This window comes from Cavia porcellus, unplaced genomic scaffold (genome assembly GCF_034190915.1).
Source record: "Cavia porcellus strain 051 isolate PalLab524CR breed Dunkin Hartley unplaced genomic scaffold, mCavPor4.1 scaffold_32, whole genome shotgun sequence".
NCBI classification, from domain to species: Eukaryota; Metazoa; Chordata; class Mammalia; order Rodentia; family Caviidae; genus Cavia; species Cavia porcellus.
In genome coordinates, this window is record NW_026947515.1 from 38,795,633 (window position 1) to 38,867,213 (window position 71,581).

Below are 71,581 nucleotides of genomic sequence, written 5' to 3' on the forward strand. Positions count from 1 at the left end.
AACAGATCCTGTCATTCCTCTGCTTCTTTTTCTGCTTGAAATGCTCTTCCCCACTTAAACCATTTGTCTTCTTTTTTCACACCATCATTGATACTGCAAATACAATGAACCTCCACGTTCCAGGCCCTTTCTTCAAATGACAGCTAATCTCACACATCTGTTGTTTGTTTCATTATGATCTATGTTTATAGGAGCACATTACTAATTCATCTGTCATGGTTTAGGTGAGTGGCCCCCAGGCCTCATGCAATGGTGGACAGCCAAATCTGGCACTGTGATTGGTCCGTTGTCTAGACTCGGGTTGGTGTACGAGTGCTACACCCACCTAGGGGTGGAGCCAGCATAGGATGTAAGGGCAGGAAGGGGTATCTCTATTTGGCCAATTTGCACCTTGTTGTTTGTGGAGGCCATGAAATGGCTGCCCCGCCATGCCATCTTGCCTTGGAGCCAACTGTGTATAGACTAAAACTTCCAACCTGTAAGAAATAAACCTTCCTTCCTAACTTTGGGTGTCATGTATTTGTTGCAAGGAGTAAAAAGTAACTAAGACATCATCTCTGCCCAGTTGATTGTGGGCCGCGTACATACACAGGTTCTAATCCCTCAAAGCAGTATCACCTTATGTTACAAAATGGACCTTGCAGATGTGGTTAGGGATTTTGAGGTGCAGACATTACCAGACATTAACTTTTTAAGTCATCAACTACTTAAAAGTTTTTATTCACAAAATGGGAATGGAAGCCTATAAAGTCCAAGCTCAGGTATTCTGAGCAAAACCTGTCCAAAGCTCATTTACACACAAATGAACAGAAAAATCTTAACAGAACTTCATTTTTTATTATATTTTAAGTTATTCAGCTAACATGAATACATTCTCTTTATAAACCAACATTTTTTTAGGTAAACACAACTAAGATCCCTCATTAGCACTATAGACTCCCACTGCAGACTCCTCCTTTGTTTTTTCTAACTCTCAGGAATGAATGTATCATTCGAAAGTGCAATTTTCAAGTATTTTATCAACAAACTCTGAAGCATGAACACATTTGGTTATCAAGGATGCACAACAATGAGGTTCAGGATATTTATTTTGTGATTTCCTTGTTGTGTGACTGGAACGAGCCCAGAGCAAAGTCTTCCTCTTTCTATACACAAGGTAAAGCAATCTCAGAGGAGTTCCTTCTTATAGTTCATAATTCTGTCTGGAACTCTGCCTCTTCCTTTCAACACCATTTTGTCAGAGTAGACATGAACTGTGCCAAAAGCCTGGCTGTCTGGAGCAGTTTCAATGACTCCTTCTAGGTCGACGTGGTGCACACCAGAAGGATCTTCAGAGTAGCCACCGTCATGTGTGTGACCGGCCAAGAAACACACCACACACTTGTGAGACCAAATGACTTCCAGGGCCTCTCTGTAATTCCAGGCCAGGCACACAGAGTCAGAGGCTTCTGGGTAAATGGGGATATGACCTGTTAAAAGAAGTCATGAGTCAGCGAAGAAATATCTTTCTTTCACGATAAATGGCTAAAAGCTAATACTAAACATAACTGCATATTATTACTTGATCATGCAAATAGACAGGAGAACAGAGAAAACCCATATATAGTCTCAGACTGCACAAACACTGAAGATCACAGGCATCCTGTGCACGGGTCTGTAAAGTCTGCTAGAATTCAGGCAGGTGCCATACTAGAGCCCAATGCCATGGATTTCCTTATATATGTTATATATACAGACCGATGTGATACAAAATAAAGGAACACTTTAGGGACTAGCCATGGATTATATGTCATTCATACAAATAACAATACAGAACTGATTAATGAGACTTTACACATCCCCATGCAGTCAACGCAGCCCTAAGCAATCGACAGATGAGAAAACTAATTCAAGCAGGAAAGGTCTGATTGGGCCCCACAGAAGACATGTGGAAGGAGATGCAGCAGAATCCTGAGCCAGCACAAGTGTGAGCCCAGGTATGTATTAGGCCAGTTTCATTCTGAGGTCCAGGCAACATAGGTCACTGACCTCTGCTTCCGACCAATTAATCACTTTTTTTGATCCTTGTTCATTTTTATTCTGAAATTTAAATATTCTCTTCATAAATATGTTATAATTCAAGTCAAAAGGACAGAAGGAGCCCACGGGCTACTAAAGCAGGGGTGGAATCCATGTACCTATGCCCGCCCACCTCTTGCACAGACACACACACATGAGAAAGTTCCTGCTGTAAGAGCTAATTGTGTAGAAGCTATACTGACCCATGTATCAAATGACACAGTTAGGAGTCCCCTTCTCCTGGAAGTACTTGATGTCTAGGACGCTGCTGGTCTTCCTCCCATTTCAGTGACCACTAATTTTCAAGCTCCTGTGCTGGTTTCTCCTGAGCTCCCCAGCATCTGGTCAGGAGTACTAGCCAAATGCCTGGTTCTCGGACTTGTCTACGTACACTGAGTGCCGTGATGGGCGCTCCGCGATGTTCACATCTCTAACTCTAACAGGCATATGGAGCCCGGCGTGTCTCAATCAAACTTTACCTTTTAACTGTACTAAAGGGAGACTGTTGTTCAGGGTTGCTTATCCAGCTTCTAAACTCTCAGCCAATGGTGAAGACATGAGAGAGAGACTGCCGTAGACTGACACGGTGCACACAGCACAGGGAGGCGTGGCCCGGCGCGCCCCTCACACCTATGACCCCAGCACTCAGCAGGCCGAGCGGGAGGACTGAGGCAGAGCCCAGCCTGGGCTACACAGCAAGACCCCATCTCAGAAAACCAAACAGAAAAGCAGATGTGAAGGGGAACAGGCAGACGCGGAAGGGGCACGGACGCCAGTGTCAGTGCTGTCAGCCGACTGTAGGACTTTAGCTGTGGGGTTCAATCTCTTGGGCTTCAGGCTCTCTGCCTTAAAAATAAAAAGATCTGTCTACATGATCTGTAGGCTGTTTCCAGCTCAAATACTCCAGCTCAAACTGGCAGTGGCAAATCAAAAAGCAGACACAAGGCAGGAAGCACCCCGTTTTCTAAGGGCACTACAGGCAGAGTCACATGGTGTCGTGACATCCCAGTGACCTGCGGGGACCTTACCTCTCCCAAGTTGTGATACCTGACATTCAACAGCACAGATACCCCTCCACCACTGTTTATCCAGTGAACGACTAATATGCAAAAACTACATTTACGAGTAAGAATATAATTTTATAGTAACTATATGAACTGCCCATCATTTATTTTCAAAGGGTTCCACAGTCATGCTTTTATTTGATGCAATACTGAGAAAACTTCCGTCTGCATGTTCAGTATTTTTCCAGGGCTACACAGCTCATCTAACAAATGAGAGCCAGAGAGACCTGCCACCCTCTGCTCTCAGTCCAGGCTTCTCGACTACTGAAGTCATGATGCTTTCGAAACAAGGGCTGTAAGGTCAGTCCCAAACCAAGCCTAGCGGCCATACTGCAAATTCAGATTCAGTTCTGCATGTGTCGGTTCACACACATGCGTGTTTTAAGTCCTTCCAGGTTCCCAGATGGCATCTGTCAAAACCGTTCTGAACGGAAAGAATGTAAATCTAATTCCCGTGGGATCACGCGGTTGACACAGACAGAAAAAGTGCTCCCTGCCACCTGCGCCTGTCACACTCATCCCGTAAGGCTTGCACCTGGGCAGCAGTGGCTTGTTTGGTGGCCACCTCACGGACAGGTTTGGAAGACTGACATTTGGAATGGAGCCTGTACTGAATTTCTCATTTAAAAATTGTTCCATAAATTGATCCCATTTAGGGAAATCATATCTTGAGATCAACAAGGGCAAACTCAGACTCAATATATGACAAGATGGCTTTTTTATTGTTTTATAATTCTCTCCTTGTTCTTTGTTTTGAGAGAGGGTCTCACTATGTAGCTCAGTTTGGAACTGGAACTCACTGTGTAGCCAGGCTGGCCCCGAACTCGCACCAATCCTTCCCCCTCAGCCTTCCAACTGCTGGGATGACAAGCGAGCACCACAACACCAGGCTCTCTCCTAACTCATTCTTAAATATTCATCTTGGATTCAGCTTCTCTTTCAATAGAAATTTTTAAAGCAAGTATTCATTTTCTAGAAAGCGGGTACCAAAACATACATATCATGAGGATGCTAACATTTCCCAATCTCTAAAAGACTACTGTAATCAGATAAACAATTTACATACTTACTCACGATCACCACCTTTTCTTGGTTTGTGTCAGAGAACTTCAGAACATCATTCAACCAGTTCAGCTGGTCTTGGCTGAATCCTCCATTGAACTGCACAAACTGGGGCTCACACAGTCCTGAATGAAGTCAGTAAATCACACGCATCAAACGTCACTCTTCCCCTCACGTGGGCGATCAAACAAGGATACTTGTTCTGTTCTTTAGGAAACTTGATTAGCAGCAATAAACTTTAGAGATTCCTAAGAATTTTGACCAATATATACATTACACCGTGTCTTATTTCTGGTCTTGGCATTCTTTTATTTTACTGGCTTTCCACTTCACTTAAAAGAAAATACAAACTCCTGGCTCTGTCCTTAGCCCATGAGAGAGTCCAGGCCCTGTTCAGTCTTCAAAATCAGCTCATAGCTCACTGGCCCTTTTCTGTCTTGTTTAATGATGTCACGGTCCTATTACACTCTGTGTCTGTGCATTTGTTTTTCCTCTTGTCTGCTAACCTCTTTCCCCTTGTTCTTCCTAAGGACAATGCCTTCAGCTTTAACGATCTTCTCCTTGGAGAGGTTCTCTGATCAAATAATCTAAAGCTGCGTCCTGAATCCTCACCTGTAACATTACAATCTGTTTTCTGGGCAGCACTTACCACTGTAGAAATAACGTTTCTGTTTTGTATTGCTACGAGTTGGGCCTTAATGCCCCAGTGGCCCGAGTGTTAAAGGGTTAGGCGCTTGCCCATGGAGGCACCAGGAGGTGGTGGACTCTTCTAGAGGGGCCGGGTGGGGACAGGTTAGGTCAGGAGGGGTGTGAACTTGAATGGGGTGTTTGGGCCCCGGCTCCCCTCCACACACTGCTTCCCGCCACCATAAGGCAGGCACCTGCTCCCCCACATGCTTCCTGCCACGATGCACCGCCTCGTCAAAGGTCCAAAGGTAACGGGGCCCAGGGAAGAAAGCTGACACCTCTGAAATCATGAGCCTAAATAACCTTTTTCTCCTCATAGCTTATCTCAGGTGCTTCATCATGATACAGTTAACACACTTATTAAATGTCCTGCTCACCTACTTCTTTGGTTCTCTCCATTCCATTCACAAGGAAAAGGAAAATGTGATATTTTAAGGTGACTGGCCCAGAATGAAACTTGAATCAATTACAACCAAACCATGTGATATCAGGCTTGTGTGAATCCTGACCCTGAACGACAGTGAAAAACATTTTTACCTGAATCATCCATTTTCCTGCTGAACAAAAGGTAGCTGAAGAATTTAAAGACAATGTATTAGATTCTCAGTTCAAAGACATAATTCACCTTGAGGACTATTCAATTCCGCGTTTGGATTGTGCTCCTTCAGAATCTTCAGACACTGCTGGTATCTTGGAGAAGACTGATCTATACCCAAGATACTCAAGTCATAAGCATCAAGTAAAATGAACCGGAATTCAGGGAAGGGGACAAAATGGTAAGCATAATAATTCTCTGAAGGGACGGTCTCGGGGTGATGTATAATCCGGTCTTCTAGAAACTTTGTGTTAAGTTTAGAGTTTGTGAGGTAGTCTCTGCTGAAGTTATAAAATTCATGGTTTCCCCACGTATGATGAACGGGGACTTGAAGCAGCTGAAACGCGTCCATAACGAGCTCTAGAGACTTCTCGGATGTCTTACACTGCGCATTGTAGCCGTCGATGACATCCCCAAGTTGGAGGACACAGCAGGGCACGATGCCTTCTTTGTTCCACTCTTCAATGGCACTCTGCAGGTGACGAAGGCTGTGTCTGTAGTACCGCCGTCTGTTTCTCTGGAAATTGTACCCATCTTCTAAGTCAGCATATTGAATATCAGCTATAACTCCGAAGGAGAAGAGCCATTCTGAACTGTCTCGTGGGGCCTCAGGATCGGGCTCTTCAGCCATAGCCTCCAAAGAGGTTGCTAAATAAAGACAGTGAAAAAGACAACCAAGTTTCAAACATCTGAATTTTCTAACTGGACTGAAGAAAACAGGAAAATTAATACTGAACTGAATAGTTAATTCCGTAGGACGCGTGATAGAAAAAGAGTTCATGAACTTTAAAACTCACTTGACAGCATAAGGTCTAAAACAGGAAGGCTCTCAAACAGTCGTTTTCTCCAACTGTAAAGCAGATGATAAACTCTCCTTCAGGAAAGTAACAACTTACAAGGGTATTAACCTATGAGTGAACCGGCATTTTAATTCTAGCAAAGCCACATTTGAATCTGACATTGAAATGTATGCATTCATTTAAAAAATACGACACATATTCTTTTCCACAAACATCACATGATTCCGTTAAACATTCTAGGTTTTCGGAAACGTGCATATTACACTTATCCACTCATTGTATTTCATACAGAAGATTCTTGTTATGAGTCTAGACCTTTTCTGCTGATGGGGAGGGACACATGAAATCAGTTTCTTACATCTGAAGTAATTGGAACAGATAGTGAAGATATGCATGGTGGGCGGACAACTGGTGGCCCACTTGTAACACCCAGCAGAACTGAACCAGTGTGGTGCTGGGTGCGGAGGGGCCACCTGAGGATTGCTGCCAACAGCTTCAAAGGAGAACTGGAGAGGAAGAGGCGGTGCTGTGGGATCTCCTGCAGAAGCTTCCCGTGCTGGCTCTCCTGATACGAACTCGACTGTCACCATCAGAGGAGCTCAGGGTCTCATTGCTGCTGAGGAAGGCTGGGGTACTTTTTGGGGAGCTCTGCTCCTTTCTTTGAGCATCACTTCCTGGCTCCAGCGCAGGCCTCAGCCTGCTGGCACAGATCCTTCACTGTGCTGGCACAGACTTTCTCGCTTCTACCACTGCACAGGCCTTCCCAGTGCAGAACCGAGGAACAGACTTGCATGAGACATTGTCGTGGGCTCTAGGCTGCTGGCTGGACTGGTGAGGGGTCACTGCCATGGGCTCGAGGTCTCCAGCTGGATTCATGGGGACGTTGCTATGGGATCCAGGCCCTCAGCTGGATTCTTTGGGTCTCTAGTGCATGGACAGACTTCCTGTATGCTTTTGTACTTGACGCTTTGGGTGACTATTATAAAAATAATCCTATAAATTATGAGTCCTGTATTAAATGGTTTCTCTTGCAAACCCTGACTGCAACAATATCAAAACAGAGGAATACTTTTAAACACCAAAAGACCCAGCACAAGAACTGCGATACCAATGTACTGTCATTTCCATTATCAGTGGTTCCTGGTCTGTCCTTCAATAGTTAAGAGTTTAATTAAACCAGTTTTGTTTTGTTTTGGAATCTTAATATTAACTTTCCCTGCTCCAAAGCCAAATCAGAAACTATGAAATCCTTTCATCTTACAGTCTAACTTGTAACTGCTAAGAGCACCAAGAACTACATATTAAGTAGTTCTGAAATCAAAGTAAAAAGACCTAAATTATCAACAGATTTTGTTGTTTTGTTTTGTTTTTGCTATAAAGACTACAGTAATAAACCATGGTGGTACCTGAATTTATTCAAATCCACTTGTTTCTAAATGTTCATTTGACTTTCTAAACTTCAAAATTCATTTGACTTTAGACCCCAGAGTCCAATCATTTGCCCGATGTATGTAAAGAGTTTCTATAGGATCCTCTACAGACCTGAAATACCAGTTGTAACAGCGTTCCGAACAGAGAGGGAGGAAGCAACTCCACAGTGAGAACAGGGATCAGACTGCAGGTGAACTTAACTTGAGAACTAAGGAGGTTCTCTTTGGTCTAAAAGTTTTGTTACTAATAATAAACTCCTTACATAGTCCACCCAATTAACAGTTTTAGCTTTCTATTCTTCCTTAATTTGGGTGTAACTAGCCCCAAAACAGGTGAAACAGCACCAGAAAAAGAAAACTCCAAAAAGTGGTTATTCCCATGTTATTTTTAAATTTTCTTCCTATAATGTCCATCTGAAAACCCCAGTAGATATCAAGTCAGTAGATACGAATGATGACATGACATCTTCATGAATGAGTCTTGCTCTAAAATTCTAAAATTTCTAAAAATGAGTCTGGTTTGAGAAGCTCAGACACGGTTAAAATACTTATCAACTATAAACCTCTACTCACAGTCTCAAACACCTATGCACTCACGTACTGATTAGTAGGAACATGGATATTATTCCCAAGGCCTAAAAGAAACCATTTCTGGGGATGCTCTGATTCACTGCCAAATGAGCATTTTTAAAAAATTGTATTGAAACTCAGAACCTTGAAGGTGACAGTATGTGCTGTGGATCTTTCAGGGAGGATTCAGTCCCCACCAATGTGATCTTCTAGTCATTACACAGCTGTTATTTTTTCCTAAGGAGCAATCATTTCCCACCTTTGGTAACAGCACCCCAACCTTCCTTTAGGCAGCTTCCTGCTGTCACTTCTTATCATTTGATTTCTGAGGAAATGAAGGGGCTGGGGCAAAACATGACCTAGGTTTGGCCTCTAAAAGCCCAGTTTCCTTCTCACCAGTTAGGGAGAAGCTTAAGCTTTTTTTTTTTTTTTTTTTTTTTTAAATTTAAAGAAAAGGAAACAAAAGAATACATGGAGATAAAAAAAGGGTAGAAATAATACAAACTTACAGAAAAACAAACGGTAAGAAATTGCTGGTTGATAAGTTACACATTGTTATCTTAGAAATAGCTGTTCATGTTATAGAATTAAAGTATTTAGAATGACATTCATAAAGTGACACTACAAACCCTTCTGCTCTATGATCGAACAAGAGTTCAGTAATATGGTTATCAGTCCTACACATTTGTTTTACATCTCAGAGAGGGTAAGATTAAACATATCAAAACAGAACAAAGCAGTTAAAAAAACAATTTAAAGAAATACAGATTTCGCAGCAAGCCCACTGGAGATCTTCATTGTCTATCTAACTGTCTCTAGTTTCTTACAAATAGTTGTCCCCATCTTCACCCACTTTATATACTTATTGCATATTATAGAACTAATCAAATCATTGGAGGCTTTTTAGGTCCTCAAGTACCAAATTAGGGAAGACAATAGTAACTACCATCGCATCTCTCATTCTCTTTGTGATAGCTGTCCCCATCTCTACATATGCTGAAATTGAACTCAAGAAACCAGTTCAATGTCATTCTAATCAGTGAACAATAGTATTGCTAGAATTTCTATCATAATGCTACCAAATTAGTCTCGGGGTTTCTTAGCGTCTCTTCCTCAGAGTATCTGTTCATTACATCTTGCATTATATAATCTGTTCCCGTAAATAATTAAAAAGAAGAAAAAAAACCGCCATGTGTGAATTTCTACATATATGTCTATTCTCTCTGTATTATAGGGAATACCAAGTCATAGCAAGACAGCAAAACAATTTCCTAGCAAAACATGCAATGGATAAGACATATAAGACCACAATATAGATGATCTTCCGTAGTTACTATGTTTTCTCTTGTTATTTTCAATAGATGTGACCACCACACTGGCTTATTATAGTTAAATATAGTATCAACTATGTTTATAAAAACTTAACTTTGACAGCATTGTAGGATTTGAGAGCTGTTACTAATTAATACCCATATGGATATCCTTTACATCTTGTCATCCTCAGAGTAGTTGCCTCTACTTTTAGGGTTGATACTAACAAGCATACCAATTTCAAATAGAATCAGCCATGGCCAACCCACAGTCTTATGATTCAGATTCAATTAAGATCAGTCACAGTAAGACAATGTAAGTATTGTAGGATTTCAGTTTAAGTTAATAGGAAAGTAAGGATAGTTACCATGGTATAACCTGCTATTTTTGGGTCAAGATGTCTGTGCCCTCAAATCTGATATGAATGGACAGACCAGTATGTATTAAATTCAAACTAAATATGTCAATAAGACTACTATGTCTTTTAAATCCTTATACACCATTAACAATGACCTCTGCCTTTTTCTTTTTTTTATAGTGTTTCAGAGCTGTCTATACTAAAGCCTATAGCTTACCGTCTCTGCCTCATGTCTGCTACTCCACTTTTCTGCTATAATTTGTCCACCTTATTCCCTCATTCCACTGTCTGCCCCGTTCACTGAGGCCTCTCTGCCACTGTTGCTGGAATCCTGGTTATCTCTTCCTCTCTTTTCTCTGTAATGTCCTTCAGCACTCTCTGTAGGGTTGGATTGGTGGCCATGAACTCCCACAGTTCCTCCTTGTTTTGAAAATATCTTATTTCTCCATTAATTTTGAGGGGTATATGAGCTTCGGTTGCATATCATTTTCTTTCAGGACTTGGAATATTTCTCCCCACTCCCTTATTGACTTAAGAGTTTGTGTTGGTAAGTCTGCTGTTATTTTGATAGTTTTCCCGTCGTAGGTAATCTGCATATTTTCTTTGGCTGCTTTTAATATTCTGTTCTTTTGGTGGATTTCTGGAATCTTTATTATTATTATATGTCTAGGCGTAGATCTGTTTTGGTTATAGGTAGCTGGTGTTCTGTATGCCTCTTTTATCTGGATATCATTTCTTTTTGCTAAATATGGGAAATTTTGCTTTAATGTATCTGTGAATATTCTTTGTATTTCATTTTTGGTTGCTCCTGCTTCCTCACTCACATTCTTTATTCTTAAGTTATGTATCTTTTTGTCATCTTCTAGTTTTTGAATTGCTTCTTTCTGGTTCCTTGTTATTTTTTAAAGGCTTTTTCTTTCATGATCATATGCCATAAATCTCTCTTCAAGTTTCAGAAGGCTGTCTTTAGTTTCTGTCAAGGCATTTTTCCAGTGTTCAATAGAGTTTTTAGTTTCCTGGTATTCTCTTTGGATCTGTTTCATGTATTCTAAGTTATGTTTAAATTCTTCTTCAGAAGTTTCTCTTTCTTTTCTGATTTCCTCAGTTCTTCCATCTGTGTTCTCTTGGGCGGGGCTTATCATTTCTTTAATTAATCTCTTTATATCTTGTCTCACTTGAACAGGAGTACAGCTTTAAATTCTTCTATGAGATCATGAAGGGAGAAGCTTAAGCTTAAAGCCAAGCAGAAAACCCAAAAGTACTGCTTTTGCTGACAACTAAAAATTGCATTTCTGGGGCAAACTGAATTGAGCAGAAATCCAACATAAAAGAAATCAAAGTCGCATGACAGAAAGCAGCAGATTCCTGGAAATTGTCACTGAAAACTGCATGCAACTGCCCTCACTAGAATCACCCTTGGTTATTTAGCGATTTCAGCAAATAAATTCCCCTTGGAGCTGAAACACAAATCAAGGTGGCTTTCAACCATTTAATGACAGAAGTTTGTCAAACACACCATCCACTGGAACAATGTGGTTTAGGGAAACTCCTATTTTAGAATTTGGCAACTTTCTAAGAAAGTTACACAATGTGGAGCAAAATACCAAGGGGCCCACGCTTCAAAATGAGAATTGTTCTAGGGCCAAAAAGAGATCAAAGCATGGAGTCCTTACAGCTTTCAAAAGTAAGGTCAAAGATAGGGAGGTGACATACTGTTTTATTAAGTAAAGAAACGATTATGAAGAGACAGACAGAGTCTGCAGTAAAGCAGGGAGAGGGAGAGGGGGGTCCACACGGCAAGGAAATGGTCCTCCTGCCACCTCAGGGTTGTATTTTATGGTTCGGGGAGACGCCAGGGAGCTCAGAAACGCTGGTCCTGGTGGGGAGGTCAAAAACCTCAACGTGACTTCCCATGGGAAACTAAGAACCAGTAGGCATTCTCTCGGCATGGACCTTTCTCAAAACAGTGCTCCCCTTTACCAAATCTGTAGAGAACAGACTCAGTGCAGAGGATCACAAGTGTTGAAGTTATGAGTCAACTAATAATGACAGAAACTGTGATGTGGATCAGTAAAGAAAGAAATCCAGAAAGTAAAGAAGTTTAGATGCACCTTTTAGAGTAGGAGGAGGAGGCACTGTAGCACAAAGCCACTGTGGGATGTGATTTAAAGTTCTGTGCCAAGGGGCTGGGGATTTAGCTCAGCGGCATAAGCGCCTGCCTTGCAAGCAGGCAGTCATGAGTTTGATCCCTGGCGCTGATAAAAATCAATCAATCAATAAATAAATAAAACTAAAATTATGTGCCAAAAAGCACTGTGTGTGTCTACAAGTGACAGAGTTCAAGGCATTTATAAATTGTTATGGCAATAACATGCTCGAAAATCAACCACTGCTCAGTGCTGACTGCTCAACACTGAAAAGCAAAGAACACCTTGAGACACGCATTCAGGGTCTGCTGAGACAGTGCTGATGGACAGATCTGGAAGACAAATGAAGAATTCACCCGCAATCACAAATGTTTCTTTCCTTAGAATGCAAAGAAGCTGAGCTTTTAATCATTTAGCTGATAATATATTAGACAGGGCTAGGATGTGGCTCAGAGGTAGGGCTCTTGCCTTTGTGCATGAGACCCTGGGTTCAATTCCCAGCAGCCCAAAAACAAGCAAAAGAAAGATACTTTAGAAAACCTTCATTTGATTCAACAAAAATTCATGGACAGAATTTTAGAACAAACTGATGAAAAAGTTGAGACTTCAATTCTTTGAACACACATTTGCAAACTTTCATGAAGCAACATTGATGAATCTGAAGAAAGACTACAGAAGCTAAAGAGATGGAGCTACTCCACGACTTAAAACAAACCTCATCTTCTTTTCAAGAAATGAGGACTTCATATCAAGTACTACTTCAGTGTCCCGTCTTCATAAGGGTCACTGCTGCCTAGGCCCGGAGTCAAGTGAAAGACCAGGCAAGCCCCAGCTTGGAGACACGGCTTACAAAACCACACAACTCAGGACTGGCTCTCTATTCCTCTCAGGGCCTAAACTATTAACAGGCAGCTAAGTTAGCGGGAAATACAGAGCTAGAGGGGGCTCTCAAGGAAGTCAGCAAAAAATAAATATAAAGGAATTAGAGTTAGCATTAGAATTATGGCTGGACACTCATCTGAAGGAGGCTAGACCTCAAGATAAAGACCCAACAGCCAGGCCTGAACTTGAATTATACTGCAGTTAGCTCCAGCTGGTCCAAGCTAGGCATCAGTTAGCGGCTCAGGTGGGTGACCAGAGCATCGAAACCCATCCCTTCCTAAAACCACCTCTGTTCCTTCCATACAGCGCTGCCCGGCGACTCGTCTCCCTATTGGATCAGTATTAGCTAAGCAGCTATACTTGTAACCCTGTAGTCTGACCCATGTTGTACACACACTGCGACTCCACTGTATAAATAGCCCACAACAAAGTGCCTCGGTGGCCGCCCCGTTCAGGACCCCTCCTGTCAATACAGGAACTGATCTTCTCTCCTTAGTTCTAATAACACTTTCCTGACTTCTTCCTTTACTTCTCAGCTTCATTCCTTGATGTGGTGGGACCACTAACCTGGCACATCCCACACCTAAGGGGGTTGCATTTCCTCTGCATCAAAACTGTAGCCCCTACCAGCTCTTGCCTACCAGTCCTGATTGACATTTCATGCACAGCTGAGTATTTCTTGCCTCTAGCATTTCACTGCTGCTTTTCTTCTTGAATAAAATGTATCTCAGGGAAAATAAAGAATAAGTTTTTAAAGCATACAGAAAATAGAATCTGAAGGAAGACTCGAGGATATATTTTACTTTGAATGGAAAGAATGGCAAGTTGTTAGTGAACTTTATTCAGAAAGTTCTTTTTTAGGCCACTGAGCTAAATCTCAGCCCCGTGTATTCAGAAGATTCTACCTGCACCATTTCACAAGTGCTCAGGTATTAGTTTTCTTTTTTATAAAGGTACAGTTCATTCAGGACACGTGGGAGAACTTCCTTCTGTGATCATAATTAAAACCAAGGCAATGACACAACATTACAGTCAAAAGCTTTGAGGAAAAAAACAAAGTGAAAATGACTTCAGCTTGAGAAGAAAAACTAACTGAACAGGTCACAGCTCTGATGGAGATCACAATGGCTCGGTAATAAAAAAGAGCAGCTTTTACAGATACTGCGAAGGTGAACCAGGATCTGGTAATGTTTCATTTGGTCCGGAGTGTGGTATTTTTCTGAAACTTCTTTGTGTTTTAAGGGATTTCCTCCCCATCTAGGATACGGATTAGTACCTATTCTCACCTTGAGGGAGACTCCTGAGGGTAACCCCTGCCGGATCAGGGTATCTGGTCCTGGCACTAACAGTAGGGGATGGGAAAATGGGTGAATCTATACATTGTTGTTAAAGAAGGACAGGGAAAAAAAAAAAGACAAATTCACCTTTAGTGGGTAACAGTCCTGAATTAGGACCTGAAATTCCTGCCCCATTTCACGGCGAGCGGCTGAAGATTTTGAAGTTGAAGAGCTAGAACCAAAGTATAGTCCCACTTTTCCCTGAAGTAAAACCACCCCACACTAGGCTGCTTGCTGTGTGGTTCGGCTGCGTTATAAAGCAAAGCAACTTCTTTGTAATTCTCTCATTTATAAAGCACTGCATGCATTTAATAAAGTGATTTTTAAATTATATATCCAAAAAGTTATGTTTAATGAGTCTCAAGATAACAAAGTCCTGAGACTTCTTACTAGAACAGTGTAATGTAGAAAACCTTACAATATTTTCTCTTGAAACAGCTACAAGAAGTCATAAGGCAGGGAGAAGCAGCCAGCATTTTGTGAAAACCACCCAAGGCGTGAGTAGTTTTAAAAATAGTAAGAGGTACCCAGGGATGCTTAACTGAGAGTCACCTGCTATAAGATGACACCAGTAAAATCTCTACAATGCCTACAACTGGCAAAGCTTAAATTCCTTCTAGAAGGGCCTCATGCATCTCAGGAAAAAGATTTCTCAGAAAAAGTTAAACAAAGCTTTCATACATAGAGATCAATGAAAGAACAAAGCAGGATAGACGTCTTGAAACTCAATTGTGCAAACACCACAGTAACAAGAAAATTGAGACAGAAAATGTTTGAAGTTAGGGACTGAGGGCTGAGATTTGAATCTAGGATGAAACAAACATGTTACAGTGCTAGGAAGTTTGGGTTTGGCAGTCCTAGCCAAATCAGTTTTAAAAATTATGTCAAGCACAAAATCTGATCAGGCTTATAACTATTAAAACAAATATCAGATAGTATTAGCTGTGCCCTGTCTCCCTCAAGAAATGTACCCAAAAAGAAAAGAAATTCAAGTGGTGTTCTTGCTGGGTCACGGGAGTAATAAAAGCAACACATTTACAGTAGATATTACACTTTTGGGTACCTTTTGCATGAGTCCATGAAATCAGGTTCAGAGATGTAATTAGCAATTTGCCCAATATTTAGCTACAGTTAGACATTAGTCGTTTTTCTAAGACTGTATGTTACTATGAAAATGCCGTAACAATGCTTTGGTAAATAAACTAAAAGTAAAGCTATTAATAGAATCACTTTGACAAAGAAAATGTAATAGTCCTGCTGAAAGCATCAGCAAACTCAATTTTAATTTATAGAATGCGTACTTGATCAGTTGACCTACAAATGAGCAATTAAGGAGGTCAACAATAACTATAGATGTTCCTTTTCTGAATGAGCAAGGTACTTTTGTGTCATTTTGTCAATTATAGGAAAAACTCCTTGGACAAAAATACATACAAATAAAAGATGGAAAACCTTACCCATAGGCAACTTCAAGATAGAAAAATTACTTTTGATTAACAATATGAAGTGGTAAATAAACATTTAAGACTTTTGCAAGGTGAAAGCTCATGGTACTCATGAGGCTGAGTTAGGAGGATTTAAAGTTAGAGGGCACCCTGGGGAATTTGAAAAGACCCTGTCTCAAAATTTAAAGTGGCCTGAAGATGTAGCTTAATGTGAATTCCTGGGACCAAACCCCAGTAGGGGGTGGGGGTTGACTGAGCTAAATTTCAGAAAACTCCAGCTTACTGCAGAACCAAGAAACAAATATTAAATTGTATCACTTACTGTGTCAGTCAGCAGCACACTTGGTTGGTTGGGCCAAATCCCAGAGAGAGGGAGGTGGGGCGAGAGAGAAGAAAAAGCTCCAGTCCAATAATCACTGAACTAATAGTTCCTTTTGCTCTGAAGCCCCTTGGGGAGGGAAAAAAGCCACATGAGAGTGAAAAGTAATTAAGGAAGACAGATGGGGAGTTTCCTCTGTGTGTACAAAGAAGACTGTAGATACCAAAAACATAAAAGTTTATGGAATGAATTCGAGTTAAAATTTCTGCGAAATGTAAAATAAATCTACAAACAAACGCTCTCAGCCTCATTATTATGTAGTTATATCCCAGTAACATGAACAGTTCCCAAAGAGGAAGCCATAACAAACGGTGATTCACTAAAGCGGTTAGGATCCAGCAGAGCATTTTAGGAACCTACCGCCGCAGGATACAAAGTTAAAGGGAAGGCCTGACGCAGTAAATACTTCGTAGGGCGCTGCGCTTTATAATCAGATTGCGATGGGTCCTGGTAGCTAGAAGTGCCGGGCACTTGACGTAACTTGCTTTCGGAGATCACTTTAACCTCTTAAATTATTATTATCATTTTTTAAAAATTAAGAATTATTTGAAGAATCACCAGTCTTCTTCTACTTTTGAGGATCCAGAGAGATCAGCGACTTGTAATGCTACTTGGCCGACCCTAAACAGGGCAGCAGGAGCTCACCAGGAAAGATGGGGGTGCAGGTGCTGCCCAGTCCAGCACCCGAGAGCCCTCAGCACTCAAGACCTCCAGGCCCCGGCCCGGTCGCGCAGCCTGGACCCCTCAGTGATTCCGCTGCCACCCTCTCCCGGTCCCCACTACTGGTCCTCCCCAGCCCACACGGGACAGACCTTGGCAAAAAGGTACTCTCTATCTACTTGGTCTTTACCCGGCACTCCTTAACAACCGGTTAGGCGACGCAGCACCATCGAGAGGAGCAGAAAGAGCGGCTCCGCGCGACTTCCGGAGGAAGTGAAAGGGTACCGGAAGTAGCGGGGCGGGGCAAAAGAGGCGCGGACCTCAGCGGCTGATGGCAGGTTTGGTGCGTACTTCAGGTGGCCAACTGTGGCATGTTCTGCCTCGCGGACTGTGGCTTTGGAGCCCGGCGGAGAGGACTGCGAAGGTCTTATTGAGGCAGTGCTGTGCGTGCCAGGACGAGTTATGGCGGGTCTCGGGGAGCCGTGGCGCCTTCCTGGGAGGCCGACCCTTCAGCACAGGGTCGCCACAACCGTCGGGGTCATCAGGGCCGGAGCCTAAGGGTCACGGAGACCCCACGCGCCCCTCGAAACCTGGGGTGAGTGTACACGTGGGGTTTTTGCAGTGCTTCTTACAGCTGTCCCTTCCCAGTGGCCTTTCCATCCCTCTTGGTCCTGACCTCAGAGGCTGCTCGGCCTTGCCTCAAAGTGACCTCAACTCGGTCGGCCTACCTGGGTCATGGAATCTCATCCTCGTATCTCTGGTTTGGCGACGGCCCCACTTCTCGGGAGACAACTTCCCATAAGAAGCCTCTGTATGTGGCTAGATATTCGGGTTTGGATTTTAAGTTAACTCTTGTGCCAATAAAGTAGGTTTCAGCTTCTCTTAACGACCTCAACCTTAAGTTTACCATAATGGAAAAATCCGAGCACTTCTAAAATTGCTATCAGTTGAATTCCTCCTCCCAGTTTCCATAAATACTTTGAAATTGAAACAAAAGGAGAACCTTGGTTGCATACGGATATGCCATTTTCCTGTGATTGTCTCAGATTCTAGTTCTGACCCCAAAACAACTAAAAACCACTTCTCTGTAGTGATGGGAAAAGAATAGGTTTTCGGAGCGAGGACAAGGTTAATGAGTGCGGCTGAGCTGACAGATAGCTTCCATATTTTGGGAATTCCAGAAGTAACTTGATGGAGCTTGTAAGAAGCCCCACGTTTAGACCTCTTTTCTGCTTTGGTTAGTACTTCCAATAGCCAGAGTTAGGTTACCCTCCCCTAGTCTATGTATTTATTCTCAGTATTAGCACAAACTGGTAACTGATTGATTGTGCAGTAGTGGGGCTTAAGGTGAGGGTTAAATCCCCAGCAAGCCCCACTTCTACCCCTTTTAAACATTTTGAGACGGGGTCCTTTTAAATTGCCCAGGCCACCTGCCTCAGCCTGCCCCGTAGTGCTGGGAGTACAGGTATAATCCACCATGGGGAACTTTAATTAAATAAATATAAATAAAAATAAAAAGTTAGAGTGAGGGCCGCATGCAGTAACAATCATGTTACTTGTGGTTTTTTGTGTTGATTTTGCTCTGAACAAGAAATTAAATTGTGTGTCCTTGTCATTGTATATATGCAGAACCCAAATATATCAACCTCATCCTCAGAAATGTGCAGCATTTTCTCATCCCAGATTAATTTGAAACATTCTGCACATTGAACAAAATCATGACCTGTGTATGTATGTTGAAAACTATAATACATTTAGCATGGTTAAATGTTTTCTTCTTACTAGTATTTTTATTTTTGAAATCTCTGCCCCAGTAGCCTGTTTCCTGGAAGTCTTTAGCAATCACATTTGCTATTGGAGGGGCTTTACTGGCTGGGATGAAGTACTTCAAGAAGGAAAAGACAGAAAGTAAGTAGACGTCCTCTACTCAGGTCTGAATAAAATCTTTCCTGGCCATGTCCTAGCACCTTTTTTTTTTTTTTTAAATTTTAATAGTTTTTCAGCTTTAGAAATAGTTTTCAATTTACAGAAAAGTTGCAAAGACAGTATAAAACTTTCCTAGTATAACTATCTCCCCGATTTCCATAATGTTGACAACTTGTATAACCATGGCACATTGATCAAAACTAAGGAAGTTGGTAGAGAACTGTACCAAACTAAACTTAGAGTTTATGAGAATTGCATGTATGGTTTCATTAGTGTATTTTGCTTCTCCAGGATTCAATCCACGGTACCATTAATGCTATTGAAAGATGCATTGTGGGTAGATTTTAATGTGGACAGCTTGAAGTCTAAGGGTGAGATGCTGTGCCACACTTGAGGTGCACGTGATAGAAAAACAGACTCAGAAGTAAAAAGTTTTACTAGATGAGGTTCTGTGAGGCCCAAAACTCTGGTGCTTGAGACGGAAGGCCCAATCTTCACGCTGACAAAGCTTCTTTGGGTCAGACATGGAGAACACCATGAATAGATCCTACACAGCAATGGATATCTGCAGAGGAGAAGGCCAGAAACTGACCATGGTTGAAGAGAGCCTGTTACTGCTGTAATATAGAATCTTGAAAGGTCCAGAGGGGAAAAAAAGAACAAATGTGGTATGTTAGTGTATATTCCAGGACTTCTAAATTTCAAGCAGTCGTGGGTTTGATTCCCGGTACCGATAAAAAAGGAAAAAGAAAAAAAAAAAAAAAAAGATAGGGAGTTTCAGATAAATTGTTCAAATATCACTTAAATTTAATTCGATTATGTAAAGTCTTATTTGATGTCATTGTGTTCAGGTGATAATATTCAGATCTGGGAGTGATAGTTCATAGGCTTTAACGTTTTAGCCAAATAGATTCTTACTGCTGTTAGTATAACAAGGTAACATTTTTATATAAGAAGCAGTATTTTATTAATATGATTGTCATATTTTAATTGGCAAGTTCCTTTAGTTTCATGCACAGACAAAAGATTTAGACACTAGAGAAAGAGCAGCAGAAACAGTTTCAAATACCCAAGCTTTTGACTTCAGTTTGGAATTTACCCACAATAATACTTATTTTATTATAAAATTTTACTGTGAAGACAGTCTTCAAAGTGTTTCTTAATTGTTTGAGAGTATTTGGTAACATGATACCTCACCAACTCAGGTACACAGTAAAGCATGGTATATTTTCTACAAACAAGGACAATTTCCAGTGTAATTACAATATAACCTAGAGAGTTAACAGATTGAGTCTTACATTTAATCTCAATCTTAGATTAATCTCATTTAATCTTTCTGTTTTGCTACTTTATGTCTTTGTCTTTGTTTTTGTTTCTTTGAGTCCAAGTCTTGCTAAATGCAGATCAGGCTGGCCTGGAACTCCCAGCACTCCTCCTGCTTCAGTGTCCTGAGTGCTGCGATTGCAGGCATGGACCGTCACACCTGGCCTTCTGTACATCTTTTATAGTAGAACGACACCTTATCCCTGGTTGTTTCTCTAGTCTCCATTAATTATAGTGTTTCCCAGACTTTACCTGACTTTTGTGATCTGACAGCTTAAAAGATTATAAACTGGTTATTTTTTTGGAATACCTTGATTTTGTCTGATGTTTCCTCCTAATTGAAGTCATGCTTCTTTGGCAGAAATGCTGATTTATTCATTTATGTCAGTAAGAACTCATGGTTTCCTATATATATATATATATAATGTCTGTGACCCACCGTTCTCTTTATTTTGATCCTCAGAGCGGCCCGGATTAGCTGGTGGGAGCCTGTCCAGGCTGTCAGGCGTTTTCCCTTTTGACACGTCTCCTGTTCTCTGAGTTCTCCCTCTTGCCGCAGGAGCGTCCGGGCTCATCTGTGCTCTGTTTGCTTCAGTCCCGCCTTCAGCCGTTTCTCCAGAAGCCTTACTTCCTTTTAGCTGGCGAGTCTATATACTGTATTGAAATTGAAATCAGAAACTCAGATTAGTCCTTTGATTCCTTTCCATTGCCACAAGGCTCCTTGTAGTTCCTCCCTGTCCACAGCGCTGACTCCTTTTCTGTTTGGAATCCTCTTTCCTCTTATCTGTGAGCTATTTTACTTTTTTTAAATCAGTCTCCTGTATGTAAATGAGGTCTCATCCCCACTGCTCACTCAGGCCCACGCTCCCCCTGCCAGCCCCCCACTTTCACCCAACTTCAGACATCTGTCCTAGGTCCCTGTGTCGCCTGCCCCACTCTCAGCACAGCCACACCCATGACTTAGCACTGAATGGTTCTGGACAAGGAAGAAGCATTTTAAGTGCTTTCTTAGACTTAGCACTGAATGGTTCTGGACAAGGAAGAAGCATTTTAAGTGCTTTCTTATGGGACTTACTACCTACCATAGAACTTAATTTGGATTGGTTTTATTATTTTATTTTTCTGGAAAGATGTCTTGAAAGCTGAAACTATGTCTCCCACAGTTTGTGCCCTTCCCACACACGGTTACTAGAATAGCACTGATGGTATGTTTATATACGTGTGGTTCCAATAACGTTTTTGGTCTCTCTTTAAGAGCTGGAGAAGGAACGGCATCGAAGCATTGGGAAGCCTTTACTTGGCGGACCGTTTTCCCTAATAACCCATGTTGGAGAGCCCAAAACTAACAAGGACTACGTCGGCCAGTGGGTGTTGATTTATTTTGGTTTCACTCATTGCCCTGATATCTGTCCAGAAGAACTGGAAAAAATGATTCAAGTTGTGGACGAAATCGGTAAGAAAGCCATTAGTGACTCTCCACTGTTTATTTTTACTTAACGTCACTACATTTTCACCAATTATTTGGTCTGTAAAAGTACAAAATCTCAGCACTCACCTGTGATCGTGTTGCTTTGATGGTGTGAGCTAACTCACCACCACAGTAGGTTTATTTGATGCTGAATGTTAGATTGCTTGAAAAATGTCAGCATGCCCAGGATCTTCCTAACGTTTCCTTTTGTGTTCCTTTCTTGTTACAATCTGCCCATTGCCCTTTCTTCCAGTGGTAATTAGAGTAGGAAATCTACATGATATATAGTCAGTGATACAGTGTTTTATTAGCGCCAATTTAAACGATCTTAAATTGTTACAGAACATTCAGACCTTTTAAATGATTTACCTTATCCTTGAGTTATGGCAGGGAATAAACTAGAGATACTGGATTAGATTGGATTGAGAATATAGCCAGGATAACATGTACATTCCAATGTAGATGTTTGCAGGGTTAGATACCCGCTTCTTTCCCTTTCTGTCCTTCACTGAAATGTTAGCTCTCCCTGTGTTTCCTTAACTCTGCAGTGTAGCAGTTAATATCCTCTCCTGCCACGGCTGATTTTCTCTTTTCCCTTACAGTATGAATACTAATTGGAACTTTCTTTCAGATAGTATTCCAAGTCTCCCAAATTTAACTCCACTTTTCATCACTATTGATCCGGAAAGGGACACAAAAGAAGCCATTGCAAATTATGTGAAAGGTATATTTTATATCTTTACGTACTTTACATCTGTTGACTTCTTGCAGCTTTTGAAGTATGAACTCATTTCATCCTTACAATGCCTCATGAAATATGCAGGACGGAGGGACTGATGTAACAGGCAGATCGGTGTGCAGAGTCTTGGCTGTGGCTGATGAGCACATAAATGAGGAAATAGTTTCTCAATTCCTTGTGCAGCACTCTTTATCACAGAGGAGAGATTTAGACTTGAACTTCATGGCAACTAATAGAGCCTTAAGTTAGGAGTAAGGACCTATTGCTTCCTAATTCCTGTTAGGTTCCACATTCTCATTTAGTAAAATTAGGAGAAACACACATTTTGAGAATTGGGAGATTGAAGATGAATTACTAGATGCATTTTGCACTCATGTCATGTTTTGTAAATCTTAACCATATAGTATGACAGAGATATCTTCATAATGTTTCGTGTATAAATTTCAGTTCAAATTATCTCTCCAGGCAGATTAAAATCCAGATGATTTTACAGACTTTGAACAGTAGTAGAGTTGAAGATGAATGCTCAGTTTCTAGTTCATCTGTGAGGATAGGCAAATTTACTTTCTGTAAACTCAAGCCTCTTCATTGTAGGTGCTTAAAAATCAGCAATTTGAATTTAAATCATTTTGAAATTGAGTTAAGTTACTGATCAGAAGGACTAATGACACATTTAAATGCATATTCTATAGATTTTGAGATCATTTTAAAATTTGTTTTGTTAAGGGCTTGCTATGTATTTTTTTTATTTTTAACAGATTTATTGAGGTATAATTACCATACAATGAAACATACACATTTCCTGGGTGTGGCAGTGCATACTTGTAATCCCCGCACTCAGGAGGCTGAGGATAGAGGATCCTTGTGAGTTTGAGGCTACAAAGTGAGATCAAGATCAGCCCGAAGTGCATAGTGAGACCCTGTCTCAAAAAGACCCCCCCCCCCAAAAAAAGAAGTAAATATGTACAGTTTGTTACCTTGCAGTGTGAGTACCCCTGAAACCATCACCAGAGTCATGAAAATCAGCATGTATGACCAGGATTGTAGCTCAGCAGTGAAGCGCTTTTCTAGCAAAGTTGAGGCCCTGCCTGGGTTCAATTCCCAACACTAGAAGGTTGCGGGGGAGGAGAGGAGAGGGAAGAGAGAAGGGAAAGTAGGAGGAGAAAGGGGGAGAGGAGAGGAGGGAGGGGACAAAAGGAGAGGAGGAAGTAGGAGACAGGGTCTCACCAGGTGATTCAGGCTAGCCGCAAAGCAAACTCCTGACCCTCAGCCTCCTGAGCTGCAATTACAGGCAGGGCCACCATGCCTCGCTCTTCCTTCCCTTTCTGATCCTGCCCCCCAGTTCCCTGTTCTGCCTCCATCTCCAGGCAAGCGTTAGGCTCCTTCTGTCACAGTGAGCCCCTTTGCATTCCACAGTGCTATGTGAATGACATGGTACAGTATGTATTTTTTAATAATTATTTTAAACATCATCCATGTACTAGTCCATGAACAGATACTGGGGTTTTTCCAGCTTTTGGCTGTTGGCAGGTGACGTTTGTGTGCACCTCTTTTTCTGGACAGTTGCTTTCGTTTTTTCTGAGTGTGCACCCACCTGTGGAGTGGCTGGGTCACGCAGTGTATGTTTACCTGTGGGAGAAGCTGACAAACACCCTTCCGGAATGGCTTTACATTCTCACATTCTTGGCCAGCAGTGTTGAGAGTTCCAGTTTCTGGACGCCCTGACTGTCCTTGACATCAGCAGGCTTTTCGATAGTAGCCGCTTTAGGAGGCCCTAGTGCTGTTTCATCCTGACTTGAATACTTTCTGTGATAGATGTTAGCACTGGCCATCGCCATTCTCGTCATCTGTGTCCCTGGTGAAGTGTCTGCGCACATCTTTTCCCCAGTTTAAGGGATTAAGTCCAAATGAATTGGCTTATTCTTTTATATATAGTGCCTTTTGTTTAATATATAAGAAAGCTTTGCCTAACACAAGGTTACCGGGGTTATGTTTTCTCTTTGAAGTTTATGGTTTTATTTATGAAGTTAAGTATAATTTATGCCACAAATTTCAAGTTTGTCAGAAATTTGAGTAAGAACAAAGTGTTTTTCGTAAAGCAATAAAAAGCAGCTTATAGAAATATACTCACTGGGTAGTACATTTAAATGTGTTGTATCAGCAGTTATTTTGTCATGTATTAATCCCCACATGAGTGTGCTTAAATTTGCCACATCTAATTGATAGCCCAAAACCTTACGGTCATTTTTTTCAACAGCGTGCACACGCATCACTGATTTCATTTTTTAGGTGAAAGTTAAAAATTTTAAGTTAGTGTTTAGGAAAATACTGCTGTTTCAGTAAATTCAGTTGAAAAGTCTTCAGATGTGAAGCTCACTCAGGCTTCATTCACCCTTCTGCTGAACTCCAGTGAGTGTGAAGGAAAGACAAGGCAGCCCGCTCTCTTTAGCCCTAAATAATTCAGCACCCAGTTTACAGCGAACTCGTCGAGGGCCAAAGGCTTGTGCACTCGGTAAGAAGGAGAGCCGTGAGAGTGGAGCTGTCATTTAGTAACCTGCAGGATCTAAGTGTTCAGTGACTCCCCCTGAGCCGCTTCTGTGCATTCTAGCAACTAAACGGCACATACACACCGCTCCGCACTGTATTATAATTACTGTTTTGGGTGATGAATGGTAGTTGTTGAGCTTCTTATCAGAAGGAAAAGTAGAACCTGGCCCTGTATCTGTGTAGAGATTGCTTGTTAGGAAATAAGATGCAGGCATTGTGCTGTGCTGTGACACAGTCTTCATTTCTTCATGATGCAGTGAAAAACTGTAGTACTGAATTCATGATACTACTTTTAGAGTGAACTGGATCTCAACTACATGTATTTTTAAAACTGAAAAGGTGATTTCAAAAGCTAAAATATATTCTGTCCAGATTTTTACTGGTATTAAAAGACTGACATATAGTGTGTTACAAAGAAGAATTTTCATTTGTTCTATGTGAATTTCTTTTCCTTTGAATCATGAAGAAATGTTTGAGAACTCACAGGTAAAAAGTACCACTAGGGACGCTTTATACCAGGTATCATGTTTTTGAGGTGGAGATGGCTGTTTTGCTGCTTCTCACTTTTCTTTGTCTCTGATTTTTTATTTAGAATTTTCTCCCAAGCTAATTGGCTTGACCGGCACAAAAGAAGAGATCGACCAAGTGGCCAGAGCTTACCGAGTGTATTACAGCCCCGGCCCCAAGGATGAGGATGAAGACTACATAGTAAGTTAGCGCCTCGCTTTTCCCTCGGGGGCTGCCTCCCGACAGTCGTTCAGTTTCAGATAGTCGCCTGCTGAGATGAAAGAACACACAGATTCCTTGAGTATTTTGGATATTGGAAAGAAAATAAGCATTGTTTTTAAAGACGATCGTTTATCTTCATTGCTCATGATGTCATTGCTGAACTTCTTTTTTAGTGGCACATAAAATTTGAGGCACTATAAAATTAGGATTCGGGTGCCCTGTAGGAAATGAAGGAGCCTCATGTGGAGAAAAGGCTTATTAAGACAATGGAATAGAAAATACAAAAACAACAATTTTACTAAAGTTGTTCAGTATGAGAGTCAGTTGACTGAAGTGACACTGGTGGCCTGAGTGGTGCTCGGGGTAGTCGGCATGTAAAGAAACCCGCTGCCTGGTGATGCTGGGATAAACCGTTAAGTGATGAAACACTGATGGTGACCCTGCGTCCTCGGGGAAGAGTTATGAGAATGCCTCCTTTTTAAGAAGCAGTTCTGGGCTCTCGGGAACTGAAGCTTTAGGGTGAATGAGAATCATGAAAATCAAGAGGAAAGCTGTGAGGTGTTCAAAAGTAAGCTTTCTGCAAGATTGACTTGGGTTAGCCACTGCGGGCCTCGTGCAGTGTGCGGCGCTGTGCACTCTGTAAGAATGAGGACCAGAGATCCTGTTCACGTTTATATCTGTAGTTCTTGCATTGAGAACTGTCTTCACCTTTGTCAGTGCTGCTCCAGAGGTCTTACACCAATCCCCGACTTAACCGTGTGCTGCTTCTTGCAGTGTTTCGTGATGTAGCAACAGAGTGTGTGAGCGCTGCTCCTGCCCACTGAGTTTTCTTTCAGTGTGGACAGTTTTTCCTGTCACATGAAGATTTGATGTTGTGCTGTGGTAGCAGTACAGATTTTTTCTTCAGTCATCCTACTCCAGTTTTCCTATAATATTAATTGGGCACAGTGATTAATAATAAGAACTTTCCAGCTGAAAACCTGGCGTTATGGAAAAGTGTCAGGATATCAAATCACCCATTGGCCAGCTTGTCCCTAGAACAGCACGCAGAGGCAACATCTCATTGTGGCACGTTGTCTCTGCTGCCCATTACTGTTCAATCTGCAGCAGACTGGGTGCCTGTGTACCTGTGGGCTAAATTAAAGCAGGCCTCCAGCTCCTCTGCTCAGAGGCACACACGTCATCACACTCCTGGATGTGGTGCCCGACAGCATTAGGGAAACTGGATCACTGGATGAAAAGACAAGAGAAAAAGGCAGATTTTTCTTTGAAGCCTTGATTTTAAGGAAAATAGGCAGACCTTGCTGTGCTTTGCTGTTTGAGAAAAAAGAGCAGAGCAGAGGAGAGCAGGGACCGAGAGAGGGAGCGATGAAGGACTTCTTGGACTTCTGTGCTTTTCCATAAATTCCACTGACTGGGTTAGAGTTTGCCCGTGATGACAGGGGGAGCAGGGAGCTTGTCAGTCTGGCTTCAGCCTTAACAGATTTCTATTAAGCTGTGTGAACACTTAACAAGACTAGTTAGCACTGCTCAGGCCTATAGACAGCTCAGGACTCTGCAGTCAGACTGAAATGTTGTAAATACAATCAGGGGGAGCACCGGATGGCACAGTGGTGGGCAGCAGACGAAGAGCCTGCGAGTCGCCATCCAGATATTACACGGTAGCCATGCGGGGAAGACGGGAAGAAGGAAAGTGGGTTCCTGGGGCTCAGGAAGGATCTGAAGCGTGAGTCGCGGCCCACCGAGAAGATATTTAGAAACCTGAGCAAGGAAGGGGTCTGGCGGCACCTCCCTGGGAGGGACTCACTGAGGGAGAAGACGGTTCACACCTACAGCACATGGGGTAGCTGGCGACCCCAGAGCCTCCACAGGGAGACACAGTGGAGGGAGCCGCAGATGTGAAGCCCTGCACTAGCAGGCGGGGAGTGCTGAGGGCTCAGTCCTCGGCGGGGACAGCCCTTGGCTGGGAGCCATCTGGGACAGGGCCCGAGTGGACTCGGTGCAGAGCTGCTGCTGGCTTCGTCTGATGGCTCCCAGCTGTAGAAGATGTGCAGACAGCTGCGGCCAGGCAAGTCTGGCTTGGCCAGAAGGCGCAGGCCCGCTGAGAGTATCCACTGCCCTGCCAAACAGCTACTGCTGGCTTGCTGGGGTGGATCAGCAAGGACAGGGCCTCTGGCCCCACATAGTGTCCTACTAGTGACAACAGGGACAAAGCTGAAGTGGACTTTTTATTTTTCTCTCTTGGTTTTTTTTTTTTTTTTGGTTGGTGTTCTTGTGCTGGGGTTTCACAAGCAAAGGGAAAATAAAGGGTCGCACACACTAAGTGTCAGCAAGGTGGCTGCCAGCCAGCCAGCCTAAGCCAGTAGCTTTTCTTGAGATAAAGAACAAAGAAACTCAAATTGCGCAAGCTCAGATTCTATAACTTTTTGCTTCTTGCCCCTATAGGACCTCGCGTTTTTACCTTGGGGTGGGGGCGATCTTTCAAGGCCTGCACTTTTCCCGTAACGTTGTCGACCGCATGTGCCTGGGACAAAATGGAGTCAGTGTGGCCTCTCTACGTCTCCCCTTTGCATAGGGATGGTGCACTGTACGAGGCATCCCATGCCAATTAAGCAGATAAGGACAGTACACCATAAAGAAACTGTGTTTTAGTCGACTGACATCTGGTAACCATCCTGTAAGGAAATTTTATATCTAGTACTGATACCTTGGGACATGTGTATCTGTTTGGTAAGTTTTTGTAAATCATGAAGTTTCTTATTGATGGATTTGTTTATCAGACAAATTAAAACAGCACATTTGGGCAATTTTATTGCATCTATGACGATGTAATAGAAGTATTCAGGTGTAGCAGAATTATCTAAAATTGCTTGTTGGTGTTTATTTTTTATTTAATAATGCAAAGCTGTAGAAGTATAACTAATTTGTGTTGACATGAGACAAGCCAGTGCATTCACATTGCATTTGGCCCTGGCTGCCAGAGCAGGTGCACCAACCAAAGAAATGTCTAAAGCAAAAATTACTGCTTTGGTTAACAGGCTAATAGAAAAGTCCCGCATAGGTCAGTGAGACCAGTTGCAGACCGTGTGGTATGAGACGGGTAAATTCTGGAGAAGGTGACAGTTCAGTAAGGCGACTGAGGCAGCATTTGTGTTCTGAGATAAGTTAGCAGGGATGTCATTGAAGGTCTGCTCTTCACACGAGAAAAACCGTCCAGCAGGGAGAGGGCCGTATCCACGTCCATACAATACTGGCTCGTAACTAGAACAATTCCAAGTCCTGCTAGGAAGGCAACGACATTGAGCAGTACAATTTTCATTACGAGCACAGGAGGCATTTGAAGTTGCTATGTAAGGAGTGGACATTTTAACAGCATTATTGGATTTTTTCAGGGTGGGAGTGCCCCAGTTTGGACAGTCAGCATATGTGACAATTTTGTTTGGAATAGTGGAGAAAATGGTGTAATTCCCTAGAGGGGCAGGGTCCTTGCATACGGGAATCAGACAGGACCCAAGAATTGTTTTATTTCTCTCTCTTGAGCAAGATAAAAATGAGAGACATTAGCTGCTTTTGCCAATTGAACCCAACTAATTGTATTCCAGTCTTTCCTGGAGCTTGTGGGACTCTGATGTCCTCATGGTGGGTTGCAAAACACATAGTAATAGAATACAAACCAGCATTACAGAGTTCATTGTCAGTTTGGTAAATACCACTGCAAGAAGCTTGTTAGCAGTGGAGTTGTTCTTAGATGTGCAGAGCAAGTCTTGTGCAGACTGGGTCAGCACCTTTACATCACCCCGGGTCACTGGCTGAGCAGTTATTGTCCTGGGTCGCTGCTGAGGCTGCTGGGCTTGGTTTAGGGAGAGGCGAAACTGTGGCATTGGGTTGTGCAGCTCATGGTGCCAACCCAGTCTGAGAAGGGTGAATGCAATGAGCAGGAATCCACACTGGGCTTGTTGGGGATAACCCAGAAGCATCCCCTCCTCTCCCATCAGCAGAGGCGCTGGCTCCTGTGTGCCCGGCTCTGGGGGCATTTTGAAAGAAATGGAACCAACATAGCCAAAGAGACTTGAAGAGAAACAGTAGAGGGCGGCAGAAAGGAGAAGTCAGCCTTGGTAAGTGGTAAAACAATATCAGTGAGATCAGTTCCAAGGAGTGCAAGTATGTCCTCGAGAGATAAGAGAAGAAATAGCATTGATAATAGGAAATACAGTACTACCAGGCGAGTGGGGTAAATGTGACCACTCAACAATAAACACCTTGCTGCTCTGGGTGGCAACAGAGCCCTGGTGAGTAGAGGGGCTGAATGAAAAATGAGTAGGAGAGGGCAGTCCTCCGGAACTCGGTCCCCCATAACTGAGGTGAGCGTGTGAGCAGCGCTCTGAGGGGTCTGCCAGAAAGGACATCAGGGATCAGGTCAGCAGCATCTGTGTAAAGCACCGAACAGAGGAGCTCACTGCTGAGTGGTCAAAGGAAAATGGGTCTGACCCAGGGAAGACAGGGACAGTAGAAGCAGCCCGGCCGGGAGGACCTGGAAGCCAGCCACGCAGTGTTCCGTCTGCTCGCCTGCAAAAGGTTGCGATAGCATCCTGACAGAGGATCCAGGTGTGCGGACAGAGGCGGGGCCCAAGGCTCCGCATGCAGCAGTTTGCCTCTCTTTGCCCAATCCTCCATAACGAGCATCCTTCCTCGAGGATGCCAAGGATGATCATCATGAATGGTTTGCAAAAGTTGTGCTAAATTGTGCTCAGGAGGCCATGGCCCGCCTTCTTAAGGAGAAACAGCAGCTCTGCCTCGTGTTTCTGCGCGCTTCGATGGGGAATTCCCTATGACTGGGGATTTTCTGAAGAAAATGAAGTTGACGCGGCGTCCTACCCTGGGAACACAGCAAAGGCAGGTCACCCTCCACAGCAGATGTCTCCACTGTGGAGTCCCTGTTTGGATGCCAGATGGGGTTCTGCAAACAAAGGGAAAGGGTTAGCAAGCTGGCTGCCGCCCAACCCGTCTAAACAAATAGCTTTTTATTGAGATAAATGGAGTCAGTATGGCCTCCCTACTTTGTGGGGTTTTTTGTTGTTGTTGCTGTTGTTGGTTTTTCTCTGTCACTATTTTTTTTTTTTTTTTTATGAGTAAATATGGTTTCTACCCTCTTTGTGGTCATGGTTCTGTTCTGCTCTTTGTCTCTTTCTGTCCATTGTTCTATACCAGTTTTCCAAAGTTAGTGTGATTCCCCCTTTGTCTTCTAATCTCTTCCTCTTCCAGTTCTCTGTTTTTTCCTTAACTCATTTTAAATTTTAACTCCTGGGGGCAAGTCTGACATGCTAGGGACTTGTAGACTGCATATAATTTTCTAGTTTATTTTATATTTTTGTTATACACCCACAAATCTATTTCATACGGTTAAAAGTGGCACATTGATGGTTAGCTCAGTTTGTCATTTTCTAGGCTATGTTTGATGGTAATGGTATTACTGTAGCCAAAAGTGACATAATTGTTCTTATCAACTGTTCTTGCATGACTGAGACTGAGTAAGGGTCACAAAAAAAAAAATATACTGCAGCACAGTGTCAAAGAACCAAGGACTGGGCCAAACAAGCAGCATCTTGTCATCTTTAGCAAACTGAAAAGGTGGGATCTTCCAACAAACCCCAGGAGCACCTGGAAGATACCTCGGAGACGTAGTCATCACCTATGGTTTCCAAATACTCAAAATAAAGCACCTTCCTTAAGCAATTTACAGGCATCACCATAGGAGTTAAACTAAGAGGAGACAATAAGACAGCGCAGCCCTTGACGTCAGTTCACCAAAGGCAAGCACAGGGGACAGTGAGGTAGACAGACGAAAGCCTCACGCCTGGCCTCTCGGACGTGGTAACAACAAAGTAATTGAAGAGGCTTTGGAAAAAATCAAATCAGAAATAATTTCCCAAATAACTGGTGATGCATTGTCTATAATGAAGTCCATATTTAGTGATGCTAGAGCAGATACAGACAAAAAATAGATGACCTTAAGAAAATTATGGGAGCCATGAATTCCCAGCATAGGGAAGAAATGAGCTCCATAAGGCTCATTTCAAGCAGGTACCTGGAAAAGTAAAAATTCCATAGAAAGTATTCGCAGCAGATTAAGCCAGTATGAAGACAGGATCTCAGATATGGGAGATAGACTTACAGTTAGTGATCATAAAAGGAAAGATTTCTTAAAAAAACAGTGACAAATCAATACAGCAGCTGCTAGATGAGGCAAAGAAGAAAAACTTATGGTTAATTGGAGTCAATTAAAAAGCAGGAGATAGCACAAATGATACAAAAAACTGCATAGACAAGGCAGAAAGCTTTCCTCGTAGAGACAAAAAAGTTGACATACAGATAAGTGACACATAACAGAAATCCAGGTAAGGGCCAGCGATGTGACCCAGTGGCACAGCGCCTGCCTGGCAAGCATGAGGCTGTGTGTCTAACTCCTGGTACCAAAAAAGAAAAAAAAAACCCCATAATTTAAAAGAATCTACAGCCAGGTGTATCATAATCAATATTCCAGAAATTCAGTGCAAGAAGAGAACCTTACAGGCTTTCAAGGAAAAGAAACAAATCACCTATAAAGGAAAGCCCATCAGAATCACAGCTGACTTCTCAGCACAAACCCTCAAGGAGAGCTTGGAGTGGAATATTTTTGAGTTCTAAAAGGAAACAGCCTTCAACCAAGATTGATGTACCTCACAAAACTATCTTTCAGAACTGATTGGCAGATATGATACTTTTGTGACAAAGAATATCTGAGGAAATTTATGACCACCAAACCAGCATTCCTAAATATTTTGAACTACAATTCCATGAACCCCAGGAGAAGGAATCCAGCAGGCAAGGCAAACAGTTAAACAAAGGGAGGAGAAAAATAAGAGGACCCAGCAACAGGAAAATAACATGGTAAGTCAATACATATCAGTTACAACCATCAGTGAAAGCAGTACTAAATGGGAAATTTATAGCAGTAAGTACTCAGCAAATGCAAATAAACAACTTAATGGTGAACCTGAAACTTGTAGAAAAAGAAAAGCATGCAAGCATGCTAAGCCAAAAGCTTATATAAGAGAGGAAATTATAGAGATCAGAGCAGAAATTAACATGTCGGAGACTAAAAAAAAAAAAATACAAAGAATTAATGAATTGAAGAGTTGGGTTTTTGAAAGATTAGAATCTACAGACCCTTATTGAACTTTATCAAAAAAGGAAAGAAAAGATTCAAATCTACGTAATTAAGAATGAAAAGAGTGAAATCACAATGGACCCTTCAGAAATCTAGAAGATCATCTATATATACTTAAAAAGCTTGTATTCTAGTAAGATGGGAAATGTAGGAAAAATGGACAGATTCCTAGATACATGTGAGTTAAAAAAGCTGAATCAAGAAGATATAAAAGTCCTAAATAAATGAATATCAATCGGTTAAATCAAAGATGTTTTTAAAACCTACCACAAAAAGCCAATGTATTCATTGCTGAATTCTACAAGAAATTTATTGGAGACCTAGCACGACTACTTCTCAAACTCTTTACTGAAATTGAAAGAGAAGTAGTACTCCCAAATTTATTCCTGGAAGTAAGCATTACCTTGATTCCAAAACCAAAAAAGGACCCAAATAAGAGAATTAGAGGCCAGTCTCCTGATAAACATTGATGCAGCAATCCTCAGTAAGATACTGGCAAACAATGCAAAAAATTGTCATAAAGATTACACACCATGACCAAGTGGGGTTCATACCAGAAATGCAGGGTTGGTTCAACATATGCAAATCACTAAATATAATACATCATATTTAACAGAACCAAGGGCAAAAATCATATGACCATCTCAATAGATGCAGAAAAAGCTTCTAATAAAGTTGAGCACTCATTCATGATAAAAACCTACAGAATATTGGAATAGGTGGTGTTTATCTCAGTTGATCAAAGCCATTTATGACAAATCAACCACTAACAACATACTAAATGGACAAAAACTCAAAGCTTTCTAAAATCAAGAACAAGACAAGGATGTCCCCCGTCTCCACTCTTATTTAGCATAATCCTGGAAACTTTAGCCAGAGCAATTTGATAGGAGAAACAAAGGAATTACAATAGGAAAGGAAAAAGTTAAAGTATTATTTAAGATATGATCCTCTACATAGGAGACCTCCCCAAAACTCCACTAAAAACCTGCTAGACTTAACCAAATTCAGTAGCATAACTGGATACAAAGTCAACACTCAAAAATCAATAGCATTCCTGTACATGAAAAACAAACTCACTGAGAGAGAAGTTAGTGAAACATCTTTCAAAATAGCATGCAAAAAAAAACAAAACAAAAAACAAAAAACCTAGGAATCAATCTAACAAAGGTTATAAAAAACTTCTACGTTGAAAATTACAGTACTCTGGGGCTAGGGATTTAGCTCAGTGGCATAAGCGCCTGCCTTGCAAGCAGACAGTCGTGTATTCGATCCCTGGTACCGACAAAAACGAAAAAGAAAAAAAAAAAAAGAAAATTACAGTACTCTGCAGAAGGAGATTGAAGAGGATATCAGAAAATAGAAACATCCCTTCCTTTTGGGTCTGAAGAACTAATAGAGTGACGAGCCATACTTCCAAAACTGTTGTACAGATTTAATGCAATTCCAGTCAAAATTCCAGTAACATGTCTCACAGAATTAGAGAAAATTGCCCTAACATCCATTTGGAAACAGAAGAGGCCTGGAATAGCAAAGGCAGTTCTGTGCTTTCTCTGACATGAAACTATACTATAAGGCTACTGTAATAAAACAGTGTGGTACTAGGATCAAAACAAAACAGACAGACCCAAAGATCAGTGGAAAAGGTTAGAAGATGCAGAAAGAACTCCAAAGACACTCAGCTGCCTCGTCTTTGACAAAGGTGCCAAACACATTTGCTGGAAGAAAGACAGACTCTTTAATAAGTGGTGCTGGGAAAACTGGCTCTGCACATGCTGTAGTTTAAAATTGGATCTGTATCTTTCACCAGGCACTAAACTAAATTCAAAATGGATCAAAGGTCTATAAATATTAAAACAAGCATTAAAACTGCTGAAAGATAAAACAGACAAAACACTGGAAGACTTTGGTGTAGGCAAAGACTATGAATAAAATTCCAGTTGCACAGGAACTATCACAAAGAATCAGCAACTGAAATCTCATCGTATTGAAAACTTTTGCACATCAAGAGAAACCACCAACAGAGTGAAGAGACAGCTCACAGTGTGGGGAAAACGTTTGCCAGCTGTTCCTCAGACAAAGGATCACTATTGAGAATGTAAAAGAACACAAAAAATCAAATCTCCCAAACTTAAAATGGGCATCTGAGATTAATACACACTTTTTTGATAACGTACATATAGCAAATAAATATATGAAAAAATGTTTTAACATCACTGGCCATTCAAGAGACTCACTGAGACTCCATCTCACCCTAGAAAGAATGGTTACTATCAAGAAATCCACCAATAGCAAGTGCTGGTAGCTGTGGATAAGAAGGAACCCTTCTCCAGTGTTGGCTGGCGTGTTGTAGACTGGTGTAGCCATTGTGGAAATCAGTGTGGAGATTCCTCAAAAAAATAGAATTGGAGGTCCCATTTGACTCAGCTATTCCCTCTGGGTATCTTCCCAGAAGAATCAGAAACATTGTATCACAGTAATACATGTGCATCTATGTTTATAGCAGCACAATTTGTAATAGCTAGATCTTGGAAACAACCCAAATGCCCATCAATTGAGGGGTAGATAAAAAAGATGTGGCCTTCTTATACAGTGGAGTACTGCTCAGCCATAAAGAAGGACAAGTGGAGATTTTTACTGTTAAGTGGATGCAACTTGAGACCATACTCATTACTCATAAGTGAAATAAACTAGGTGCAAATGTGTAAACATCATATTATCTCCTTAGTGTGCGAAGCTGAACGTAAGTAAGATCCAAAATGTACACTAGATACTGTAAAATGGGAGGAAGCTTCAAAACATAAGAGAACCTGGGATGGGAAATGAATAATAGGAAAGAGAAAGCAAAAATATATTTATAGATAGGTCGATAGACAGACTAGTAATTTCACTTAGTTCATTGAAAAGATAGATTTGTGCTAATATTGTTTGGAGAATGAAATGCAGATATCTTTACTCTTGAGTAACTAAAGATAATACATAATGTTTTAATCATTGTTACTGTCTTACTGTTTTGAAATTTTAAAATAAAACCAAATAGCTTATAAAACTTGTATTTAAAAATTCAATTAAAGTGATGGATACTTCGCTGAATGCAAAGCACTGCTCCCAGAAACAGGTTTTGTGTCACGTCCAGCTATACTATCAACTGCCCCTCCACAGTTTCGCTTTCTTTTTAAATACTTTGGAATCTTTGATTGTGTAGTCTTCTTTCACTGGTTGGTCTTGATGCAGTAAAAACACTATTTTTGTGTGATCTACCTATAAACTAGCAGTTTGCAGCAAGTAGCAGTGAGGGTATAAACAAACCAAACACAGATTAGGGCCCTGAAATTTGTACCCATAGCACAGATAATGCAGAATATGCATTATCTTTAATCTTAAAAATTAAAATGATAATATGCAAAACTTATGGAGACTTCTTTGACCTTCTAAGATACATCCTATTTTGAGATAATACTGGTCAACTGCTGTAAGAATTTGACTTAAAAGTCTGATCACTGCTGTACATTTGCTAAGTCAACCAACAGGGGGAGACTCATTTAGATTTCTTAGGCATTCCATAGTGTGAATTTGTGCTTTGGAGCCACAGATTTTCATGTATAAGGTGGTCAGAGAAATACTTAAGATTTAAGGACCTGTGAGGAGGGATGGGAGTCCTTAAAGATTAGCCTTGATTTATAATTGAGTGAGATTTTCACAATCTCAGACAACAGCCACAAAGAGGTAAACTTTTAAGAGTTTTTGGATGGAATTCTCAGACTGATACTGTGTATATAAATGGAGCATGCCAAAGATTTAAGATTCTTTAGAAATCTAAATGTGCATGTTATAACATTACACACAACTACAGTACAAAAGAATTACAGTACTAATCAGCAAATATTTTTGAAAGAATACAATTGGCCTTGAAGCATAAGATGCTGTTTCATAATAAAAGAAATGTGAGTTTAATAAGATGCCAGTTTTCACTCAGATGGTCTGAAAACCTATTGTCAGAATTGGATAAGTAAGAAATACACAGCTGGAGTGAATTTGGAACAAGGACTTTGTTGCTGTTTGTTTGTTTGTTTGTTTGTTTGTTTTTGCGTTACTGTGCATTGTTAACAAAAATTCTTTATCCTGCAACATTTATGCAGTAAAAAAAAGCAGTTTGTTTTGGTGATCTTTTGTCACATGTTCCTCTGTTGTCCCTGCAGGTGGATCATACAATAATAATGTACTTGATTGGACCAGATTGGACCAGATGCCATTCATGGCTCCATTCACACTGAACTAATGTCACCATCCATTTTTATTTTTATTGCTGACAGTCAGTCATTAAGTTGTCCCAGGCTAGGCTCAAACTTGTGACCCTCCTTCCTCTGCCTCCCAGAGTGTGTGTGTGACTCTGTGCCTGCTGCAGCTGGTCTTTAAAGCTAGTAGACCTGCACTGCTCTAGATCACTGATGGAGGCAGTTAGACGAGAAAGCGGATACGCCGTGTTTCTCGTGATCTGCCTGTAAACTAGCGTTTATAAACATAAATAGATAGTAGTGGGGGGTACATGCAGCAGGAAATGCAGAGCGGCTCTCTGAAACACAGCGGTTCCCTCTGAGAGTAACAGGTGTTGTGCTGGGGAGTGCAGCAGGGCAAGATTTTCAGGGCGTAAAGGTGCTGGGTTCTGTTTGTGCCTGTGTTAACCATTTCAAACAGTTTGGGTTTTTTTTTATTTGTCACGTCTGTGAGACCTCTCTAAGTTATCCAAGGTAGATAGATAGAAAGATAGATAGATAGATGGATAGAAAGAAAGCTGGGAGGAAGAGACTGCTTAACCATCCCAGTGTATGTATTTATACATTTGTCACATGACGCCCTTTTGCTTAACTAGCCAGCTTTTTAATGCCCCGTGTTGTCAGCTGTTCACCTCCAGCGATCCATGCCCTCCAGGCATTCCTTGGGCACTCCGTTTCCCTGGGGCATTTCTCCAGCGTGCTCTCCAGTATAAATGGTTACTAGCTCAGTGGCCCCAACCTTTTTTAAAGTTACACGTTAGAAAAACCAAGTTGCTGTTTTCCAGTAGAATTAGAGATGGTGACAACATGATGATAAGGGTTGTAATTTTTTTTTTGGTTGTTGTTTAAGCTGGTACCAGGGATTGAATCATGACCACACGCTTGCAAGGGAGGCGCTTATGCCGCTGAGCTAAATCCCCAGCCCCAAGGGTTGTAATTTTGAAGTTGACCAGAGATGGAATCTAGTCTGACATGCCTTGGTTATGTAATCGACACACTCCAGCCTGTTGCGTACCATTGCAGGTGCGAGGTGACCTATGGAAGGATATGTTAATAATTGCTTGTTTCATTCTTCTGTACCAGGAACTACTAAAACTGAATAACTATACTAGAGCAGATACCAATTTACTCTGTCCTCGTCCTAAATGAATACTAAAAAGTGATCACTAACAAGTTTAAGAAATATGGATAGAACGTTTCTATTATATATAAAATAATTTGTATTAAGAACACTCAGAAAATACTACTTAATTTGTATTAAGAGCACTCAGAAAAGCGTATTCTAGTGATTTTTTTTTTTAAGGAAGAGACTAGAGAAAAAGAAAAAGTGGCAGAAAAAAGAGGTATAACCTGCAGAGTAAGTTTAGAGAGGAGCACTGGAGACTTCATTCTGATTTCTGTGTCAGATTGCTGAGATCATCAAGCCCCATCTTGCTCCTGCAGTAAACCCTTTCTTAACACATGAATTGAGCAGCTGTTGGAGCTGTCTTGATGGCATTCTTTCCTTATGGGGTAGACAAGTGGCTCTCCATTTGCTGTCTCCTTATGAATGTGTATATATAAAGTAATAACCTCATAGACATATAATGTGTGTCGCAGTATATTTAAGGGAGAGTCTCCAGTTTGGTATGTGTGATCACATTCCTTTCTTCCTGTCTTGCCAAATAGCAGTCAAGACTGTAATAAATTCCTAGCACTTACAGTGCCAAATTGGGTCTTACAAAATTGAGTTTTGTGGAAGTAACTAACTAAAAAGATAGCACCTATGATCTAAACTTTAGAGCTGAGAATGTTTTAAGAACTTTGTCAAAAAAATAGATGTTAGATTGAAGAAGACTCCAGAGTATGCCATTCATGGCTCCTGAAGCATTTCCAGATGATTGGCTTCGGATAGAATTGTTCAGGATAGTATATAAAAATTTCTTTGGGAAAAAACATCTCTTCCTGTTGTTTTTGAATTCTAATATCAGGGCTAACTATTGTGTTAGGATGTATAGGTTATGGAATTGAAGCAGTGATTACCTTTCTGGCTTCGTGTAAAACATGATGAGCAGAGGTTAAGGAGTAGTGAATGAGAACCAGTTCTTCTGGAAACATACAAGAATTTACTCAAGAACTCATGAAAGTAACTTCTCAAAAGCAGTTTGCTTTCACGTGACATCTCTTACACTGTGACTAAGGAGAGAAAGAATATATTTTTACTCAAAGTATACTGTTCCACAAGCATGGACTATTTTATGAAGGCCTGCAGCAACCATACCCTAGAAGGTGAACTCTTCTTCCAGAATTCTTCAAGCCTGAGTAACAGTATGTTAAAGATTGAACCAAAGAATTATGCGGACTAGCTGATGTTACAAGCTGTAGCTGGTGCAAATTTCTAGAACACAAAGGATCTTAGGCACTCCATGGCCTAAGTGAATTTACTATAATAAACATAGGCCTATTGTGTAAATAACAATGGCTACAGTGATGATATAGGTGTTAACAAAAATTCTCTTATCCTGCAACAGTTATGCAGTACAAAAAGCAGTTTGTTTTGGTGATCTTGTCACATGTTCCTCTGTTGTCTCTGCAGGTGGATCATACAATAATAATGTACTTGATTGGACCAGATGGTGAGTTCTTAGATTATTTTGGCCAGAACAAGAAGAATGCAGAAATAGCTGGTTCAATTGCTGCACACATGCGGGCCCACAAGCAGGCACAGAAGAAGACTTAGCCAGAGCCGTGTTGCCAGGTACTGTGTTTTGCCAAAGAGGAAGGAAGCTTGGTCTTCATAAGCGCTGGTGTATATTATGCAACCTAAAGAATGGCCTTCGTACCATAAGAATGTATGATTTTTAGTTAAGATTAGCTTAGGGTTCAGTCAGGATTCTTGGAACTCGGAAGATGACAGCCCGTCTCCCAGTAGCCCCTGGGAATCCAGAGGACCAAGTTAAAGTGAGGCCAGGGGAGAGCACGCCTCGCCTCCCCACAGGAGGGATGGTGGCAGACGTCTCCTTGGGAACAGGCCTCTCTGAGCAGCCCGGCCACCTCGTCGGAGTCTCAGACCCTTGCTGCCACACAGTATAAAGCTGAATTCCCAGAAAAGAACGTACTCTCTGCAGTGCTTTGCCTTCCTCACCTCGAGTTCTTGGTGGCTGGTAACCATCAAGTCAGATGCTGCTATTCAAAGTTCATCTTTATACTTAAAGCAAAAACCAAGTCTTTGACAGCTAGCCTCCCTGTCCTGTTGTACTCCATTCCCCCATCAGCAGATGCTGATTTGACCAGAGTATAGAAAAGATCCGTTGTTTCAAGAAAACATTTCTTTGATTCTTCTATGGATCTTTTTGTGATTTTTTTTTTAACTGAATGATCTGCCAGGTTTTCAGTGATGTACCAAATGGAAATAACAAAATTGTTCATGAAAATGTGAAATAATATTTTTCTGCATTTATTAAGATTATACTGCATGTAAAGTAAAGGTGTGTTGAGATTTGCAACTTGCACAAGCGTGACTTCTCTCCTGGGTAGAGTGGGTATGTAGATGGCAGCCTATGGCATACAACACAGAGCCCTACAGACCAACGTGGGTAGGCAGATGGGTACTCATTAAATACTGACTCCCAGGCCCAGGGCTGCCCAGTCTTGGGTAATGCGGAGACCTGCATTCCAGACTGCCTGTAAACTCACAGGGATGCTTCTGAAGAAGTAACGTGAGCCTCCCTTTGGTGTGTCGAAAATATGATTGATGCACAATAGAACGAATCTTGGCTTTGCTTTCTGAGTTTTACTTTCCTATACTTGACTGGTTTACGTGAGCATGATCATCACCTTTTTTCCACTTGGAGAAGGTCTCTTAAAAGTTCTCAGTAAATTCTGAAATGCAACCAACTATAAGACCTATTTGGAAAATGGATTATTTTTGCACATCAGTTACATTTTTACATGCACATGATACAGTCCTCTTTGGGTTTTTTAATTCTCAATACTTAACATAGTGGTACCTTTTTTCACAAACTTAATGAGGTCCACAATTCTGGAGAAAATGGCCATATTCATTTTCGTACAAGAAAGATAACCATGTTTGTGTTTGGTACCTGATGGCAGAATTCATAAACAAAAAAATTTTTTTGCCAGGTGCTTCTATTTTTGAGCCAGAGTATGCATAGACTTGTTCATGAACCAAGGTGCCACAGTACAAATATCAAAGGGAAAGAAGAAAACAAAAAACAACTAGAAGTATTTAGCTGAATCGTGCCTCCCATAATTCTTAGGTCAGAGTCCTAACTCCAATACATGGCCAGATTTGAATATAAAGTGTTTAAAGTATAAATTAAAATGCACCCATTATGAAAGGCCCTCCAAAGGCCAATATTACTGACGTCAAGAGTTAAAAAAAACACGATGACAGGACCACATGAAAATACAAAAGAGGTCCACAGGTCATGAGAAGTCTCCAGAAAAACCACCATAGCTGGCACCTTGATCTTGGCCTTCCAACCTCCAGAAACTTGAGGAGATAAAACATCCTGTGAACTATGGTCCGTGGTGTATTGTTAAGGCAGCCCTAGCAAACCAGTACAATAGCTTATTCCTTAAACAACTCTTAATATTTAGTTCACCCCCTAAGTAGCTGGTTTGGAATAACTCAGGAACCTTATCAAGAGAGTAAAGAACTTAATACAAGACTAGTCTCATCCGACAAGAAAGATATTAAAGTTCTAAAATGTCAACCCTTTGAAAAGATGGTCTGTTTTAAGCCACACAGCACTTGTGTGGATCGCTTTGCAGCAAGCTTGCTCTCAGATAAAATGTAGTCTTCATTCTCAGCTGTTGCAGGTTGGAGCTGGTGTAATGATCCAGAAAGGGAACAGCAGCTTTTTAAGAAATGTCTCATTTGCTCTTCATTCCAGTATCAGGCTTAAAGGCTTAGAGTCGGGCTGCTGGAGGCAGGCTGGCACAGGGCCTCATAATGATCCTTTCCACGAACAGACATGCCCTTATTATTAGGAGTAAGATTGAGTCTTGCTTTCTGTTCTGGTCTCTGCTCATTTCCCTGCTATGGGATGCTGTGGTGACCTTGTGAACCCATCCAAATCTAGGGGTTCCACGGGACAGGGCAACCTTTTAACTCTGTGTGCTGGGAAATCAAAATCAGGCTCCCATTCAGTCAAGTCATACATACCTGAATAGGTTAGAGTTTTTACTTTAATGGGATTAATATTTTTAAGAATTGCTATTTGTTTGAAAACTCTAAGAATCCCGTCAGTGCAAGAGGCATGAAAATAACGCAAGTGGCTGTTGATGAGGCAGCTGATACTGTGAGTCCAAGAACTGAGATTTACAGGGAACCAGTAAAGCACCCAGCCAATAGGCTGCAAACAGGAACTCAGTGAGGTGATTTGGAAGTGTAAATGCATCTGCGTAGGTTTGAAAATCTCCTGTTATGTTTTAAATCTAAACTTAAAAATTAATACTTGAACCATAATCTCCCAAATAACTGTGGTTTTTTTTTTTTTTTTTTAATTTTATTTAAGAGGAAAAAGAGAAAAACACAAAACAAAACAAAGTGGTGTAAGGGTACACGTAATACAGAACTACAAAAAAAAAAACATAATAGTAAGAAATCACCTGCTAATAGATTACATATTATCATCTTGGAAATAGTTGCTCAAATCACAGTATCAAAGAATACAAAGTGAACATTCAAACAGAGAGACTGCAAACAGCTGTGTTCAATGATCCAAAAACATTAATATAGTCAGCTATTTAACACCCCTAAACACAATTGTTGTTATATCCATAGAGCTCTTTTTGTTTTTTCCTTCTCTTTTTTACAACAAAATTTACACATTTTGGATTTTATTACTCCTAGTCCTTATTACTTTTTTGGGGGGAAGAGAATATAGTCAAATATGGAAAACAAAGCTGCCACTCAAAACCAAGGATAGACATAGCACATGATGTAGAACAGAGTACAAGGTTATCAACAATGGTTATCAAAATTGTCTCTTGTTTCCTTAAAAAGAATAGTCTATCTCATTAGATATTATAAAGTTGGACAAAACAGTAGAGAACAAGACCAATAAAACTTAGGCATTGTAAACATTACAGGACTTCCAAAGGAGACAACAGTCAAACCAGAATGGGCATCTTAGTGAATCTTATTCCCTTCAAAGTAGGTGCTTATACCCTCAAACTTGATACTATCATATAGAATGGAACAGAGTCTAATCAGTCAAAACAAGATCGTGGGGGTATTACAGGACTTCAAAACAAGTTAACAGTAAATCAAAAAGAGTTACTATAATATATGCTAATTAAAAAAATTTTTCCCCTTAATTAAAAAACATAAGAAATAACTAAATAATTTTTTTAAAGAATAAGGGAGAGATTGAGATAAGCTCCAACATGGCGTGGATCTCAGGAGACACTGCTAGATCTCCCCCTGGAAGGGCTGCAGGCTGCCACCCTGCCTCCACTCACAGGGAGGGGAGATGCTGGCTTGGCTTCCCAGAGACCTAAGCTCCAACAGGGCTAGGATCTCAGGAGACACTGCTAGTTCTCCCCCTGGAAGGGCTGCAGTGGGCTAAACTACTGCCGCTTACCAGGGAGGGGAGGTGCTGGCTTGGCTTCCCAGAGTCCTAAGTTCCAGCATGGTGTGGATCTCAGGAGACACTGCTAGTTCTCCCCCTGGAAGGGCTGCAGTGGGCTAAACTACCGCCGCTTACCAGGGAGGGGAGGTGCTGGCTTGGCTTCCCAGAGTCCTAAGCTCCAGCATGGCGTGGATCTCAGGAGACACTGCTAGTTCTCCCCCTGGAAGGGCTGCAGGCTGCCACCCTGCCTCCACTTACAGGGAGGGGAGATGCTGGCTTGGCTTCCCAGAGTCCTAAGTTCCAGCATGGCTTGGATCTCAGGAGACACTGCTAGTTCTCCCCCTGGAAGGGCTGCAGGCTGCCACCCTGCCTCCACTTACAGGGAGGGGAGATGCTGGCTTGGCTTCCCAGAGTCCTAAGTTCCAGCATGGCGTGGATCTCAGGAGACACTGCTAGTTCTCCCCCTGGAAGGGCTGCAGGCTGCCACCCTGCCTCCGCTTACAGGGAGGGGAGGTGCTGGCTTGGCTTCCCAGAGTCCTAAGCTCCAGCATGGTGTGGATCTCAGGAGACACTGCTAGTTCTCCCCCTGGAAGGGCTGCCGTGGGCTAAGCTACCACCGCTTACCAGGGAGGGGAGGTGCTGGCTTGGCTTCCCAGAGTCCTAAGTTCCAGCATGGCGTGGATCTCAGGAGACACTGCTAGTTCTCCCCCTGGAAGGGCTGCAGGCTGCCACCCTGCCTCCGCTTGCAGGGAGGGGAGGTGCTGGCTTGGCTTCCCAGAGTCCTAAGTTCCAGCATGGCGTGGATCTCAGGAGACACTGCTAGTTCTCCCCCTGGAAGGGCTGCAGTGGGCTAAACTACCGCCGCTTACCAGGGAGGGGAGGTGCTGGCTTGGCTTCCCAGAGTCCTAAGTTCCAGCATGGCGTGGATCTCAGGAGACACTGCTAGTTCTCCCCCTGGAAGGGCTGCAGGCTGCCACCCTGCCTCCGCTTGCAGGGAGGGGAGGTGCTGGCTTGGCTTCCCAGAGTCCTAAGTTCCAGCATGGCGTGGATCTCAGGAGACACTGCTAGTTCTCCCCCTGGAAGGGCTGCAGTGGGCTAAACTACCGCCGCTTACCAGGGAGGGGAGGTGCTGGCTTGGCTTCCCAGAGTCCTAAGTTCCAGCATGGCTTGGATCTCAGGAGACACTGCTAGTTCTCCCCCTCGAAGGGCTGCAGGCTGCCACCCTGCCTCCGCTTACAGGGAGGGGAGGTGCTGGCTTGGCTTCCCAGAGTCCTAAGTTCCAGCATGGTGTGGATCTCAGGAGACACTGCTAGTTCTCCCCCTGGAAGGGCTGCAGTGGGCTAAACTACCGCCACTTACCAGGGAGGGGAGGTGCTGGCTTGGCTTCCCAGAGTCCTAAGTTCCAGCATGGCGTGGATCTCAGGAGACGCTGCTAGTTCTCCCCCTGGAAGGGCTGCAGGCTGCCACCCTGCCTCCGCTTGCAGGGAGGGGAGGTGCTGGCTTGGCTTCCCAGAGTCCTAAGTTCCAGCATGGCTTGGATCTCAGGAGACACTGCTAGTTCTAATAACTGTGTTTTTAAGTACTGCAAATTTAAATGTGTATGTGCGAAAGTGAGTCCACTTTAAAAAAAAGAACAGTCAACCATGAAGCCTTTTCATCCATGTAGTTTATACTTTATATAAAGTTATATTTTTATTTTTGAATTACTTTGTGATAAGGGTGATTATTCCTATCAGTGAGTTGTATTAACCTCTTTAGTGAAGTCTTCCTATTTTCTGTTTATTTTGAGGATGTATTTTAAAACTTTTGCATTCTTCAGTAATTGTTCTATCTTCTATAGAAAAATTTGGGAGCATACAGAAAGTTGAAGGAAAATTTTAAATTGTCACTGTTCCCCTCCCAGGAAACAATTGTTAGGTACATTTCTTTTCAATTTTCAACATTTTTAAATTAAGTTTAGGGGACCAGAAATTTACAAGTGAATTCCCCAAAGAAAACTTAGGCATGACAATTTTTTTTCTTGTACCAGGGATCGAACTCATGACCACACGCTCGCAAGGCAGACATTTATGCTACTGAGCTAAATCCCCAGCTAGACATGACAAACTGAGCTCAAGTCTCTCATCTCCCCTATCCTAGACCCGTACTACTAAGTAACTACTGTTTTGTATTTCATATGTATTGTCCTAGAGCATTCCCCAGTCTGTGGTGTTCTGTTATTAGCAACAGAGAACAGATTAAGACAGAGAGTTCCTTCAGGAGGTGACTAGTGGCAAAACAGTGACTTGTGAGGATCTGGGGGACCCTTCGAGGCAGAAGCCACAGGAGGTGCAAAGCCCTACACCATTGTTCTTGGGGAGCATGTTCTAGAATAGCAGGGAGCCTAGTGTGGTGACAGAGTCCTGTGGGTCAGGGAAAAACATGGGGATAAGATCAGAGAAGTCAACATCCACAGAGCTCTGTGGTTCATGGCAGGAGCTTTGGTTCTCCTTTAAGAGTTGGGGAAGCCGGAGCAGGAGCCAGAGTCTGGTTTCCATTCAGCCAAGGACCCCTGGTTAGGCCACAGGAGGTCGAGCATGCTAATACCATTAACTCTATTATACAGTTTCATGGAAACGTTTGTGTGCATACTTAATTGGAAGAGAATTAGAGATTGTTTCCTCTTTATCATGGACATTTTCCAGCATGTAGTAGAATAGTCTACTGTTCATTAGAATTTGATGCATTAAATTTCAGTACTTAACAACCCAGTTGCTGGTCTTTATCATCTACACCTCTGCCTGCTCCCAGCTCAATTCCAGCCAACTCTATCTTTTATTTATTTTTAAAAAATTTTTTTGTCTTTTTCATTTTTATTGGTACCAAGGATCGAACTCATAACCGCCTGCTTGCAAGGCAGGTGCTTATGCCGCTGAGCTAAATCCCCAGCTCCTATCTTTTATTTTTAATTAATTAACTTATTTTTTTGGTATCAGGGATCCAACTCGCAACCTCACAGTTGCCAGCCTCAACTCTGTCTTTTTTTTTGTGTGTGTGTGTTTTTCCTTTTTATCGGTACCAGGAATCGAACTCACGACTGCCTGCTTCCATTATGTCGCTGAGCTAAATCTCCAGCCCTTCAACTCTGTCTTTTAAAAACGTGACTGCAGTCCTACAGGAAAACCCTATTTGGGTATTTTGGAGTTTTGTTTTTGTTGTTCGTTTGTTTAACATCCCATAGTGAGAATTCAGGTTTACCATCTCGTGTTTTGCATTTTAGAAGCCATGTGTTCTGTCTATGTTTGTGCAAGACTTTATGTCCATGTTTGCACCCATTTCAAGAAGCACATGGTGGTGGGGGATAACAGACAATCTCCCAACCTCCCCTTCCATTCTCAAGGGTAGGAATGTGGAAAAAAATTATTTCAGGGTGAAGTAAAATGCTAGGAGAACAGGAAGGACCATCGTGTGGGGATTCAAGTCAGCGCCGTGCTTTGCTCTGGCAGGAATCTGGATGGTTCCCAATGGAAAGGGTTGCCAGGGAATCTTCCAGAGAGATGGAAATGTTCTGTGGCCACATCTACATGACTTGCATATCTACCAGCCAATTAAACTAGAACCTTGAGATCTGTGCATCTCACTATATACCTCCAAGAGTGGGAAGAAGAGTCCTGTGAACAGCAGGCTTGAGCACAGGTCTGATGGAAGGGGGCACTGACACAGGCAGCAGCCTGTTTGAGTTTAGACAGCCATGCAAGCTGATGCCAAGAGCAGGGTGCCCATGAAGAGAGGGACTGCAAGCAAATGCACAGAAGACAGGACTCCGCAAGCTGTAAGCAAACCAGCAGAGTGAGAGGCAGTGAGGTAGGGCTGGGTGTGCTGTGGGTAGTCAGGGCAGGCACAGCTGAGGCTGTGTGCAAGGTTTCTCATCCCACTTAAAGGTACAGGGAGCCAGCTGTTCCCGCAGCCCCACCTCACAGTGGCTAACACTGGTGCCACTTTGAGAGCCAGAGAAGTTTGCTCAGGGCCATTCGGAGGCTTCCAGGACCCCAGGAAACCCAGCAGGAGCAAACTGCAGCGAGCAGGCACCTTCCTCACCGGCTGCAGCCCTGAGTAGCTGCTGGTAGTTGTCAGTCAGGCTCTGAGACCCTGCCAGCGACTCCTGTGCCATTTGAGTCCCTGCTTATTGAGTAGGCTAGATAACTACCTTACACTCGGGCCATCTGAAGTATTTCCTGGCGGGAACACTGTAGTTGGCAGCCGCTGAGCCACTTTCCATTCGGTGAAGGTCAGAGGCCGAGGCTGCACTTTGTGGATGCGGGTGGAGACTCCTGGTCTCACGGGGAAAGTGCACTTAGCCTTGGCCTCTTGGCTGAGCACAGAGGTTGGCTTGGAGGTCACTGTGCCGTGACATGTCGGGCCTGGCTAGAACCAGCTAGTGTGGCCTTACTGTGGAGGAAAATGGGCCACATGGGACTTCTGTGCAAGCTTAGCAAAGTTGACACTAGAATTTCCTTTTAGTCTGGGTGAACCTGCTTGGTCACCTACCTGGGATGCAGAGCTGTGGCTCTATTCCAGGTCTCCTTGAGGGGGAATAGGAGAAATAAAGACCAGTAAAGAGACAAGAAAATCTCCGTCTCTGTCCCTGTGTGTGTGTGTGTGTGTGTGTACAAGACATCAAACTCAGGGTTGTTCTCCACTGAGCTATATCCCCACCCCCTTTTATTTTTAAAATCTTTTTATGTTTTGGAGACAGAGTGTTACTAACTTTCCCAGCTGGGTCTTCAAGTTGAGATTCTCCTGCCTCAGCTTCCCACAGAGCTATGGTTACAGGATTGCCACTGTTCCCAGCTGAAAATCATGCTTAAATTGTATTTTTAAGAAAACGCTTCAGGACACCAAAATCACCCATTCACAATGCTTTTTTTCCTTCCAGAAAACTCCCTCCCGTGTTTTTATCCCTAAAGTTCTTAAAGACTCAATTGGGGCCTGTGCTTTTTACCTGGTGTATCAGGATTTAGTAGAGAAACATGTAACACAAGATACACAAATGTGTATGAAATTACAAGATTGGCTTACAGCGGTCAGCCACAGAGTCGGAGGAGGGAGAGGAGAGAGGGTGTCTGCACGCTGGAGGTGGAGGGTCCCGCCCAAGGGCTGGCGCTCACTGCAGTGTCTCTTGTAAGTCTGTATTAGGAGGCTGATGGGTGTGTGAGGGAAAGCTGAAAAGTTGCAGGTGGGAGCTGAACAGTGAGCCAGAAACCAGGAGGCCGAGTCCAAGCTGAAGGTGAGGACTGGAGCTCCTCCAGCAACCAGCGATCAGGCTTCTCTCGTGCCTTTATTGTGTGCAGGCTGCTCCCCTGGGGTGGGTGTAGCACTCCTAAGATCTGCAGCATGCTCCTCTTATACAGGCTGAGGATGTTTCAAACTAAGGACTCTGACCCCCTGCTGAATCATTTAGGTAACTTCTGACCTCCTCAAATTGACAGGAAGAACAATAGGCTAGAATGGTAAAGGCTTGTCCTCTACCTACAGGATGCAGAGCTGCTGAGTTATGCTTCTAGACTTCTCAGGTGGACACAATGATTCAACCGTAACACCTGTAAATGGCTCTTCATCTCACAGACCTCCCTGCGCTCAAGAAATCAGCATGGGGCGGAGGATGTAGCTCAGTGGTATAAGTGCCTGCCTGGCAAGCTCAGGGTCGTGAGTTTGATCCCCAGTCCAAAAACACCAACAACAAAAGCAGCCCCGCTAAGTGGGCAGCTGATCTCTAAATTTCAAACACATGCAGATGGTTTGCATTCTGTCCTGGCCCACTAAAGGGGTGGCCTGACTAGATCAACCATTATGATATTCTCCGGCGTTTACTAATGGTAGGTGGGAAAACACCCTGAGATCGAGACCAAAAGGCTAGATTGAATTCTGTCTACCTACAGGCAGGCTGACAGCAGAGTGATAATCAGCAGATATCTGAAGGGCAGGCTAAGTATGTGTAGGATTTGGGGTAGATGGTCATACTCCCAGAGATGCTCTCTAGATGGAAGCTTTGAGGTCAGAGCTGCAAGAAAGATCAGCATAGCTGTGTGGACACTGCCAGGCATCTAGGAGACTACAGGTCCACTCCTAATTTCTTCATGGCCATCAAGTCTTGTGTGCTGAGGGCAGCCTAGATCCTGGTGTTTGTAGAGGGCAGTGCACAGGTCTCTCAGGTAGGTCAGGCTGACACTATGGCCATAAAACCCCCAACCCAGATCCATAATGACCTCTGTGAAGGACCCACACTCTGCTCTCTGAATGTGTCCTCTTTCATTCTGCCCAGTGATGTGTTCTGCCGGCCTGGGGCTTAGCTACAACTTAACATGGCACACAGCCAGTTAGGCACCAGGCCCCGAAAAACTGCAGCCTGTCTCTCCAAAAGTAACTTCTGTGTTCTTCTAGTTCTGGAAATAAACCTCCCACTCCCTTTTTGCACGTGCTCCAAGCCTTCTCCAATCCCAAGCCTCCATAACCACCCAAGTGCTCTGCCCCTAGCCTGACTCCATAAAAGCCCTTCCCATTTGGGAACGAATGTCAGGCTTTTCTCGTGGAGTGCAAGAGCGCCTTTGAGCAGGGTTCTAGCCAAGGGGGGAAGGTACTCAACAAGTGCACCCATCCATTCAGCACCCCATCCGGGACGAGAGGAAAGGCAGCCGTTCAGTGATCACTCATTCAGCCCATACTTTCTGAGCGCCTGTGTCAGGCTAAGGGTGTAATTAGATAGACCCAGTGCCTGCAGTGTGCCTTGGGATGCAAGAACCACACGAGACATACACAAAAGCTGGATAGTGCTTAAATGTCCTGCCCCAGCCATCGGCCAACCAGTGCACCTAAAAGTAAACCTCCTTTGAGTGTTTTATGTGTCTTAGCATCTACCTGTAAATACACAAAAATCAACAAATTTACTGTAAATTGTGATAGCTCTACAACAAATATGAAAATAGTCCTAAATTTATGGTAACTGCACAATTTTAAATACATAAATCTTTTAAGAATTATTTAAGATCCATAAAAAACTAAAATTTTGGAGAAAATTTTAGATGTTAATTAGCAAAACAGCATTATTTCTTAATATGACTCAGTGATATAAATATGTTAATTTTTTCCTACTTAAATGTTCAGCACAACTTAAGTAATATTGTCAGCCTCTACCTGAGAGAGACCAAGAGGCCCCAGGTCTCCCTTTGTAAACAATGGAAGACAGTAAGTTGCTCTTGATAAACAAGAAGTAAGGGCAATAAATACATTTAGAAAAATCTCCCTGGCACCAAATTGTTTTGTTTTGTTTTGAATTTTGGTGCCAGGGATCAAACTCATGACCCTGCGTGTTCTAGGCAGGTGCTTGTGCCACTGAGCTAAATCCACAGCCCCTGGCCCCCAGTTCTGTCCACGTACCTCACTGAGTGTCCCTGCAGCTTGACCTTAGACACTTCATCCAGACGCCTGGATATTCTAACCCTGCTCAAAACTCCTGTGTATATTTCGCTTCCCCTCCAGGTAGCTGCCAGTATCACTCTGATGTCAGCCGCCTGTGTGTAGGTAAAATCCGATCTTTCCCACAGCCTCTGTCTCTGAGTTTTGCCTTAGGTCTTCATTTACCTAACAAATACTGCAAAGGCAGATTTAGAGACGTGATTTCTGGTGAGCATGATCTGTGCTTTGATTGTGGTGGGAGCTGTACAACATGTAAACTGTATGATAGAACTCACCTAACTGTGATCTTTGCAGGTGAATTTTAACTTCTGTTGTAATCTTGATTTGCCAAACTGCAGTGTCATCTTTTGGGAACTCAATGAAAAATTCTAAAGTCAATCTGGAATAGTGAATGTGAAAAATAGTTATATAAGGAAAAAGAAAGGAAATTAGTGAAAACAGGACAGCAAGGAAGATCTTGTCCTATCTATATTAACATGTTACTAAACCATAGTAATTTTTAAAGTGTAGCATTTAGCATTTAACAGGAAGAAGAAATCAAAAGTAAGTATAGAAACAGATCAATGTTATATAAAGTTTTACTAAGCAACAAATTATATTGGTGAAGATTATTAACAATCAGTATTGTAGCAGTGATTAATGAAAAGTAAATTCTAATGTCTTACATTAAAATGAACTCCAGATGGATAAAATATTTGAATTTTTAGAATATAATCAGAACTTGTAGCAGAAGTCCATGTGAACAGCTATGCTGTCTAGAGGTGGATCTGCCCAGCGTCCTGGCCGTGCCCTGCCCGCACTCCTCTGGGAAGCAGCCCACTCGCACACATTGCTGAGGAGCCACAGCCACATGCGGAGCAGATGATCACACTCACTGAAACCCCGAGCCGCTGGGTTCCCAGGCTGAACCAAGCAGGTCATGTCTCTGGAAGATGAACAGGAAAGGACAGAACTATCCGTAAGGGAGCTGCAGCAAGGAGGCATCGTGAAAAGACCAGAGCCAGGACAGAAGTGGCAAGGACAGGCCCCCATGCTGACGGAAATGATGCATGCAAGCCAGTCGCCCAGGACGCCTCCTGGTAAAGACGAGAGGCAGTCAGGCGGAGAAAGTGGGAACCTAAAAGAAAGGTTTCTTGGGAAACAGTTCCTAATTATTTAAATTAAAACAGCTGATTAAAATTAAAACTGATGTGCAGCCTCCAACATCTGTGTGCTGATTTACTTATACACATTTACTCTGCACAAATGTATATAGCAAGTAGTTGCCAAGGACAACACACCCAAACACACCATACCAGAAAATTGAAGGATAAGATAATAAATACGTGATTAGCCTGAGTGGAGGATATGCTGTTACTCATTTTGTTGTTCTATAAACTGAAAGCATATGCTTTTGTATAGTCATATGTGTGTCTGGTCTTTAAATGCACTGAAGGACGAGTATTTTCCTCACACATTGCCATGCTGCATATGCTGCTGGCTTTGGAAGCTGTTGCTATAGAATTCCGGAACCTGCAACTGTAGTTTCAAATCCAGTCTACACTATTCTTAAGACACCCTTCCTTCTCCACTGCTGGAGCTTCTGATTGATTCTCTGTCTCTTGCCACCATTGAACCCAGACTAAAATAGTAGGGGAAGCTTTTGTAAAAATGACATCAAGGCAAAAGGTGTAAAGTAAATCTCAGCTGGGCTTAATCAAAATCATATATGTATGTCTGTAACATGTACATGTAATGAATGTCACAGATTAATAAATAAAATATGAATACCTGAAAATGCTAGGCAAAGAACATAAATAACCAGTTCAGGAAAAAGTATCAGTTAGACCATAGCCATATGAAAAAATAATTAGCATTACTGGTGATCAGTAATGCAGTTTAAAATAGTGCAAGTTATATCTTATGTTCACAATCAATAAAAATGAATGAAATTATCTAAGGAAAAAGATGTGGAGAAACTGATCCACATGTCAAACTGATAAATGAATCATGGTGGCTGCCCACAATGGTCATTTGTCAACATATAACAAGCTGAGCATTCTACCTTTATGCCTTAGCCACAGAAAGAACTATAAACACGCACAGAGTGGTTTGATGGAATATTCTAGTGGTAGAAGATGTGTAGCATGTGATGTAAAACTGTCGGTGTCGCTCCCGTCCGGCAGGAAAAACACACGACAGATTCTGACGGTGTGCAACCTTGTCTTTATTTGTCTCCGCGTGGGCCCCGAGAGGCCTCTGCTCTGCCACCAGCCCTTTCTTGCCGGTGGACTTTCTCTATCTCTCTCATGCTTCTCTCTCGTGGCAGGAGAGGCACTCACTTTTATAGGGTAACAGTGGCCAATCAGTTCAAAGCGCGCGATGCGGGCTGATTGGCTAACATCAGTTGTTGCTAGGCAGACTATTTTACAGAGCGGGTTGTTTAAGTCGCCAGGGCAATCAAGGGGCAGGAAGCAGGCGCCAACTTGGCTCACTCGATGGGAGGGGTAATCTAGCTCGGGCTTTGTTCTTTCTTACAGGCCTCACGTCCGCCAAGTAAGGCGACCGGGCTCGGCCGCGGCTCCCAACATAAAACAACATAGATACCCAGGATAGGGGACCGTTAAGGTTGATACTTTGTGTCAACTGAGAAGTTTAGAAGTTTAATGGACTCCGCAGCTAGGCAGGAACCTTATTGTGCAAGAGGAGGACACAGAGAGTTTGTGGGGCTCATCTGCTCTGGGGGCTCCGGTCAGCTGCATGCACTGTAAGGGAGGAGAAGAGGCTGCTCTCCCTGCTTTTGCTCTTGATGCTTTGCTGGCTGCTGCCTTTCAGTGTTAGCTCAGCACCATGCCGCCCTGCCTTGGAGCCAACTGATTAGGGACTGAAACCTCCGCAAACTGAGCTTAAATAAACCTTTCCTTCCTTCATTTTGGGTGTTGGGTATTTTGTCCCAGCAATGAGAGAACAGTAATCAAGACAAGGACCAATGATACGCACAACTACAGCAGATAAACAGTAGCAGTTCACAAATAGAGTATTGTGGAATCATTAAAATTGAACTGTTGGTTAATATTAATCTGGGAAGATAATCAGTATATATTTTCAGTGAATAAGGTGCAAAGCTTGATCCCAGTTTTATAAACAAAAAGTACACGCCAAAACATTAGCAGTGGTTAATGAAATAGTATGTTCATGAATGATTTTTTATTTTTAAATGTCTTTTTCTAAAACTGCCTAATAAATGAACATTACCCTTTTTATAAGAGTTATTATTAGGAAAACTTAGTAAAGTACCAGTTTATTCCCATGTTTACCTTCATCAAGTTTTAGTTGACTCCACAATGCAGTGCTAAATGACACTATGAAGCTATACCAATTTCAGGCTATGCTATGCATGCTAGGGTCCATTAAAGGTGTCTGTAGAGATGTGAGAAACAGCAGGAGCTTGATATAGTCCTCTGGTCAAAACACATGTTGGAGTTCGTGGTTAGCTTGTGTGCTTAATTACTTCTGACTGGCGAGAAGAATGGTGGAGGACTCAGCTCCTCATGCAGAGTCTGGGAAATCTAGGAAAGAAATGGCCTTGGAGATGTTCTGTCACAAACACCCATACCTACGGATGGAGAACCCAGCTGCCTCTTCACCTGCTTTTAACACAAACAGACCTTGAAAATAAAGAAGTGCTGTGCCCAAGTCTGTCTGTCTGTTTCTTTCTCTTCTTCCTTAAATTAAAAATCAGAAGGTAGTACAGCTGAAAAAGCCTTAAGAGGTCATTTAGTTCAACTCCTTTTCTTACAGAGAAACCACTGCAGAAATATTCAAGAAATTTTGAGAAATTTAAGAAATTTTGATTTGTACAGGGGAAGGATGCCATTATGAATCAAGTCCCTGTCGGAGCAGTGGTCAGCTTGGAGCACTGTGCTCAGATCAAGAAAACCAAGGTCAGCCCACAGCCTGCAGTCCTGGGCAGACACTCCCTGCTGAGTCATAGTTTCCCCGTCAATTAAGTGGGGATAACTTCACCTGCTCTGCCTGTCTCCTGGAGCTGTTATAGGGTCAGGCAAGATCCGGAGCAAATAGGGAAAACACTGGCAATGTACACCAGAGATTACAGAAGTCTTTGACATATGAAAACTCTTAAAATAGAAAAAAGCTGACATATCAGGAAAAAAAGACAAGATATGAAGGCTAATCATAGAAGAACTATAAACAATCTGTAGATGTTCAAGATTCAGTCTTATAATGGAAAAAATTAAAATATCAGTAAATCACATTTTTTAATCTATAAAATAGCAAAAATTAGAGTAATGGCACCCAGAGTTGGCAAAGATGTAATGAAATAAAGTCTTGTATGGTGTGGTGGGAGGAGGCCAGAAGAAAATGTGAGGAAATTAGAAACAACCCTTCCGGAGATTAATAAGGCCACACATAAACATTAGATAGCCAAAACTTTAAATCAAGTGATTCTACCTACTGGTATTTATCCTAAGCAAATAACTGGATAAGTGCATATATATATATATATATATATATATATATATATATGCAGGTCTGTAAATAACTAAATGGACTCATGAAAAGATAAGCTTATTCTGAGGAAAAAAAATAAAATGGTAACACTTTAAATGTTAAAGTAATTTGGAGCTATTAGAAAAAGATAGTCTTTAAAAGTCATTTTGAAGACAAATTGAGGAAATTTTTATATTAACTGAGTTTTGCATTACATCCATGAAATTCTTGCTTTCTTAACTGTGAAGTTGTGTCATAGTTATATAAAAGATTGTCCTTACTTAGAGAATTTTTATATTGAAATAGTTGGAGATGTAACATGCGATAAACTTCAAATGTTTCAAGCAGCAGCAGAAGAGGAAAAGGAAATAGAGAAAGAGCAGGAGGAAATAAAAAGAAAAAAAAAAGGTGTGGGAGATAGAGTGGGATGGAAAGGGAGGGAGATAGGAAAGTTAAGAAAAATGTACATAGAAAAAGTAAACATAAAAAAAGACAAATGCAGGGCAAATTCTGCTGGTTTGAAAACGCTCCAAAAATTGAGAGGAAATTTTGTCAGTTTAAGGAACTAGACTACATCCAGACTTTCCTCAGTCACTTTACACACTGCTGGGACAAAACACTAACAGCTTCAACTCCAAGAAGGTTTATTTTGGCTCACAGTTTTAGGGTGTAGTTGGCTGATGCTAAGGCAGGAAGGCACAGTGGAGTAAAGGTCCTGTGTCACAGCAGCCAGCAAACAGAGAGAGAAGGGAGGAACCAGAGAGAGAGGCATTCCCCTCCAAGTCAGGCTGCTAATGACTGACTTCTATCAAAGTCCCACCTCCTGACAGGAAATCACTTGTAAACCTCATTCCCACCTCTTCCAAAAGCAGTCACTCTGAGTGCATGAGGCTCTTCGGGGACATGTAGATAAAAACCACAACACTCCACCCCTGGCCCCTGAAGGACTTGTGTGCATCTCTTTATGAAAATGCATTTAGGCCATCTCTAAGAGTTGCCAAGGTCTTAACAACTCCAGCACTGCTGAAACATGCAAATCCAAAGTCTCCTCTGAGACTAAGGCAAACTCTGAGCTGTGAACCCCTGTGAAAATAAAAAGAGACGTTTAAATGCGGTCAGCACACAGTGGCCCAGAGTAAACATTCCTGTTCCCGAAGAGCACAGGAAGGTAGTAAGACACAAGAGCAAAGCAAGATGGAAGCCTGTCAGGCAAACATGGTCTCAGCTTCACACGCACCAGCCAGGAAAGCTGTGGTGAGCTATCCGTGAACTCCTCCACCACTGCTAGTGCTTGATCCCTCATGGCTTCTCTCGGGCTGGCTTTCCTGAGACAGTCCCCGTTCCTGGCTTCTCCAGCTTTCTTGGCCTCTACTACATTTCTAGATTCACTTTCATGCACTGCCCTGTCAGGGGGATGCTGCCTGGATTCTCAGGCCTTCTAAAATCTGGGTAGAAGTGTCCTTGCCTCACAACTCTTGCATTCTGTGTGTCTGTAAAACCTGGTGCCAAAATCTACCACCTTGGGCAATAGGAGTTTCCTGGGTCATGGCTCCAGACATCTGTTTTAGTTACTTTTGTTTCTAAGACAAAGTACCCAACACCTAGAGTAAAAGGAGAAAACACTTATTTCGACTCACACTTTGTAGAGGTTTCAGTCCATAATCAGCAGACCCCCAGGCAAGGTGGCATGGCAGAGGGGCATCACAGAGCAGATAAACAAGAAGTCACAAGTGACAAGCCATGACCACAGCTCTCAGTCCTAGGGTAGCACCATGAATCCATCCCAGCATCATGTTTTTGATTCTAGCAGCACAAACCCTAGATCCAGCCACCTCCAGAAAGTCCCACTGTGACTGCATAAGGCTCTGGGGGAACATCAAATGCAAACCGTAACACCTCTGAATGCTTGACTGGCTGAGCATTGTGAAAAAAGCCAAATCCTGGTAAACCAATTCCCTCTTGGAGCAAAGTGCACTGGGGTGCTCTTTGCTAAGGAAAGCTTTATAGTGATGCACCTTTGTGCCTGTGATGGATAGGGTCTTGCAGATTCCATGCTTGCCCTCATTGTCCTGAGGTAAAGTACTTGGCTTCTTTTTAATGCTAGTCTTTTCATCAACCAAGCTCTCCTTGTCCCAGATTTTGTAGTCCCTTCCTGGAGAAACTGAAAACTTTTTGAATGGTTTTTTTGCTCCTGATTTTTAGTATAAATCTAGCTAAATGCAGCAAGTAGTATCCATGCCATAACTTGAACACTGAACTGCCTTGAATTTTCTTATGGCAGATTAACCTGCCACATTTAATCTCAGTCCCCTGCAAAATATCAAAATAAGACCAAAATATGACCAAGACAGAGAAATTTTCTGACAGAGCATCACCCACAGCCTGGATTCCAAGGGACAGTGGAGTCCTTTTTCCCAACTGAAACCTTGTGAGTCTGAACTTTATCTTCTGCTTTTTAGTCAGAATTGTGATTTAGACTCTGACTATAATTTCTTATCTAACTTGATGTATAGCCTTTTAAGAGTGCTTCTCCAGCTAGTATCTCCAAATCTTTCCAAATTCCTCACACGTACTGTCACGTTTTCTGGTGCAATATAGAAGCAAAAAGAAAAGGTGGCCTTTACTGAGGATGTGGACTGGAGTGCACCGCTCATGGGTTTGGGCTTCTTCCTCTGCTGGGTACAGAGGGGGTTGAAGGTTATGTGACCTTTGCCCGGAAGTGGTTCTTGGGGCGAGCATTGATGATGTGCCAGGAACTGCCTGGAATTCTCTTTTTGTGCATAGGAAAGGAAAGAGGAGATTGTAATCAGGGATGAATGGGGGAGGAGGAGGAAATGGTCATCAGGATAAGTGTTGTTTTAGCTTTGGCCTTCTGACATTAGAACACTGCCATAATGTCCAATAATTAATACGAGGGCACTTCCAAAGGCTTCAGAACCTTATGGTCCAGTGGCATCCTAGCAGTGTATCCACTTCTAGAGTATTTTTCTTGTCACTGGGTCAAAATACTTGACTCATGCAATTTAAAGGAGGAGAGGTTTATTATAGCTCATTATTTAGAAGTTTCAGTCTTTGCATGTCTGGTGGCATGATGGAAGGATCTGGGTGGGCCGAGGAACCCTGCTCATATTATGGCCTGGAAGCAAAGAGTGCCAGAGCGAGCTAGGGAGGAGGATATACGCTTCTGGGTCATGCCTCCTGTGACCCACCTCTTTCAACCAGGCTCTACCTCTTAATAGCAAGCCAACTGCATCATCCTCATAACCAATCACTTTCCAGAAGCCATGCCTCTGAGCACAGCAGCTCCTGCGGGACATCTGGATATGCACCGTAACACTCAGTTGAGTTGGTGAAACGGTCACTGCAAGTCTGTTTTCTCCTTCTCTTCGCTGTCTCCCCAAGCTTGCCCTGTTTCGTATGTGGACACCTTGTATTTCATCTTGGGGGAATGGGAGAAGGGACTGTGGCCTACAGTTGTTTCCTAAATACAGTGACCTCCGTTAGGAAATAACCTCATCTCCATGTGTTGACAGCCTCTGCTGCTGTCCCTGTTCCAGGTCTGTGGCTTCCAGATTCAGGTGGGTTGGCATTCTGCACTTCTTCACCTGAAAAAGCCCTCTGACACCCCAGGCTTGCGCCACGTAGTAGGAGCCAGTAATGTCTGTGAATGGGGCACACGTTAATTGTAACCACATACTTACAATTGTGGAACTAATGAATAAATTCCACATCTTTCAGATTTGTACTACAGAAGGAAAATGTAGTTCACAGTGATGGAATGTGACCAGGAGGTCTCCTTACCCTGACCCCATCAGTGCCACCTTTATTTATCCGCATATCATCTTGCAAAACTATCATTTTTCACCGTTTTCCAAAGCATATCCAGTTATGCTTAGCAGTCTATAGTTGTACATCTTATTAAAAATGAAAGGTGAAGGGAAGAGGAGGCGTCGCCTGTCCCCATCTTACCCATTCTTCTCCCAGGCTCCCCTCACTGCCAGCCAACCAGGAGTGCCAATCTCCTTCTCTTTGTCATGTAGACCAGAATCTCAAGCCTGGGAGTCAGACTGCCTTGGTCCTGAGTTCTGCCTGGTAAGAGTCTGGCACCAGCTCCCCCCTCCACCAAGGTCAGTATGGTCAGCACAGGGCACTGGAATCCCACAGCCAACCTGTCTGTCACACTTGAACTGAAACTATGAGGACCTCTACTCTTCCATCTGTAAGCAGTTGGCAGAGTGGGCTTGTGGGTTGTCACCTCTCCCCTGCCATGAGGCTCCTGTGTGTCATACCATCTGTTTTTTTTTTTTTAAGGAGAAAAAGAAAAAAAAAACAGAAAAAAGTATAAATACTACAAAATTTAAAAAATAAACAGTAAGAAATCACTAGTTAATAGACTATATATTCTCATCTTAGAAATAGTTGTTCAAGTTACAAAATTGAAGCATATAAAGTGGACTTTCAAAAAGTGAGAGTTCAAACAGTTTTGTTCCATCATCCAAAAAAGCTCAGTAATATGGTTATCTCATACACTTAAACATATAGGCAGTTATAACCTTTAGAGCTCTTTCTTTTCTTTTCTTTTGTACAATGACAATTACACATTTTGGGTGTTATTACTCCCACAGTTCTTATTACTTTTTTTGAAGAGAGTAAAACCAAATGCGACATATTAGAACAGAGTCAGTCAAATCGAAAGGATGGACATAATAGATAATGTAAAAACAAAATACAAGGTGATCAACAATGGTTACCATACTGCCTCTTGCTATTTTAAGAAGAATTGCCAGTTATAATAAAATTGAACAAAACAGTAAAGAATAAAACCAAAGCATTGGAGACATTACAGGACTTTAAAAGAAGATAATAGTCAACCAGAATGGACGTCATAATGAATCTTATTGTCTTCACAGTTTTGCCTATACTTTCAAACTTGGTACTATCAAGCAAAGCAGAATAGGGGGAAAATCAGTCAAAACAAGATGGTGAGGGCAATATAGGATTTCAAATCAAGTTCATAGGAAATCAAAGTAGGTTACTATAATGTATCCTGCTATTTTTTATTTATTTTTCCCTTAATTAAAGAGATAAGAAAAAAGTAAATAATTAAAAATTTTTAAAAGGGGGAATTAGATAAAAGAGGGCATAACAGAACAGTGCAGGTCAAAACATAACCATTTAAGCAAAATAGTGTTTCACCACAAGATATCCTGACATAAAAATAGTTACCATAGTGTGTCTTTCCTTCAAATCTTTGAGTATAACTTCTTATACTGTAGTACCAAACATATCAAGACACTATAAAACCATTCAAGAGAATGACATTATTACAGGGTATTTAGAACCAATTAACAGAAAATGAACAATGATTTCTATATAAACTCCTTGTCTATAAAAGTTTTTGTTTATAGTATCATATATAATAAAATCCAATAAAATACAACCTTTTAAGACCGATGGAGACAGAAGAATACAAGTTTGATGGGACTTCAAAACAAAATGATACTAAATCAGCACTAGCTATTAAGATGTCTTGTTTTCTCCAAAATAGCTGTTCCTACTATCTGATCTTCTCTGCCTCATTTCTGTTGAGCTCTTTTTCTGTCGTTTGTTGTCAGTTTGTCTTCTTCATTTTGCTTTCTGCTCCATTCATTGTGGCCTCTCTGCCACTATTTCTGGAATCTTGGTATTTTCCTTTTTTAGAATATCCTGCAGTATTCTCTGTATAGTTGAATTGGTGGTTGCAAATTCCCCTAGTTCCTCTTTATCCTGGAAGCACCTTGTTTTCCCATCAATTTGTAGGGACAGTTGTGCAGGAAGTATCAATCTTGGCTGGAGGTTATTATCTTTCAAAGCTTGAATTATTTCCCCCCACGCTCTTCGTGATTTGATGGTTTGTGCAGAGAAGTCTGCTGTAATTCTGATGGGTGTTCCCTTGTAAGTGATCTGTTTCTTGTCTCTGATGGCGTTTAATATTCTGTTCTTATATTGGATGTCTGGAATTTTGATTATTATATTCCTGGGTGTAGCTCTGTTTGGGTTGTAGGTGGCTGGGGTCCTGTATGCCTCGTACATCTGAGTATCTTTACCATTTGCTAAATTAGGGAAATTCTCTTGGATTATTTCTGTGAATAGCTTTTGTAGTCCATTTGTTTGTGTCCCTACTTCTTCTTTTATGTTCTTAATTCTTAAGTTATAGAGCCTCTTATCATCTTCTAGCCTTTGTATAGTTGCTGTTTGTTTTTTTTTGTTATTTTTAATAAGTTTTTCATTTCATGCTCCCATATTACAAATCTGCCCTCCAGTTCAAGTAATCTATCCTTAGTTTCTTTCAAGCTGTTATGCCAGTTTTTGATAGAGTTTTTAATTTCCTGGTAATCTCTTTGAACCTGATTCACGTATTCTATGTTTTCTCTATTTTCTCCATCAAACAATTCTCCCCTTTTTTCTGTTCTTCCGTTCCACCATCTGTTTTTTCTTGGGTGGTGTTTAGCATTTCTCTAAGTATTCTACTTATATCTTGCTTCAGGTCATTAATAACTTCATTCCTGAACTCATCTATGAGGCTCTGGAGATAGCGCTTTATGTCTATTGGTGCCGTGTCTGATATTGCATCTTTCCCAGGATTGGGGGCCAAGGACCCTTTCTTGTTACTCCCTCTTCCCATATTTTTTGTTCCTTTTATACAAGCAAATATAGGAGGCCCCGTTTCTTTCTTTGTCCGTTACGGTTTGTTTGAATTGTGCTGGCTAGGTGTTCCCGCCCACTGCAGTGTACTAGGGAGACCGAGACCTGGGCAGCCTATGCTGGGCCCGCCCCTCCAGGTCAACCTTCCGAAGGCTTCACTGCTAGGGTGCACCTCCAGGCGCTGGGATCTGGTTTGGGCTAGCCTACTGGGTCTTAGTCTGCGGCGTCACACAGGCCAGGCACTGCCCACCAATCCCACTTAAGAGGGAATATGTGACTGAAGTCACTGCAACAACCTGTTCCGGCTAATCTGCCTGGTCCCAATACGTCCTTTGCTGAAGCCTCCTACTCTGTGGAAGGGTCCCCGATCTGTTCACTCACCTCAGATCGATGCAGGGCTCCAGGCCAGTCCCGCTCTCAACTCCATTCACTGCTTCCCACTCTTAGAGCTTTCACACCTCTCTCCTTGCCGCGCCAATTGGGACACAGCAGCGGCTGCAGGGAATTCAAATTGCAGCTTCCAGTGGCGAGGGGTCCAGCTTCTGCACTGAGACCATATCTCTTCCTGTTATATCACCAGGATTGTGTTTCCATTTGGTTTCTCTTAGTTTAGTTCGTTCCTGGGTCGGCAAAGTATATCTCCCCTTGCTTAGGATCCATTCCTGGATTTTAAGTGTGGTTTCTCAGAGAGCCTCTGAAGCTGTTGCTGTCTATTCGCCATGTTCTCCCGGAAGTCCATACCATCTGTTAATTCATCCACAGCCTCACTAATTCTTATGTGCCTGACCTCCCATTTCCCTAACATTAATTACCAACAATTACCACTTTCTATGGCCTGCTGCTGTGTTTGGGGGATGCTTTGAGCATGTCTCTTAAAGATTCATGTGCTGGCGTTTGTTGCTGGTGTGGGGTATTGGCAGGCTGTAGAAACCTTCCCTTGCAAGTAAACAAATTAAATTCCTAAAGTACAGCTAGAGAAAAGACACCATATACATGTGGACATCTTACTGTAGCTACCCTGTAACCCACCATTAACTGTAACCAACTTCAGAAAAAATGAAGGTAACACGTCTTTCCTTATTGAAGCTAATTCAATTACCTGTTTGTTTGATTTTTCTCTTTGGAACCTCTCATTTTGCTTTACTATTACTCTTTCTTTAATTTTTTTTATACATCCATTTTTGCTAATATTCTTAAATTTGCATTATGCTCATTTTTACTAATAAATGCATTAAATACTAAGTAGAATCTCATAAATTCATCATTCACATACATAGCTATCACAGTATTTTCATTTCCTTTCTCATGATAAAATTTTTAAAAGAGTGTTACTCATTCTTCCCTGAGATTCAGTCTTATCTCTGCTTATTAATTTGGTTGACTTTCAAACCAGATCCACCAAACAAAGTTATACCACAATTATCTACTCTAATAATAAAAATCCTATTTTTTACTTTAATTTTTGGCTCATTTTTCAGACTCATTATTTTTTCCTACATGTCTGTGAGGGTTTCATGTCTTCCTTACTGGACTTCCATCTTGATGATCTATTTTAATATAAGACTTACTTTTAGTAAACTTTCTACAGTTGTGACTGAATATGTCTACATAGAAATGTTTTTAGCTTTTACTATTTGTAAATCACTGAACATAACTGTTCCAATAAAACTTTATATACAATTTGGTAGCAAGTCAAGTTTGGCCCATCACAATTTGCTGACATCTGTTACATAACATGACCCAGTGGGTTTTTTTAATCCATTTTTACCATAGTTACTATAGGTAATAAAATAATATCATCTGTGGATTTTCCTGTTTAACACTTTCTCTCAGATACACACTGTTTTCAACATTTGAGTCATCATTTGCAGAGGTCACATTCCTGATTAGGAGGGAAACAATACTTTAAAGTGTTATAGAAATAAATATTATATATATGCATCTCAGGTTACCTATGCTGTCCAGAAAACTGATGTTAATGATTTAAAACCCAGTTCATGTTATATTTCCTGTGTAAAGTTATTTTTACACTTCAGTGTTAAAGGTAAATATTTCTACCTGTGTTTTTCTATCATGTTAGTAGTATTTTAGTAATTTTTAAATTTATATTTTTATGTAAGCATAATTACTCAATCGAGGCAGTAGGGCAGCGTCACTGACTTTAACTCCCAGCATGCACAGCTTCCCGGTGGGTCAGCTGTTTGAGTAAAAATTTTTAAAAATTTCCTTTTCACACTGAAATGTTTTGTATAGTGAAGATAGAAACAAACATACTTCTTTTCAGTTACTATGGATTAATTATTACTTTATTAGTAAATAATATAATTATAAAATAATCTGTGAATACAATTTATATACATTTTTCCTGAGTGATATTTCCAGACTACTATATTTCTGTAATTGCTTTGACAATTTGATCAGAATGCATTAACTCCTGCAATAACTTCAAAATTCTGGGAGCTTACCACAGGGAAGCTTATCTTTCTTTGATATCACCTTGCACTCATGGTGTCTTAGCGACTTTTAACTTATTGCTGAGATAAAATACCTGATGTTCAAAGTTGGGAAAGGAAAGGTTTATTTCTTACAGTGTTTGGAGGTTTCAGTCCGTACTCAGTTGGCTCTAAGGAAGGGTGCCATGGTGGGGCCGCAGTTCATGGCGGCTGCAAACAGCAAGGCAGAAAACCTGCAAAAGAGCAAGACACGCCTGCTTCCTGCCTTTCCATCACACCCTGGCTCCACCCCTATGTAGGTGGAGCACTGACACCATCAATCCTAGTGCTGCACAATGAACCAATCGCAGATGCATAATGTAAACGCATGAGGCCTGGGCCACCTCCATAAACCATGACACACGGTCAGTTGTCTTTTTCTAATGAGGGCGCCCTCTTCTCCATCCTTGCAGTGTTTTGCATTCACGGGGGAACCACACGATCTGATCATCATTGGGGTTCGGGCTGAGAGATGATGGGCTATCTTTCTTAGCTGAACTCATTTGACTGGATGCTGTCATTTTTCTGCCTGCAATTTAATGAATAAATTACAGAGCAAACAAACAATCCTGGCAGATAACCATGAAGCGGAATAACACATAAAGAGATAAGCCAATTTCAATTCATCCTATATATTTTTAAAGTTTCTCCTTGGTTTCTTAATTTTTTTACAATTAGTGATTTCTTAATATTGGTTCAAAGCTTTCTTTGATAAACAATTTTAAGTGATTCTAACTCCAAGTACTTTTGATATTACTTGCCACCATTCCTTACATTATAGGGATAATTTGTTGTCTCCCAAGATATAAACATTTCCAAGAGATTAACAGATGGATACACACCAAATCATGTTGAAATGAATTTAGCTGGTTTCCAGAAATGCTTCTTTGGTGTGATTATTTTGATTTTTTGTTTGTTTATTTTACTACCATGTATGTTTTGCTTTATGTAAAAAGCAAGAGCCTGAATAATCTCTCCACCGAACCATTCAGTGGAGTTTTTATGATGATATTTAAAGTTAGACTTTGGCATCTTGAGGATTAAAAAAAAAATGTAATACTTTTTTCACATTTTCTACTCTATTCCATTTTTAGTTGTTGTAAAAATGTACCTCAGATTGGATAATTTATTATAACAGAAATTTATGTATCAGACTTCTGGATGTTGGGAGCCCAAGAGCATCCATTTTTTTGTGTGTGTCCAGTAAGGACCTGGTCTTCTGAAGCTGTCAGCTAACATAGACCCCTCCTTCTGTTACAGGCATCTGAGTGAGGTAGATGTGTTACGGGCAGTCAGACAGGGCTAAGGACCAGAAGGAGCAACGCAGAAGCCCAGATATCCTGCAGTTGTGGGGGAGACAGACATCTCCCAATGTGAGCCAGACTTCAAGGCAGAAGTTTAAACAAATGCAGGATCATCCTAAGGACTGATACTCTAAACAGGTCTGTATCGCCCTGGGGAAGGCAGGAGTCACTATCCCAACCCCTTATGGGCAGTCACAGGTCTTTAAGCCTGCCCCATGACTAGCTTCCCCATTTGTTCCCGATTTAATCAATTTCACCGGAGTCGTTAATTTTATTGGTTGACCGTAGTTCTGTCCCACCTCATGCCCACCCTGTGAGTTCTCATGTTTCCCCCCCTGGAGTCCATCTGGCCTCTTGGTTTTACTCTATAAAAGTCCCTAGAAAAGACAGAGTCGCTGGCAACCCAGTCTGCACTCCTGTCTCTCAGCAGAAGCATTTTTCTCTCCATAAATATTTCTACTCTTAACCTTCATTGTTCCAAAGTTCCTTCTTCATTTGTGAGAACACCAACTCGAAATGGACCTCCAGTAGGCTGGGGATTTCATTCCCCTGTGTCACTGCTTTAGGTTGTGAGTGCTGAGCATTCAGTCTGAGCAGGGAGAAAGCGGGCTGAGGCAGTAACACTGTGCGCATAATGAAGTGATTAAATTGTTTAGAAGTGTTCAGATGACAAATTATAGAAAAGAGGGGGGAAGATCAAAATTGATGTATGAATGTGTGGAAATGTCAGGGTCAAACTCCTTAACTGCGAAATGAATACTCATTAATAATTAAGATAATTTTTTTAGAAACGAAGTGCTTATGTGGACAGTCTCTTGCATTTTTGCCTCTACACTGCTTATCAACAGCAAATTTTATTATTAATATAAATGTCTCTCGTATTTCTTGGCAGTTTTAAAATTGCCAATTTCAGTTGGCATCTTTTTACTGAATATTAAAATGGTTCATTTTTACAGTGCTCAGACTCACCTCTTTTTCTTTGGTTAATGATTGTCCGAGTTTAGAATTTATTGTCTCACGTATAAAACATCAAAAAGTTCCCCTGAGCCCTCCAGGACGATCAGGTAACTGCCAATGATCAGTCTGTCATACTTGCACAGGCCCCGGTATGTTAAATGACGGAACAGTTCTGCCTCAGCTTCTTGGAACCTGCTTTCCCAGAGCTCTGCCCATTTGCTCAGATCTGGAGTAATCTGTAGGCTGGTACACAAAGGCCATCCTGCTGTTTCCTCAGTTTCTCTGCCTTAGATCTCCTCTTTCCTGAATCCTGTTTCTTTCTACTTCTTGGGTAAGGCTTCATTTTGAGAGATACATCCTCAATCTTTCTGAAAAAGGGAGGTGAATATTTGGAGGCCCCTTGACCTTGGCCTGGTCATAGGGCTTACCTGGTTCAAGATGGGACAGAAAGAGCCCTTGGATTTACCTTAAATTACTTCGATTTGTACCAGATCAACAAACAATATTGGAAGATATACGGGATTTCCATGCCAGGTTTGAATAAGCAAGTTTTTGTTGTTTCGATTGTGGGCCACGTCTCATGGTCAGCATGGCCCAGTTAGAGTCTACAAACGCAAGGTCACAGATGCTTCAGTGTGTAACTGGTGTAACTGGTGTACCTGGGTGTATCTAACAGGAGAGAAACTGAGTTAAACAGGTGGATGGCATTTGTACGGGCCCTACACAGGGGTGGGTGGGGACCCGTCAGTATTCAGGAGTCTGCCTAAGTATTTATTATGAGAGCATTTCATGGCCCTACTTATGTAAATATATTTTCCCTGTGAGCTCAGTTACAAGTTTGGTTGGATAAAGCACTCTAGATTGAGAATAAGTTTTCCTTAGCGTTTTGGGTGTTTGGCCTGACTGCTCTTTAGCTTCGATTGTTACTTTTAAAGAACCCAAACTTTTCTTTATTCCACCATGTAGCTTTCGTTCTCCTTCTTTGATCTTCTTTCTAACCAGTTGAATTTCTTTGCTCATGTGGTTAGGAATGGCAGATTTGGTAAGCATTGGCTGTCTTTAAATGAAACCACGTCCAGGCGTTGTAGCACACACCTTTAATGCCAACACTTGGGAGCCTGAGGCAGGAGGATCACCTTGAGTTGAAGTTATAATTACATAAAATGCAGCTCTTTCATGGGCCATGTTAATCAGGGGTTTCTCTAATATGTTTCTGTATAGTAGATATATAGCTGCTCTGTCTCTATCTGTATGCAAAGGTTTCTGTAAATACCTCTATGAATGTGTATAGGTTATATACCTGTATTTGTGCATATATTTGCCTGTTGGCACATAGAAAGAGATTTATCATCAGATACTGGATCGTGTAATTATGGTGACTGAGAGTTCCTACCTGCTGTGGAGACTCAGGAGCATGCTGGTGTGGCCCAGAGGTGCAGAAGCTGGGGAGCCTGTGCTGTTGCTTCTGTCCAGCGCTGAAAGCCTGGGAACCAGCAGTGCCGTGGTAGGAGAAACTTTAGGCAGCAGCTCCAACTGACTGGCAGGCAAAGGAAGACTGAGTTGTCTTTGTCTACCAGGTTGAGATGCTGCTTGGATTCCGCCTTCTTTTGAAGTGAATTCCACTTTCCTTTTCCTTTTGCTTCTCTTTAGGCTCTCAGTTGATGCTACCCACTACACTGGTCCATCAGCTTTCCTTACTACACCAATTTGAAAGCTAATCTCCTGTACACACACCTTCGCAGATACATCCAGAAACAATGCTTCACCGTATCTGGGAATCTCATGACCCAGCAGACATACAAAGAACCAGGGTGGCCAATTAGTGAATGAGTCCGAAAATAAACACAAAGACCCCACACTTGGGCCAAGAACGTGGTCAGTAGTTGGTAGATCTCTCTTTACATCTTCTAGCTTGCGTTACAATCTCTACTGATTGGTTAGCTCTCTTTGTCTGCCCCGTTCCTCCAGTACTTGGGATTGAGCCCAGGGCTTTGCACTGGACTACATTTTGGACACCTTTTTATTTTGAATTTTGTGACAGCATCTTTGAACTAAGTTGTCCAGGTTGGGTCCAAGTTGTGATCATCCTGATCTGCCTTCCACAGTGCTGTGATGGTAGGCATGGAGCACCGTGGCCAGCGGATTCTGTGCTCTTCTAGGAATGAACCTAATTAGGTATCCATGATGTGGATGAGAGTGTTTACAGTACCGAGTGCAGACGTCAAACTTTGCTGGGCACAGAGCTCAGGTCTGACCTCAGCAAAGGAAATGACCTTGGGAGGTTAGCAATGTAAATGAACACTTCAGCCCTCAGACTGATATGCAAAAAAGAAGTAATTACTTCATAGAAGTAATCTGAGAAGTATATAAGATGATAAGTATGGAGGTCTTATACATGAAAATCATTTTAAAATTCTTCATAAAATAAGGAAAACATGAAACTCCTGGGGCTGGGCAAAAGGAACACTGGAGAGAGAAGTCCTGGTCTAGCCTCATCATGGAGCACCTGTTGTGTTTCTATGTGACGGCATTTGATTTGGCTCAGTTTCCTGGTACCTCTGTTCCTCTGGTTAATTTGTCTCTGAATTATAGTGTATAACACAACCCCACTCTGGCATTCAGCTTTCCACTACTGAAACATACATGAAGTAATCAACTTATAAAGAGAAAAGATTTATGGAATTTTAGTTCTGGAAGTTCTACTCTATGAGAGGTTGCCCACTGGCATAGGCTCCTGGCAGTGCATCGTGGGCTGGGAGACACATCGCAGGACAATACTGCTCACCTCATGGCTGGGAAGAGAAGAAGAAGGGCTTGAGGACCTGCTGTCCCCTTCAGGGGCTTCTGCCCAGTGACTGGAGACCTTCCACTAGCTCTCAACTACTGAGGGCTCCACCACCTCCCAGTAGCAGCAAGCTGGTGACCTTTGGGGGACAAAAGAGTCAAACTCTAGCTCACCCAATAGGGTCATCATGGGCAGCTGAGTTAGTGCCCCTGAATGCTTCTCCCACAGCAAACACTCAGACATCAGTCTTTAGCATTGGAAGAGAGAAGGCGGCAGAAAGCAGATGCTCAAGGCTTGCACATCTGCCATTCGCTTGACCGCCGCAGAAGGTACTCGTTCATATGCCTGCCCAGGCTATCTTGGGTCACCTCTACCATAACCCCTGAAAATAAGACCAGGTCTTATATCAAGTTTTGGTCCAAAGGAGTAAATAGGACTTACTTTCCAAAGTTGTCTTATTTTTTCATATACAAAAAATGTATATTTGTTTCAATACAGCCTTGTCAACTTTTCCTAGAACACTGTCATAGTGCTCCAAACCCTGCATTCTGGCCTGAAGGTCTTGAAACTGCATTTCTACAGAAGCATTGGCCCCAGCCTCTCTCCTCCAGCAGTGCAGCTCTCTTTAAATGAGCACATCTCATCCACATAGCCTGCTCACAGGGCACTGGAAACACAGCTGTCAGTGACTTTATCCCATGAATTTTGCATACGTGTTACAACCCCTTGTATTCCATTAAATCGAGTGTCAATTAAAAATTTAGGGGATAGGTGTGGCCAAAAATTGGTGGTAGGTAAGAACCGTGATAGTTCACATAAAAGCAACAACAGATTGCAGGCACCAAAATGCAGAAAATGTTTATTTGACGACAGTAGATTGTGTGTCCATTACAACACACAAGGCATTGAAAGTTTAAGATTGCTGTTATATACAACCATGTGCAGTTGTTACTACACCCATACACGTGGTTCGTGACAGGGCAGACCGATGGGGCAGACCTTCAGTGAGTGAGGATTGAGGCAGAGAGCAGTCGTAAGTCACCATGAGTCCTGGGGTGGAGGTGGCTGATTTCACTTGAGGTTGACTGTAGATTGAGACTAGTGAAAATGCAAATCCCCATGGCAGTTTTATAATACGGCTGCAAAATCTAACATGGCAGTTTTATAATATGGCTGTGATGTATATTACATGTTTGAATTAAAGATTTTGAACATAAGAGGTAACCACATACAGATTGTGTTATGATGATCAAGGCTGCCTGCTGCAGGACAAAATCAAAATAAAACAAATTGATAAAGTAGCTGTAGTTTCACCAAGAAAGGAACTTGAAATTTAAATCATGCCGCATGTGCATAAAAATAATCTGTCCAAAGGCTTATGCAAAGTAAATTGTGACCCAGAATATCAAAAATCCAACTGGCAAGCTGTAAACTACCTTATTCTCCTGGTAAATATATGATGAAAACTTTTGTATAATAAGAACTGTCCCAACCTTGAAAGGTTGCAAGAAATAAAATACAGTTAAAAATAAATTCGTAATGCAAATCTGCATAAAACATGCATAGTCAATCTTACTACGCAAACATTTTAAAAACCACATATCACGCTGAATAAAGATTAAAAAATGCTGATCATTTGTGTATAATGGGTACAAAACTGACAAGGTTTTGCTGGGGACAGCAAGGAAGATTTCTATCAAAGTCATCCATTTAAAATTTGTTCAGAAGCATGCAGAAGGTACTAAATTGCTGCTTATCCAATAAATCTACTTTCTAAAATTTAAGTGGATGACAAAAGAGTAACATGAAGAAAGTGTTTCTCAAAATAAGGCCCTAA

The 71,581-nt window shown here is 41.9% G+C and overlaps 2 protein-coding genes across 8 annotated transcripts; one reads left to right on the forward strand and one right to left on the reverse strand.

Moving 5' to 3' along the window:
- Positions 1-817: 817 nt before the first annotated feature.
- LOC100728957 (manganese-dependent ADP-ribose/CDP-alcohol diphosphatase) lies at positions 818-17,071 on the reverse strand. 6 transcript variants are annotated; one of them, XM_003466158.5, is made up of 5 exons: positions 16,938-17,071; positions 16,069-16,194; positions 5,497-6,114; positions 4,193-4,309; positions 818-1,469 (listed from the first exon to the last, which is right to left on the reverse strand). In XM_003466158.5, exons 3-5 carry the CDS (start codon positions 6,095-6,097, stop codon positions 1,168-1,170), a joined length of 1,020 nt encoding a protein of 339 aa, XP_003466206.1. In that variant the 5' UTR covers positions 6,098-6,114; positions 16,069-16,194; positions 16,938-17,071; the 3' UTR covers positions 818-1,167. The 6 variants fall into 6 exon arrangements, with proteins under 6 accessions (XP_003466206.1, XP_063098171.1, XP_013004166.1 ...); XM_063242101.1 differs by having other exon boundaries at positions 16,976-16,994; XM_013148712.3 differs by lacking the exon at positions 16,938-17,071 and adding an exon at positions 16,771-16,937.
- LOC100728682 (protein SCO1 homolog, mitochondrial) lies at positions 17,071-52,234 on the forward strand. 2 transcript variants are annotated; one of them, XM_003466157.5, is made up of 6 exons: positions 17,071-17,380; positions 18,603-18,693; positions 21,290-21,487; positions 22,134-22,226; positions 25,381-25,496; positions 39,574-52,234. In XM_003466157.5, exons 1-6 carry the CDS (start codon positions 17,117-17,119, stop codon positions 39,715-39,717), a joined length of 906 nt encoding a protein of 301 aa, XP_003466205.1. In that variant the 5' UTR covers positions 17,071-17,116; the 3' UTR covers positions 39,718-52,234. The 2 variants fall into 2 exon arrangements, with proteins under 2 accessions (XP_003466205.1, XP_063098172.1); XM_063242102.1 differs by having other exon boundaries at positions 17,242-17,380; positions 18,600-18,693.
- Positions 52,235-71,581: the final 19,347 nt, after the last annotated feature.

What these genes read in the sequence shown, in the direction of transcription:
- LOC100728957 (XM_063242098.1), bottom strand. An exon ending in GGAATTGAATAGTCCTCAAG is followed by an intron (nt 4,310 to 5,496) that starts GTGAATTATGTC and finishes GACTTCATTCAG; the next exon opens with GACTGTGTGAGCCCCAGTTT. An exon ending in AGAAAAGGTGGTGATCGTGA is followed by an intron (nt 1,470 to 4,192) that starts GTAAGTATGTAA and finishes TTCTTTTAACAG; the next exon opens with GTCATATCCCCATTTACCCA.
- LOC100728682 (XM_003466157.5), top strand. Translation starts at nt 17,117, where the DNA reads ATGGCAGGTTTGGTGCGTACTTCAGGTGGCCAACTGTGGCATGTTCTG. An exon ending in CAAGAAGGAAAAGACAGAAA is followed by an intron (nt 18,694 to 21,289) that starts GTAAGTAGACGT and finishes TCTCTCTTTAAG; the next exon opens with AGCTGGAGAAGGAACGGCAT. An exon ending in CATTGCAAATTATGTGAAAG is followed by an intron (nt 22,227 to 25,380) that starts GTATATTTTATA and finishes TTTTTTATTTAG; the next exon opens with AATTTTCTCCCAAGCTAATT.